The 57,177-nt window shown below is 45.1% G+C and overlaps 2 protein-coding genes across 3 annotated transcripts; both read left to right on the forward strand.

Annotated features, from left to right (window-relative positions):
• Positions 1-6,526: 6,526 nt before the first annotated feature.
• s1pr2 (sphingosine-1-phosphate receptor 2) lies at positions 6,527-28,125 on the forward strand. 2 transcript variants are annotated; one of them, XR_014553258.1, is made up of 3 exons: positions 6,527-6,819; positions 24,828-26,453; positions 27,090-28,125. XR_014553258.1 is itself a non-coding variant. In XM_083648818.1 (2 exons), exon 2 carries the CDS (start codon positions 25,020-25,022, stop codon positions 26,142-26,144), a length of 1,125 nt encoding a protein of 374 aa, XP_083504944.1. In that variant the 5' UTR covers positions 6,527-6,819; positions 24,828-25,019; the 3' UTR covers positions 26,145-28,125. The 2 variants fall into 2 exon arrangements, 1 of the variants encoding a protein (XP_083504944.1); XM_083648818.1 differs by having other exon boundaries at positions 24,828-28,125.
• A 4,348-nt stretch (positions 28,126-32,473) lies between these two features.
• dnmt1 (DNA (cytosine-5-)-methyltransferase 1) lies at positions 32,474-52,964 on the forward strand. The gene is made up of 34 exons (XM_083650162.1): positions 32,474-32,641; positions 33,180-33,222; positions 34,715-34,822; positions 34,919-35,162; positions 35,286-35,358; positions 35,494-35,611; positions 35,724-35,764; positions 35,844-35,898; positions 35,997-36,080; positions 36,935-37,044; positions 37,376-37,494; positions 37,608-37,700; positions 37,784-37,935; positions 38,248-38,435; positions 41,640-41,814; positions 42,035-42,132; positions 43,584-43,731; positions 43,829-43,944; positions 44,029-44,230; positions 44,314-44,447; positions 46,300-46,479; positions 46,621-46,851; positions 46,957-47,149; positions 48,557-48,647; positions 48,770-48,910; positions 49,026-49,308; positions 49,571-49,712; positions 49,823-49,989; positions 50,116-50,293; positions 51,072-51,267; positions 51,378-51,541; positions 51,830-51,946; positions 52,434-52,527; positions 52,644-52,964. The coding sequence occupies exons 1-34, from the start codon at positions 32,595-32,597 to the stop codon at positions 52,700-52,702; spliced, it is 4,584 nt and encodes a 1,527-aa protein (XP_083506288.1). The 5' UTR covers positions 32,474-32,594; the 3' UTR covers positions 52,703-52,964.
• Positions 52,965-57,177: the final 4,213 nt, after the last annotated feature.

Raw genomic sequence — 57,177 nt, forward strand, 5'->3', positions numbered from 1 at the left:
CGTGCGGATTTGAATGTGTTTTGCTAAGGGGTACTTGAGCAAGGCTCTATAAACACGGGCCTAATCTCCAGGAAGCCACAAAACTCATGACCCCCAACCCCCACCCTCAACCCCTAACCCCCACAGACACACACGCTGGACCACTCTGGCCCTGTGCTATCCCCTCTCACTCCTCCCCTCGGTGGACTATAGGGATGATGGAGTCACGCAACAACATGACGGCGAGCACAACAGACATCCAATCCTAATACTCGAGCATAGTAACGGACACACAGATGGGTAGTGGACCATGAGAACCGTGTTTTTAGGGCCGACTGTAAAAATACGGTAACTCTATCCTCCTGTGAGAGCCTCCGACCTCAGCCGACGGGGGTGGTGTGATGCAATATTTGGGCAAACACTATAGACCAAATCACCGTGACGTCACCATGTAAACAAATTTACTTCCGGGTACCACTTGGGGAAGGCGGCAGGTTTAAATGTGCGTGTTGTCAAATAAATGCTGTCAAACCCTCTCGTTGTTTTCAGCCGACTACTTTCAATTTAAATGGTTAAACGGTTGGTAAACATGCTTGTCCGACGTATCTAGCCTTTCTTCTGTGTTTGTTTTATGTAGTGTTAGCTAGCTAATAGCGTTTGTTTGTCTGTCAAACTCGCTGTTTTTTTGCAGTCGTTAACGTTACAGAGTAACCTCGCGTCACTAGGCTCTTCTCGGCGAGCCTGGTACAGACAGAGCTACTGACGCCACGTCAATTTAATTTAGCTTCAAGTCTACTCTAGTCTGGTCCAACAGGTAAATTAGCTAGTCTGGTCTCCACTAACGTTAGTGAAAGTGTTGTTATGAATGATATTAAACAACAACACAACACGGACAAACCATTTTTGTCTTCTTTGTCTGTTTTTGTCTTCAAAACGTCAGTTTGTGCCGTTCACCGCCATTATAATGTGTGGACCCAGGGGTACCCGGAAGTAAATGTAAACATCCCGGTGATTTGGTCTATAGAGACATTCCATCCGTACCCGCAGAAAGCTCATAAGAAACATATGTAAATATGTATCAGCGATTCGGCATTGATTGATTGATTGATTGATTGACTTTATTTGGTGATAAAAACAGGACATAAGACAACATATCACCGAGGATAAAAACACAATAAAGCCCGAAGGCTTATTTCCATTGTGGTCCCCATGGAAACAAGACAGACAACGTAAATACGTGTAACAAAGAAGTGCAAGTGGGAACATAATTTAAAACTAATACAACTCCATTAAAAGATAAATTACTAACTCAGTTTATAATTTACCAAAATAAAAAAATAAAAACTAGAACTAAACATATCAATCAATAAAATAAAAGACCAACTATATCATAAATAAATAACCAATTCAAGAACTAAAAAAGACAGGATAAAACGGTTTAAAGTGCGGATGTTTGTAACCATTTTTTTAAGCCTTTCTTAAAAGTGCAGATAGACTCACTCAGTTTCAAGCACGAAGGTAACATGTTCCATTGAGTCGCTGCATTATATTTGAACGAGTTCCTCCCCATCAGGGTCCTAAATCTGATAGGGATGAAATCAGTAGAACATTGGGTGTAGCCTATCACCTCGGCTAAAACGCGACACAGGAAAGGCGCCGACGATGGAGGCCGTGCCAGACTTCACACGTCACAGGGTTTTCTCACACAAAAATGATCACATATTGGCTATATCATCTGTGTCACATCATATTCCCTTTGTTTGCGAGGGGATGAAGTGACCTGAATGTGGCCAGTGATTCAAGCGCTAGCAACGCCCAACAATGAACAGATCGAATGTAGCTAGAATTGGAGTTCTATTGTGCAGGGGAATAGAGGCTAGATGGACTAGATTAGGGGTAAGCTAACACTGCAGGTCTTAGGGGAGTGAATGCGGGGTGGTGGTGGTGGTGGTGGTGGTGGTGGGGGGTGGACAGATGCCTTCTAAAACCTGTGAACACTAAACAGCAGAGACATGTGGCACAGCCAACACTCAAAGCCGGCAATTTGGAGTGGCGAGAGATAAGCCGTCTTGACTCCAGGCACAAGTCGTGGTGTGCAGTGTGCTGACGGGAGAAACCAAAACCTCCCTCTGTACCAGCATGTGCACATGCCTGTGCTAATGACTTGCATTGCACAGTGCCCATCCCAGACTGTTGGAGGTATAATGGCTTAGAGATTTGAGAGATTTTCACAAAGCTAGGGCAACAGCAAAGCTATATTTATCAAATAGTGTGAGGTTGAGGTATGAGGCCGCATCAGATATTTTCCATTGTGCCATGCCAATACGTGTCACGTCTTGCAATCTACGTCTATCCACGTCTATGCAATAACTGATGCGATGTGCAGATTTAAGTGCAAGTGTAAAGTCATTATTTCCATTCCAAAATAGTGTTTGGTGTGAATCGGCTACAGCGGGGGAAGGCTTAAAATTAGTTTAGCTGTTACCAGCACATCTGTTTGTGTCACATAGAACAGAGGTGACAACAGCTGTTCACATGAGAGCATTTCCTCCTCCTTTTGACGTGAGCCAGAGCCCTCTGAGAATCATCTCATCCTTCCGGACCTTCGGCACTGACTTAGATTTGATACACATGACCAGAGCAACGTTCACAGCGCTAAAAATAATATGTCCAAATTTAGTTCAAACATCTGTGCGGAAAGAGTATGGTTTCTGTCCTGCCTCTTTTTTTCTTTCTTTCTTCCTTTTTCTTTTTGCTTTTTTTGTTGTCTTGGAGACTTGCAAGAGGAAGTGATGAGAGATCCATCTCCTGTTCTATCTGTATATATGTGTGTTTTGTTTCAAATCCAAACAATTTGTCTGGGGTAGTTTACATGCAAAAAGCAGTGTAATGAGTCATGGAAGACTGGAACAAATCTGCCCACATTAGGTGTTGCAGTCCATTATAGTCGTTGCCCTGATTTCATACAATATGTTGGCAGCTACCTCCATTGTTCCCTACACATCCTACACAGATGAAGTGTATGGGCTTTCAACGAGGGATGGAAAGTCCCCTCTGCCACAATATGGAGCCTGAGAATCGTTGACGGGTAATGACTTCCCCAGTGTAATCCTGCGCTCTAAAAGTAGAAACCAAGGAAATGCAGGCCCTCTCCTACAATCACTTTGCCTTTTTGGGTCTTGACCTCGTTGGAAAGAAGTAGTACACAGATGAGTGATAGAGCAAGAGAAGTGTGTCATGGGTTTTGGTAAATCTGATGCGCCACCTCTGTGCTACTGTTCTGATTTCACCCACACTGACAAAGACGTGCTTGGCTCACTTTCGTAAAGGAGGTAGACCTAGGTCAGGTAACCGCAGCATCTGTATCAAGAGTCAAATATTTGTAAAAGTAATGCAATTCTGGTGAAATAAGAACAAGAGCTTTGATCCAGTTCCTTTTTAATTTTGCAGAACTTTATAGAGCAAGTCACTAACCATGTGCAGCTGCAATGTCGATGAGGATCGACGAGGTGGGAGATAAAATGCAAATTACGAGATGAAACGGTCAGACAGAAACGTTTTTATGGAACAATACCAACCCAGAGAGTTTATTTAGAGGTGTGTTTTGGGGTGCACATCCACGAGCGCATTCACTGGTCTTCCATGGGGGGGGGGGGGGGGGGGGGGGGTGCCAATAACAACTGCCAGATGTGGGGAGTCCCCTGAGCCCATGCACATTCTCACAGACAATGGAATGCTTGTGAGGAGACCCAGCAGGAAGTGAGGTCAGGGCTCTTGACCCCTCCCCTAAGCTCAGTGAGAGACACAGCAGCGGGGCTCCTCGCTCTGTGCAGCTCCTAAACGTGTCCCGGCTGTCATAAAGCCGCTGACAGTGAGCTGGACGTCAGTCCATAAAGCCTGTCTGCTAGACATCCCGATTGCACGCCGTCCATTCAACCTGCCAACACTTAACCTGAGGGTGACATATGCACACAACAAAGGCTCTGAATGTGCACCATCAAAGTTTGCGTCTGTTCCCCCCAAGTCGACCGTTAAAGCATTTTTATAATTCAGACGTATTGCAGAGATGATGTTTTCACAAGTTCTTCTTTTTCCTGAGTAAGCACATCTCACATACCAGCTGCCTGGAATCGGGGAGGCAGCGATTAGTGCAGTTGGAGGCCTACTGAGTGGATTGCCCAATCAGGATCCTGCCTCCCACTCACCCACCAGACCGTGAGTCACGGTTTCTTTGGTAGACATCAGACTCACCGAACTTCGTCTCTGAATCGCTGGGTCTATTTTTCTTATTGGAAATAGGTGCACGATGTAAAGTGTGAGTTGCTCTCCTGGCATAATTGCTCTGATGTCAGACTGCGTTACCAGCCCCATTTTGAAAACAGTCGACCAGAGCAAACCTGTATGTGAGATTCTCATGATCCTGGTTGAGTGGTCTTTGGATGGCGATAATTTGAGGATTTGAAGCATTCAATGTGCAAGTACTGTAAGTAGCCTAGTAGGCTATCATCATCAACAACAACAAAATCACTGAGCTGTGAATCATCAACACTGACACATCTCCCCCCCTGCTTCCCTCGCTTATTTTCCTCTTTCATCCAAACTATTTCCATTCCATCTGCATCTTTTCTCTCCAGCAATAACTGTCAGAAAAACCCATAACATTACTATATGCTCAGAGTAATTTATTCACATAATTCAAATCCTTTTGAAGGCTCATGCCATCAATCAAAACATGAATTTGGAACATTTTAGCTCATTGTGGCCCGTCCGCATTAAAGAAAGTTTCACTCACAACAACACCCCAACACTTCACTCGGTCCAAAATGGCCAAAGTGAGTGGCTCCATTCACAGATAATGATTATTTCTTTTGAGGTTTAAATGGAATCTTTCACAATTTTTAGACATTACTTCCATATTTTGCTCTCACTAATACATGCTGAGACGGCACTATTTTTCCTCTACTCGCACTCTTCGATGGAGGCGGCCTGTGAATGCTTACAGAATTCTTAAAATGTATTATACAATGAATGACTCTGTTACTCTTTGTCAGACTTTATAACACAGATTGGGGAACCCCTATTGTTTTGTTAGGTAACTATAAATTAGACAGTCCTACCCATCACAGACACATTACGTCATAGTGTGGTGACTTTGGGGGTCAGAGTCACGGCTGCTCAGACATGACGCCGTGCCTCCTCCGGGGCCGGAGGGAGGGAGGGAGGGAGGGAGGGAGGGAGGGAGGGAGGCCCTTCCTCTGCAGCGAGCACCTGTCTCGCTGTGAGTTTAGGCACGGCCCTGATGACTAACATGCCCTGACTTACCTTCACCTCACCCTCTCCATTACACTTATACCAAGACCCGAGGCAATACAGTGAAAATTACAGGAATGACTCAGTGAAAAGAATAAAAGTGCTGTTTTTTTTGTTTGCAAAATGTTTGTATTAGAAAAACTGGCATGTGATGAGCAAAACAAATTGACCAAATTGACCAAGCTCCTTTACATTGATAAAAAACAACTTGGGGGGGGGGGGGGGGTGATTAAGTGTCTCTAGGCCTATATATTTAACCAAAACACAGTAATAGGCGTATACATTTTTGCATGATTTCACAAGCTGCTATCTACAAGCTGCTGCCTGTTCCTTCATACACTAGCAGAGGAAAAACATAGCCTATATTTTGCAGCAGGCTGGTCAAGGCTCTCAAGAGAAACTCAGCCAAGATCAGCAGTGTTGGGCAAGTTACTCTGGAAATGTAATTAGTTACTGATTGCTCCTAAAGAAAGTACTTAGTAATTTGAATTTACTTGGATTAGTAACTGTAATATAATTACTTTTTTGGTCATTGTAATCCCTTACATTACTAGTGTGGCAAAGTAATACAATTACAGAAATGCCTTACTTTACTTTACTTTCCTGCCCAACACTGAAGATGAGTCAAATGTGGACTCTGCTTCATGCTGGGATCTGCAAGGAGAGAGGAAGTGAGGAGGTGGAACAGGATGACAACATCTGGACTTCATTTGTAGGCTTAAGAGTGCAGGAAAATTGCCCTGCGGGGGGGGGGGGGGGGGGGGGCTTCATATTAGCCTAATTAGTGCACACAAATCCGCATCATCATCATCATCATTTCTATTTTTCTCATTATTATTTATTATTTCGATATTGAGACACTATGGACATATGACGTTTCCAAAGTTTCTCCATCTGTCTGTCTGTGACTCTGTGCGTGTGTGTGCGTGCATGCGTGTGTGTGTGTGTGTGTGTGTGTGTGTGTGTGTGTGTGTGTGTGTGTGTGTGTGTGTGTGTGTGGGTGTGTGTGTGTGTGTGTGTGTGTGAGAGAGAGAGAGAGAGAGAGAGAGAGAGAGAGAGAGAGAGAGAGAGAGAGAGAGAGAGAGAGAGAGAGAGAGAGAGAGAGAGAGAGAGAGAGAGAGAGACCGCGCGTATTGTGCGCGCGGTGACGCTCAGTAGGTCGTGGGGGCGGCTGCTGTACCCAGAGAGAGTTGAGCAGCAGTACCATCACAGACGGACTGTTGGATTACAGCGACAAAGGGGAAAGTATGATCTCTACGAAAAGACTTTAAAGCACATTTAAACCAAGGTTTGCGTCCGGATTCCCAGTCCGGCATGGATTTACCAACATCAAGGACTACACGAGGCACGCCGTTTCATCCTCCACCAAAGTTGTGATTGTCATCGTTGCTTGTTGTCCCATCTCGCCCCAAGAGGAAAGCTCTGAACTTTGACGCAGCATTTGGAAACTGGTATCCACATGTTAGGACATTTGGAGACAAATAGCAACCGGGGCGTCTTTTCGCTGCGCTCGACAATATCTCTCATGGGGTGAGTAATGATATGGTACTCAAAATAATGTTGGTGAAATAACGAGTGTGTGCATGTCTAGGCTGCATGTGCTGCAGCCTCACGAAAGACGATCAACGTCGAATGCGTAATAATGGAATTGCACGTAGAATACTTACTTTTACGCGCAGTAGTAGCCTAGCACCTAATTAACGAACACGTTTTATTTAGGCTACAGTGTGCAGTTGTGCACCATCGGCGACTGCTCATCGGCTCATATTCAAGCCCAGCACCGTAGTATCAATCTGTACGATGAATTGCACGGCGATCAGCAGTCACTTCAAAGTTCAAACGCGTCGAGAATGACATGCTGTAACACTATCTCAAAAATATGTGATTGACTTACAGCCCTTCCTTGCATTATTGCCATCGCGTGCATTAGTGCATTAACAGACCAGTTGGCACAAGCAGAAAGCAGCAGCAGCAGCCCATACGTGAGAGATCCCGTGTGACAGCTGTGTTTGTTAAACACCGACTATATTAATGAATAACGTTGCATTGTGTTAGGCTATATATTAACACGCAGAGCTGTGGCTGTGGGTTTGTTGGGGGTCAGTGAAGTATGCTGCATCGTGTGTAGTCTTTATATTGGAGGCTGCGCCGGGCTGTGTGCGCCCCCGACCCCCGGCGCGTCCTGGCAGGGGCCTCCGCCGCTGCTTGGAGCCGTTGCGAGGCCTGCTGTGCGCCCCCCCCCCCTTCCTCTCCTCTCAGACCCCTCCGATGTTGTTGAGGCTTGTTCATCCGTCACTCTAAAGAAGGCATTGTATTGAAAGGATGTATTAATAAGACAAAAGCCCCCATTATCCCCATCTACCGGAGTTAATCTCATGGGGTTTGGGTCTAGGCTCCCCCAGAGGGATGCAGCACAGAGAGATTTAACATGCACTTTGTGTTACCAGACTTTTGTTGTCAGAGAATTAAGGTTAGTAGAATAGAATATCAATTTGAATACACTTGCACTCTACAATAGCCTACATGTAGACAAGTCTACTAAAGACTACTAGACATATGCTGTGTATATAAACCGGAGTTAAATGTCAAGCTGTCTGAGCCTTTTTGGTTCAATGGCCTTATCACTATCAGGCACTACTGACAAAACAGCACATGGCGTTTCCTTGTATTTGCAAACCCTGGGGAGAGGGATACATCCCATGGTGTCAGTAGTCCAGTCCTGAAGCACCCTGTTGTTGGGGAATCCTCAACCACAGTGAGATAAGATGATAAGGTTGAGGAACTAGTGTTTATTGCCCAGATAAACCCCTCAATCCATCATCCACTATCCTGTGGTTGGTCCGCCTCAGTCTCCACGGTGTGGAGCTCATTAGCGGGCGGTCTGAAAGGCTAAAAGCTTGCGAAGAAGACATTATCTCGAGGACCGCCAGCGGCTACAGGGCGAGAAACCCAACTCTCAAATGCATTCGGGAGCGAGCCACAAAGCCGAGCCAATAAAGCCAAGCAAACATCTCTCTGTGATAACATCATGCGAAGAGGAAGCATGGTCAGTCGCAGCAGGAGAAGACTGAGTATCGGGTGTTGAAGGCCCTGTCAGCAGGTTCATTGATGCGGGTGTTGAGAGACCGCCGCGACTTGTTTGGGGTGTGGACGCCTGCTTATGGACTCAGGTGCTGCTGCTGCTGGGTGTAAATACAAAAAAGACTGACTCTCTCAGCATTAGGGGGTGGGAGGGGGATCGATACAGCATATCGCTGGTAAACCCAGCCTCCACGTGACCTCTATGTGCTATCAGTCACCGAAACTTATGCTACAGGCATAGCCTGTGATGTCACGTTGAAGGCTGGGTTTACTCAGGCTAGCATATCACGATATTTTGTGCGGCAATATATCGTATCGCACGAATGCCAAGTATCGCGATATTTTATGATGTAAATTGTCAGGTGCATGCAACATTTATGACCGTGTTGATCACTCTGTCTGCTTGACAATCCCATTTTGCTGCAATAGAAATGATTGAAGTGAGATGACCGATCTGGAAACTTTGTCTCATTAGATAAAACGTTGACATGTTGACAAAGTTTTTTTTTCCTTTGGGGGACATAATCTGCAGTTGAAAAAAGTAATAAATCGCAATATATTGCAATAATATTGTATCGTGACTCAAGTATCATGATAAAAATGTAATCCTGGGGACGCTCATGATTCCCACCCCTACTGTAAATAAAAAAGGCCGACTTGCAGCAAGCAGCCGAGCGGCTGGAGACAGGACATGGTACAGCCGGGCCTGCCGTCTGCGTTGGGCCCATGTGACCGCACGGCTCATTACCCCCGAACAAAACCCGCCACACCACCATCAACCCCCCCCCCCCCCCCCCATCCCCCCCCCCCCCCCCCCCCGACTGCTGCCAGGCTGCCTTCTTCACACACGCGTTCACACACTCGCCCTTGGCCCGGGCGAGAGTGACCCCATGGGCCTTGGCCAGACACTCCGGAACAGCTCCATGGCACACGCTCGCTCGGCTCAACAAATAACCCCTTTTAGAGACTAAAAGGGAGTCACAGGACTCTGGCACACACATGTTATTGGTCTTAGCAGTCTATATAGAGGGACTTTAAAATCCATTATGTCAGAGCGCAGGGAGATGGGCCCAGTTCAGCAGGGCATGACATCATGCCCACCCAGCTCACTATGTGCTCAGTAGCCCGGTCCTATACCGCCCATGTCGCCCAGGATCACTGCTGTAATCAGACCCGCAGCCTTCTCAATGAGCAGTGCCGGGGGAAGGCGCGCGCGGGGGGGAAGGCGCATTGTAGCGTGAGAAATGAAGACAAATAGATGGGGGAAATAAATAAATAGACGTATGAGTGAATGGATAGATAAATAAATAAATGGTAATTCAGCGGTGGGAACTGGACGTGTGGGATTTTTTTGGGGGGGGGGGGGGGGGGGGGTGTAGGGGACAGGTCACTAGGGGGTTGAAGGCGGGGACGCGTTGGGAGTGGGTGGGGCGATCCCCAAAGGATGCTCGAGTTTCAGCCCCGGCCTGGGAGAGGCCACTTTAATAGGAAGCAGTGGGAAGGTTTCTCCTCAGGGAGAGCGACTTGTCTTTTGTTGTCTGCACACACCACTTTAAGTCAGCCATATCGGAAGAGTAAACACACCGAGAGATCAGAGACGCGAACAGGAGAGAGCAGCCAGAGGCGTCCCGGCTTCTTCTACCTGGTTAAATGAAACCAGGCAGAGGTCAGAGGTCAACACATGACTCCCAAAGCAGAATAGGTGCCTTGGAAGAACACGGAGGACAATGCGTATATAATGTACTTGTAGACATTGCATGTGGGTTTCCCTCTGTGATATTAATAGTGCTCTGTGGTGACACAGCCATCTGGGCTGTGCAGGCGCACAGTTTGAGCTGGTACTCACTGCTTCCCGGTTGCCTGAAAAACACTTTCCTTGGGTGTGGCAGCTGGAGCAAAATAAACGCCTTCTGTTCGCAAGCTGCCGAAGCACAAGTCGCAACATACAGCCGCCGACAGCATGGAGCTTTCTGATTCACCGCCAAGAACTGGGCGTGTCTAGGATCAGAGGAATAAATATGGCCTTTTCCCATCCCCTATCTGTAAGCAAGACGGAGCACAGCCAGTAAAGTCTTGGCCTGCTCTTTGGGAGCAGGTACAGAGACACACATGTACACACTCGCTCGCATTCACACACACACACACACACACACACACACACACACACACACACACACACACACACACACACACACGTACACACTCTCTCTCTCACCCACACACACACGTGCAAACACACATCCTGTCTCTTTTTCAAAACATAATCTGCCGTGCAAGAAGACGCTATTTCATAAATATTTACATAAGTTGATATTTGGTGGAGAGAGAGGGACTATTTTAGGAGAATGTTTTTGCCCTTCCACGAAAGAATCCATGAGCTTTAAAGGCTCCTGTTACATGGCTTTTTCGCTCTTCATGGTCTTAGACAAACTCGATAGAAGACCCCCCATGGCCAGGCGCTAATGCTTGTACCAGCATGCCAGGATTTCCTGAAGACTTTCTGGTGGTGGTAGCAGCGAGTGCAAGACCGTGTGTGTGTGTGTGTGTGTGTGTGTGTGTGTGTGTGTGTGTGTGTGTGTGTGTGTCGTGTGTGTGTGTGTCGTGTGTGTGTGTGTGTGTGTGTGTGTGGGTCGTGTGTGTGTGTGTGGGGGGGGGGTGTTATGGCTTGTTCAAATGGTTATGTGCGGTTGTGATAAGGACGTACGTTCTGCACATCACATTTTAAGCATAGACCAGTCCTTGTTCCAACATGCCGCCAGCTGGTAATCATGCTGAAAATGCTTTTTTCTTTATAGCTCCAAATGGCATTATTCATGGTGCATGCACACACACCACAGGCACGAACGTTCTACTCGTTACACCGTGCATCTTTCACAAACAGTGACAAGGGGAATTAGAACAAACAGCAGGTTTTTGGTTTCGGGCTGTGGCTTTGGACGACCAGCAGCAGCAGCAGCAGCACTCTGCAGACTCTTCTGTAGGTTCTGCACGGTGATTTATGGATCAGAGGGGAATGCACTCTTGCTGCCTGCTCTAGTGGCCTGCTTAATCAATGTGGTCATGTCGTGGTTTTCTGACATCGGTCTGGTCAATCCCGCCACTCACTCTGCAGTGCACTGATCTTGGAGCAGGAGGTGCACATGAAGATGCCGTGGATTTTGGGACCTCCTCCTCCTCCTCCTCCTCCTCCTCCTCCTCCTCCTCCTCGCTCTCCTCTTCCTTCTTCTCTCCTGGCAGCCATTGTTGTCCTCTCCGCTTTGTTTGTGCAGCTGGAAAGCTCACCGGCATTACTTCAGCAAGCCCCCCCTCCACTAAATCAGAAGTAGGGAGAAAATAAGCTGGAGACGGTCTTGTTGGATTTTGGATCGCCCCCGTGCAGCCAGCGAGAGCTTAAAGGAGTGAGGGGCCTGCTGAAGCAGCCAGCGAGAGCTTAAAAGAGTGAGGGGCCTGCTGAAGCTGTTTATTTAGTTTGGAACTTCAGTCTCTCCGGCTAACGAGCTACGTCACATGACCTAATGAGTGACGATCTTCAAAAGTGAGACGGATGAGCGGGCCGTGATGGCCTGTCATGCCAGACTTGCGTAGCTGTGTGGTTGTTTACCCTCCCAACGTTCTGAGTTTGAGCTCCGACATGAAGGCATTGACTTCCAGCCAAACACAGGCCGGGTCATGATGGAGTTCAGACAGCTTCATTTGAGCACACAGACAGAGTGGAAGTGGGTGCTGTTTGTTTTAACCAGATATGACAACTGCTCAAACAGGGCCATTTGAGAGCTCCGTCTGGGTCAAAGTCAAGTAGCAGTTGTCTGGCTGCAAAGCTGGCTGCACCACAGCACAGCAACGGTATTTTCTGACCTGTTTGTTACATTGCACAAAATCCCCAGTTGGCAGGCGACTCTACCCAAATCGTGCAGCTGGCTCAACAGAGTTACAGAGGAGCCTACATGATTTACTGTGGGGGCCTTTGCTTATAAAGATTTTTATGCATGTGACGGTGCCAGGAAATAAAATAGACATAGTATCCCTCCAAAACCCTGTAACTCTGAATGCCCCCGGGTCTCTTTCCATGCAGCACGCTCGTTGTATGTGGTCTTTAAAATGCAGGTTCTGACTATGTTGGTCCTGCACAAATAGGTTGCCATCTATATATAGGGGTTAGGAGATCTTTGTGTCAGAGGAGCCTATGGATGTTGACATCATGTGTTTTTTTTTCTCTCTCCAAGAGATCTGCTCTGTTTAAGCAAGAAATTATAAATCTGTGCAAAATGCCCATGCGTGAAATCCACTGCGGACTGTGTGGACACAACAATATTCCCTCTCCAGGCAACCATGTTTTTCCTCCAACAACAGAGCCCTGTTTAATGGCTCTGTGTTCGCCAGCGCAGTCTGGAGCTGTTTTTTTTTATGCCAGACTCTGCGGAGAGATGGAGGCCCTCCACCAATTCATCATCTTATCGGTGGTGGGCAGAAGCAATCAGAGCGGCTTTGTGCCCCCGTGTGTTGGCTTCTGTAGATGATATCATTTTCCATTGTGCAATTCTTATCTTTGCTTTGTCGTCAGCACCTTCTCCTCTCCTCCTCCTCCTCTCCTCCTCTCCTCCTCTGTACCGCTGCTGTCTGGCGTGTTTGTTGTCATGTCTGCTGGTGGTTTTAATGTGTTCAAAAACACAGCTAAAGTGGAACCAGCATAAAGTTTGGCAGTCACAGCAAGCCTATCCTCGCTATCCCGACACACAAAAATAGCCTACTTGTTGTGATGTCTCGCTCCCATTGGCATGACATGCAACACGTAATCACATGCTCTCTCACGGCACCCTGACAATATAACAAGCAGGCAACAGAACATGAGATGGGGTGGAGTCCAAGGTCTAGCGACACAGTAGAATAGGAGCAGAGAGCGGGGGACAAAGGAGACCTGAATGAAGGTTCAAAGCCATTCATTACAGGGGAACAGCTCATTGTTCCTGACAACAACATGGGAAGGTGTGAGTGGGAGGCAGGGCTGCTGAAACTTGAATCAAGCCCACCTCAGCCTTCCGACCCGTCCTGGCCAATGTCGGGTCAGACTCGATGTTCCTGATTCAGACCAGCCAGACTTGATGTTCCTGATCCAGATCAGCCACATCTGATGCATGACAGCCGGTGTACACTGTGCCTGCTGATTCTGCATTTAACACCAGTCCACCTGGAGACATGCATATCTCAAATTAGAGATATGCAAACATATCTCATGCCAACTGTCGCATCGGGCTACAATGGATCGTTTCCACTCTTCTCTCTCGAGCCTCGGCCCAGCTTTTCCATCCAAAGACTCCTCTCTCCTCCTCAACCATTCGTCTCCCGCTGCTTTTCGGGCTTCCATGTCTTCTCCTTCCTGCTGGTGTCCATGTAATAGCTATTCGGCAGTCGTCACTCTCTCGCATTCTCAGTATGTCCCAACCACTTCCACCTTCTTCTTCCTATTTGATCCCTCATCACCACTTTGAGTATACAGGTGAAGTAAACATCAAAGATGCTTTGCTACAAGCAGAAACTGCAGGAGCTACGATATGTTGTCCTCACGGTGGTATTCCTTGGTGGGAGTGTGGTCAGAGCATTCACATTGTTGGAAACCCTTCTACATCCTCAGCAGGTATCTCAGGGTCACCAGCGTTTCGCCCCTTAGCCTGTACGCCTCGCCTGAGTGGGGCTGCGAAGATTAACCTTCGCCTGCAGAAGGGTTCCAACTGCGAGCTCTAGTCAGCCACACCCATCTTGAGCTGGTCTCAGCTGCCATGGCTATCTCCCTTGTGGCTTTCTTCAGTTGTTTGGGTTCCAGGCCAACCTTCTGTAAGAAATAGCGCACGGATGTTGCTGGGAAACCACGGCAGCCAACTTCGATTGGAAATAGAGTTGCATGCCATCCTTTGAGAAGAGCCTCGTAATACACTTCCGTTCAAATGCATTCAATGTTTCCCATTCTGCTTTGGTCATTGACCACAGTGTAGGAAATTAAAAAAATATTTTGGGGCATTAGGGCCATTCTGAGATTTCTTGGGGCATTTTTGACCGAGCCTTCGGTGGTATGCATGCTATCAGGTGAGCTACCAGGATGCACGTGTCAATATAATTTTGACCATAATCGTGCAGCCCAGCCTCAAATGCACATCAGCCTCTTCTAGTCTTTCTGCGTGTGGTTTACCGCTGTTTGTTGCAAAGCGTGCATTCTGAGAATAGTGCATCCATCGTGAGCTTGTACATCCTGAGAGCTATATTGGCGCTCAGGACAGTTTGAACCTCACATGTAAAGCTTCGTTCTTCAAGTATCCGTTGAAATAAATACACAAATGTGCCCATGAAGGTACTATTTTCAAAGTTACGATTTCCCCCCCTTCTAAATCAGAAAAGGTCCATAAAACAAAGCTCACTTTGCTCCACGTGAATGGAGGAGAAAGCCCCATTTCTGAGAGAGTCGTTTCTCGAAGCGCAGCTGCAGAGTTCCTTTAGTCGAGAGCTGATTGCACAATGTGCTGTAATGAAGTCTTTAATAGGCACTAAAAGAACACGTCTTGCTCCAGATGTGCGCTAAATAAATCCTTCTTGATGTGTTCTTAATCACTTCTTTGTGGCCTCCTCTTTTGATCTCTGTGGTGACGCTTAAAATATATGAGGAGAGGAGGGGGGAGTTGGAGTGAGGAAGACGTGGCTCTCTGCAAATCAGAGACCAGCATGAAAAGGGAAATATGCAAAATCGAGCAATATAGGAACATGAATAATTTATAACTCTGTGCCTTCAGTTGACAGGAACAGTCTGAGGGTAAATGTATTACAGTAATTGCCTCTGAGGCCGTCGGCCCCTCCCCATGGGGCAAAAACTGTGGGGGCTTGGGGAGGGGGGTCCGCCGGTCATGCGGGCTGCTGCTCCGGAGCCTCTGTGATGCCCGTCTTTCCACAACTCTTGTCTCTTGTCTTCCTCTCTCTGCAGTGCATGAACAACTGCCACAAATAAAACATGACAAACTCTCAGAGACGGACTGAGCGAGAGAGTAGAGGGACAGAGCTGGAGAGAGAGAGTGACCAAGAAACATGCAGTGAAAACAGTTGTGCTCTTCTTGACTGAACTGTGTTGACAGACGATAGACTCCTCCGAAGAGGCTGTACCCAAACTGTCAACGTTTGACGAGCGAAAGGGTAATCCCTAATTACGCGATTAAACCCCACGCATTGGGGACACCCACTCCCTGCATATAATATCTCACGGCTTCAACAAGGTTTTTAACGAAGCGTGACTGTGCGACATTACCATAATAACGGAAGAGAGAGAGAGGGGAAGGTATGCTTTTGGAGTTAAAAATATACTAGTAGAGTGAGAAGCGGCAGTGGGAAAAATATGACTGTTTAATCTGTCTGTGAATAAAAAAGGAACTGTCTGCTTTCGCTCTTTCCCTTTCGTTTTAATGCTGCAATTATTTTATCACATAAATGACACCGATGCAAAATTGTAACAGAATAACTTTTTTTTGTAAATACTAAAAGGAATGTGAGTTAATTGTGTTTGTCTGGGACATGGTTTGGCAAGATTATACAAAGGAACAACAGAGATATATTTTAGCCAAGTTTTTTTTTTCTGTCAAATGGGCCGTTCTCCCCAGTTGAATTCCTCTCCAAGCTTCAAACTGTGAGATACTGCAGGCGGCAGGCCCCCATCTCATATCTCCCGTCTCTGTGCTGTGTCTTGAGACTGCAAGTCACACAGTGCAAGACAGGCTCTCTTCCCTCCTGTCCGTACTTCCCCTCCGAACCCATGTTATTATCATTCTGCAGGTGATTACGGTCTAAGGTGGTGTTTCTTCTTTTCCTTCCTTTGCTGCACGCCTCCGTCCGTGGCCCACGCGTCTGCCCCCTGAGTGATATCTCTGCCAGAATGTGTCAGCCCCCCCCTCTCTCTCTCTCTCTCACTCTCTGTCTCCATCTCTCTCTCTCTCTCTCTCTCTCTCTCCAAGATTTTACTGCTCCCATTTCCTTTGTTTATGAAACGATCAGTCAACAGTTGTGAATATCGAGGCGATGGTGCATAGATACCAAAGTGGTGTGTCTAGATTACTGATTGCATTTGCAGTAGAATTCTTCAGAGTTGACTGACTGTCCATGGCAAAAGAAAACACAGCTAGGAGCGCCGTTAAATCTGAATTGAGTGATTTGAGTTTATGTAACCATGACTGGCCGTAAGACTTCCTCACAACTTCCTCACAGCCTGTGAAACTGAACGGTGAATATCTTACTCAATGAGGCGACAGTGTGGCTATTGCGTTTAGTCTTTGTTTGGGTAAAGACCACAGGTGCACATGACATGTGCACCTATGTGCAGTGAATATGCCACTGTCTCTGACTTGTCTTATCACTATACTGCCTTATTGCTTGTTGTGTCTCTTGTTGTTTTTTTGCACTAATATGCCCTGCTATATTTGTACTATGTTGTAAACGGAGTCCACAGCACACGAATTTCACACGTGATACTTGTACCATGGAGTGACAATAAAAAAAAATAAAAAAATAAAAAAATCTTGAAAAAAAATCTTGAAAAAAAATCTAAAAGCTAGCGAGCAGCACTATGGTAGATGCGGCTGCTGATGCTTGGTGCTTATAGTTCCCGGCTGACGCTAAACACGCCTGGGTGTTGTTTCTGTGTCCACTGTATTTTCTTTATCGTCTTTGTTTTTGCCGTCAGTGTTATCAGCATGCTTGTCGGCAGCGAGGCATGTAGCAGAGATAACAGTGGAGAGGATCGCTGCTCTGGCCTTTTCCTATTGGCTCAGAGATAAACTCCTGACTGAAAGACCGTCCTCCTGGGTGCATTTAAACGTCAGGCTTCAGGCACTTCGTATAGTTAGTGCCCAGTGGCCATTGCAGAGATTCCCTGTGTGACTTGGAGTTGGTCCGTGCCGTGACAGACCAAGGTCATTATAAGCACTATAGGTCACAGCTCAGTCGTGCCACAGCAGCAGTAGGAAAACGTCTCCCCTGGCCTGGTGACAGTCGCCCTCGGGACATTAATGCTTTTCCCCTGGGAATTGACTGTGCGATCAATGTGCGCGTGTGGAAAGAGATGGCGCCCTGCGGCGCAGTGATGGATTGGACAGGCAGAGACACACTGCAGCCACCTGCTGACATCACCGTGTGTCTGTGCCTGGGTTTTCCATGCTTGTTGCACAATGTGGCTGCGTGGGGCTGCTCGCTGCAGAAAGGCCTGCCTTAACGGGCCTGCGTCTTTCTGTGCAGTGACTTGTGAAGGCTTGGAGGAGCGTTAGCCGGCGGAGTAGGGATGAGAAGCTGCGTCACAACTGATAAACTATAGCCTACTTGTGAAAAAAAATTGAAAATGTTGTTCTGGTAGCAGTAGTGAAAGGTTGTGGTGGCTTTGAGGAGACTTTCTGTCTGTCTGTCTGTCTGTCTGACAGAGGGGAGATTCCCCCCAAAAGCCCACGCACGCACTCTACTCTATTGCTCTACTACAGCCTAGAGTGTGTGCAGTACATTGTGTGCGTGCGTGGGCTTTTGGGATTGCGTAGAGTCTACGCAATCAATCACAGATCTAAGCTCTTGTTTAACTTTGATGGTAAGCCTGCACATAAATATCAAGTCAAGTCAGGTTTCTTTATACAGCCCTTCAACACAAAAGCAAGTCTCAAAGGACTTAATCACAAGGGAACAGAACAAAGCGCACAAGACACAAAATAGCTGGAAGACATAACAGGCCTACCTAACCCAACCTATCCAGCTTTGCCGAGCAAAACCAGCCCAACCAAAAAGAAACAAAGCACCCCCCCCCACCCCCACCCCCAGAAAAATATGGGGGGGTTGTGATTGAACAACCTTGGGATCAGGATGGCTGAACAAAACCTGGACAGAACAATAACTGACAGTTATAATGTGGTAACAAAGCAAATAAGACAAAAAGGAACCTGAGTCAGTTTGTGGTTAGAGTAGAGCCATCCATGCATTCATCTGGAGTGCATCATTAGCTGCCGTCTCACCTGCAACACTCCTCTTCCTGCCTCAGCTCTGCACTAGCTGTGTCAGTGTTAGCAGCGGCTACAGAGGCTGTCAACCGGTGGCCAGAGGCGGAGGTGTGGAACGATCCCCATGACAGTTACAGCACAGCACTCTCCCAGAGTTCACTTGCACACAACACTCATAATACTGCCATGAAGGGGAGGGTGGAACTGCACAGGAAAGGACAAATCACAGCAGCAGATGATCTGTGTGTATCCACGATGATGAATAACCCTGTGACTGCTCTAAAAGCCCAGGGAAGATGAACTCTGCGCTGCAGAAGAAATGCCTGGTGTCTGCGAAAAGGGTCCAGGAAGTCACCAATCTCTGTCTTTCAACTTCATCATATTACACTGCGTTCCCAACGGAGATGATTTGCCAGTCTGTAGTTTCCAATAGTCAAAGTGGCCCTTTCTGATCCCACACTGCTGACATTTCCCGCGTCGGCCCTGCTGTGGAAAGTGGCTAATAATGATGTGGCCGGGCCGGGCCGGGCCGTTCTGATGCTGTGTGACGGGCAGATGGGAGAGATGTGTCACAGGAAGTTGCCAGCCACTAACCTGCTCAACAGTCAACATACTGGGGGATTCTTCGAGGCAAACAAACTGTAAACGCGTTACAACGCAAACAAGATGAGCCGCAAACGTCCGAAAGACAAGGTTAATCCCCGTCCTTATCTGAACCAAAATGTTTGTGAGGGACTGTGTGTGTGTGTGTGTGTGTGTGTGTGTGTGTGTGTGTGTGTGTGTGTGTGTGTGTGTGTGTGTGTGTGTGTGTGTGTGCGTGTGCGTGTGCGTGTGTGTGTGCGTGTGTGTGTGTGTGTGTGTGTGTGAAAGTGGGTATGCGTGCTGTGTCAGGGTTTAGGCGCTCTGGCCATGTTTGAAGTGCTTTCCCCCCCAAGAGAAAGTGGAGCCAGGTTGAGGCATTGTGTGTGGGTGTAATGTGACAGGTAGCAGGTGTTGTAAGGGGGCCTTGGTTTTTTTGTGAGCAAGCGCTTTGCTAATTGGGGCTTATCTGGTGTTTCTGGGAAATCCAAACAACACCTGTGGCCTTTGTGCAGCCATCAGTCACATGATGGAGAGAGGAACTCTGTCTCTTATCAGGATTATAGGAGGAAATAGGATCAGCTTTCAGAACTATCACTTCGCATCTTTTTTTGCCTTTTTATTTTTCAAACCCCCTGCAACATTACAATACAAAACATACTTGTCACGTAGGGATCGACCGGTAGCAAAGTACACAAACACAGATAGAAAACAGCAGCGTGGTGTGATAGATACATGTAGGTCACAGCAGCCTTTGCCCCAGCCCACGGCAAGAGGCTGAGGTCTGCCAAGACTAGAACCACTCACCACAATACCAGCTTCTTCCTAACCGCCATCAGACTCACGAACAAGGCCCGGAAACCCCTTCCACCAAGGACATCACCAACAATACCCCCCCCCCACACACAAACTCACTACCTCCTCCTAAACTCAGGTGAAGAACCCCCCCCCCATAAAACTGTAACTCATATCTAATTTAATGCCTTTTTAACTGGGACTGTAAATTCATGTAAATACCCTGCACATTTAATGCCTATTTAACTTAGACTGTAAATTTCATGTACATTCAATGTAAACTCTTATTCAACTCCGACTGTAAATTCATGTACATCCATTGCCTATTTAACGCCTATTTAACTCTGTAAATCTCATGTAAATTCAACGTAAATTCATATTTATTATCCACGGAACACTTCTCCACTCATGTACATATTGTATATATTTACTCGATTTGATTGCACTTGCAACTTTGTGATTGTCTTTAGTTATCTTTCCTACTTCTTATCTCTATATTGATGTGACCGCTACGCTACTAAGACAAATTCCTCGTATGTAACTTGCATACTGTGCCAATAAAAGTGTTTCTGATTCTGATTCTGATACATGACACCACTTCACATGTTGTGAATCTTCTTCCGATATTTGAAAGTAAATGTGGCTCCTCTGTGGACAGTTGTGGTGTCGTGAGGGGAAGTTTTTTCCCGCGGCCGTGGGCAGAGAGGTCATAATCGCACATCACATCTGGAGAATGTATTTGGCGGCTTGTTTTCGTGCGAGCATGCACCACAATCTGTATCACTAGGGGTGTGTGTGTGTGGTGGGGGGGGGGGTGGTAGGTACAGCATAGTATCACAGTATTTTGTGTGGCAATATATCGTATTGCACGAATGCCAAGTATCGCAATATTTTATTATATAAATGGTCAAGTGCATGCAACATTTATGACAGGTTCTTATGACAGTTTTGGTCGGTCTGTCTGTTTGACAATCCCATTTTGCTGCAATACAAATTTTTGAAATGAGATTAACAGAGTGGAAAATGTATCTCATTAGATAAAAGAGACGTTGACTTTTTTTTCTTTTTTTCTTTTTTCTTCTTCTTTTACTTTGGGGACATAATTTGCAGTTGAAAAATTATAACAAATCAACAACATATCGCAATGTTTTTAAAATCGCAATGCTTTTGTATTGTGATTTAAGTATCGTGATAATATCGCATTGTGGGGACACCCCTATATCATGATTTCTCAAATAATCAAAGGGTTTTTGGTCAAGACGACTCATATAGGCTTTCTGACTGGTTCCTGTCTCAGTTGGCCGCATGGCGCCAACTGAGACTGTCTAGTTTGACTTCCTCTGTCTCACTCATTTTTACTCATATACTCAGCATGATTTCTCTATCATGATTTCTCTGTCTAGTTTGACTTCCTCTGTCTCGCGATTACTAATTTTTACTCTCCTGTGCTCAATGCCCTCGCCCTCATGTCTATGCTTTGAAATCGAGAGAGGATATTGCCTTATTCGACTTCCTGTAATCCCTTTTATAGCCAGCGCCACTTCTCAGTACAACTTCACATTGATCCACCATGACCCTCCAAAGCCATTGCTGTTGTCTCGCCGCAGCCAAAAGCAATTGTCTCACTCGGTTGCCAAACCATTGTCTCAGGTAGGAAAGGAGTCACTGTTCCACATGGCGTGACAAAGTCTTCAACAATGAGATTATGTATTATGCCTATTGTGGAAGCATGACAGTGATTTCTGGGTCGAACGCAGGGCACATTTGTGTCTCGTGAGGGAGGGTTTACAGAGCAGAGAGACGGCGCTCCTGTCAACCAAGTGTGGAAACGTCTGGACGGCAGGTAGCAGGTAGCAGGCAGGGCAGCAGGACGAGACAGTGCTGCGGGCAAACCAGACCATCAGGTTTCACATACACACACAGTCAAATCCCTCGACGACAGACGCCAAGGACTCCATGGTGACAGGGGGCCTTGAGCTGCCTATACAAACACACAGAGAGAGTGAATAGGAGGAAAGGAGGCTAAAACCAGTATTTTTCTCTCTAACACCCCACACCTGGCTTTTAAACGTGACCTGTGTCCGGATAAGTTATCTGGATAAGAAAAAAATGCATATTAATATTAATGCAAGGTGTAAACGCATGGTGATCAGGATGTGTGATCACATCTTCCTGACCACATCTGGAGGTAGTCTGGCTCTCATTATGTTCAGATCTCTTTCACCCCATTTACACCTGCTTTTTAAATGGGACCATTATCCAGATAACCTATCCGGATACAGGTCGGTCGCATTTAAAAAGCAGGTGTAAATGAAGACTGGAGACTATAGAGAGGAAGAGCTGGACTGAATTATGTGATTATCTGACTCTTCCATTAACAATATCATGACAGACTGCAATAATGCAACCTGATGTAATTATGCTGGTGCAGCTGCACCATGTGCTCAGCCTCAAGCCCCCTATTTGCCTCTTTTAATGGACCTAAATGGATGGGGGCGGGGCAGGGGGGGGGGGGCTGTCCTGATGCAGCGGTTCTGATAAGGGATCCAGCTATGATCCAGTTGGAGTAGCCCAGTGGACGTGCTCTGTCCCAAAGGGCGGCGCTCTCCACACTGAAGGAGACTATTGTTCTTTGTTCCTGCCTGAGGAAACAGTGTGCTGCTTATTACCGCCGACCAATGGCAGCTGTGTGCTGAACCTGCTTGTATGCAGCTGGACTGCTATGCTAGACCAGTCTATCTTTCCACTATGCACAATTAGGTGTGTGTGTAGAGATTTGTCAGTGTACATTGCATCTTTACATTGTGTGTTTGTATGTATGCGAGTGTGTGTGTGTGTGTGTGTGTGTGCCCACGCTCTCGCATCACAGTGATGTCTCAGATTCCTGCCTTTGTGTCCAGATGCCGTTCCACATGCATGCTCTCTTTCTCTCTCTCTCTCTCTCTCTCTCTCTCTCTCTCTTCCCCCCCCCCCCCCCCCTCTCTCTCTCTCTCTCTCTGCCTGTCTCTCTCCCTCTCTTGCCCCATCTTTCAGTCTCTGGGGTTTTGAGTGATAGCCCGGCAGACCAGAGCAGAAGTTCAGTTCCCACTAAGAAATGGCCAAGTACTGTAGAGAGCTGGATCCAGCCTAGCTGTACAGAGAAGCAGTGGAAGCATCAGTGTTGAATTACCAGCGGAGCAGAGCCGGCCCGCTGAGGGATCCCGTTACCTTTGACAGGTTTAAGACACCAGCTCCACCTCTAATTAGATTTCCAGAACCTCCAACTTTCCTTTGTTGAAGCAGGCAGAGGCACGCCTGTGTCTTCACCCAACCAGCTACAGCCCATTTTAGTTTGTTTTGCTTCTTTTATTATAGGTTCCTCCCTTATATGAGTCCTCTGGGTAATTTGACGCCACATTTGCCCCATTGTTTGCTTGGGTGCAACACTCAAAAACGGCAGCTTTGGTAGATCAAAGATTGTGGGCATTATTTGCATACAATTAAGATAGAGTGTGTATTCAAATCAAATTTGGTACGATAAAATGCTAATGTGCTAATGCTAATTTAAGGTAGGCTACAAGTGTTTGTAACACTTGAAGCGGCACAATTACCCAACTGATGATGTCACAAGGATGTTGGGAAAAAGTGGATGGATAAATCCAGAAGGAGGCAGTAATGTAACACAAAGGATGAACATTTGAATAGAGATCGCTTCATTTTACAGGTCCTGTACCATGTAACTACATACAAATGCAAAAATGTTATTGTATAACTATCAATTACTGTGTAATAGCTTTGGTGTTCATGTCTAATTACAAATAGTTCATAATTTGTTTGGCACCTGTAAAATGAAGGGTTACCGTGATGGGATATCAAACTGAATGTAATTTTTTGAAATCCCTCTGATCTTTGCCTGATGATTGTTGTAAGAAAAGTTTATCCCTGCTTTGGGCTTATAGCGGTAATCTGCTTGTAATGCGTTGCAATGCACTTCAAGTAAAGTGTTACTCGACGCCTTTTTCCCCACAAGTCAGGAAAGCTCCTAGCTCTCTCCTCTCAGGTATCTGTTTAATGTGCTGTCGGCTTTGTTGTGATGGAGAGGTCTGGCTGAGCCACGAGCTGTGCTGCAGTCAGAGAGGGAGCTCAGTGGAGTGGAATGGTTTGCTCCACACAACAATGCCATGTGTTGACAGCCGAGTGCTCGGACTGGGTTGTGGAATGTCGCCTTCAGTCTGAAACTCAGCTCTCGTCTGAGCGCGAGCACTCAGCCTTACGTTTGTCATTCTTTCCAAAGGTGATCTCTCTACGTTTATCGTGCTAGGCGGGGGAATCTTTTCACCCCAACTGCCACTTCCTGTGTCAATTCGAGTAAAAACACCAAATCAAAGATTACTCCCGTTTCCAAACTTTACTCGAGTGAAAGTGGCATTTGTCACAACAAAGTAAAACTTGAAGTAGAAACTGTGACGTACGATGCCTGTTCACTCTCTATTCCTCTCTTTGACTGTCTGAAAACGCAACTGTCTGACTGCCTGTGTGTGGGTTCAGTTGGGGACGAGACAAATGGGCACAGAGACTGCTGTGTATTGCAAGCATCTGGCCACACAGTCATTTTTGTCCTGTGATTCATTTCTTCACTTCCTTTTCATTCGCTCCTTTACATTCAAAGGAAATACCAGCTCTCCATTTTGAATCTATGTTATACTGTATGCTGGATCACCTCGAGCAACTCTGACATTAACGTGAAGGTTTAGGATTTTTGAAGCTGTTGATCATCACTACTTTTTGTCATCGCAATAATGAAGAAACAGAGTACACACTTAACCAAACAAAAGCATTCTTTTCACGTCTGGTCAGTGGTTTCCAAGCATCCCACCATATTTCCAACATACGGTCAACTTCATCCGAGTGCTTTAAAGCAAACTGCATGACAGCTCTTTGGCTGGACACTTTGTTTAGCCAGAAGACTAGGCTTTAAAAAAAGATCACTGATAGCCGAGGAGTGCGTTGCTTTTCAAAGACAGTATTTTACTTTTTCAGTAACACAGCTTTTTCCTTTGCTCCGTCAGTAACCCAAACCATGTCTTTGTGTTTGTGTTTGTGCAGGTGACCCACCCTAGACCCCTGAGACGTGCCAGTGGGACAGGCAGCCTCCCTCCCAGCCTGCGCCCTCGCCCTATCAGCCTGCGCCCTCGCCCCGTCAGCCTGCGCCCTCGCCCCGTCAGCCTGCGCCCTCGCCCCGTCTCTTCCGGAGAGGGAATGATTATCGGCCTAGACGCTCTCCTCCACGCCGTGTGAATGACTCTTTGCCGTAAAGCCGCCGTGCTCTGCCACCCCGTCATCATGAGCAAGAGCAAGTATTCCCAGTACTACAACACTACCCTGATCAAGTCCTACTATGCCTTTGCTAAGGACATGACTCCCCAGGAGGTGACGGAACGCTCCTTGTCCAAGAAAGGAGTCACTACCCTCAACGTAGTCATTGTAGTCCTCTGCAGCATCATCATCCTGGAGAATCTGCTCGTTCTCATTGCCGTCTGCCGCAACAAGAAGTTCCACTCCGCCATGTTCTTCTTCATCGGCAACCTGGCGTTTTCGGACCTGCTGGCGGGCTCTGCCTACATAGCCAACATATTTTTGTCAGGACCAAGGACCTTTGACCTGGTGCCAGTGCAGTGGTTCATACGGGAGGGCACGGCGTTCATCGCTCTGGCAGCCTCAGTCTTAAGCTTGCTAGCTATAGCCATAGAGCGCTATATCGCCATCACCAAGGTCAAGGTGTACGGCTCCAACAAAACCTGCCGCATGTTCCTGCTGATAGGAGCTTGCTGGGTCACCTCCATCCTGCTCGGGGGACTTCCCATCATCGGCTGGAACTGCATCAACAACCTCTCGGAATGTTCCGCCGTACTGCCTCTCTACTCCAAGAAATACATCCTGTTTGTAGTCTCCATCTTCAGCCTCATACTGCTCTCCATCGTCATCCTCTACGTGAGGATCTATTTGATTGTACGTTCCAGCCACCAGGAAGCCACCAACTCCCCGGCCTACGCCCTTTTGAAAACTGTCACTATAGTGCTGGGGGTGTTCATCATGTGCTGGCTGCCCGCTTTTACCATCCTCATCCTGGACTCATCGTGCAGGATGGAATCCTGCCCCATCCTCTCCAATGCGGAGGTCTTTTTCGGCTTCGCCACTCTGAACTCGGCGCTGAACCCGGTGATCTACACGCTGCGCAGCAAGGACATGAGGAAGGAGTTCCTGCGCGTGCTGTGCTGCTGGGGGCTGCTGCAGAGCGGACGCCCCACTGACCGCTGCCTGGTGCCTCTAAAAAGCTCCAGCTCTCAGGAGCACTGCACCAACAAACAGCTACACGAACACCAGACGACCCCCATCATGCACGATTGCACCACCTGTGTGTGATGCGGTGTAGAAACATCTGTGCGCTTGTGTGTGTGTGTGAGAGAGCGAGAGAGCGCATGTAAAAGAGAGAGAGAAAGAGAAAAGATTGTGTGTATGATAGAACAAGTGTGATCGGGTAGAGAGATGTGACGAGAATGAGAGCACACCTGGGAATCTGGGACACAGCTCTCTGTTAAGACGCATCCTATGACTTTCTCTCCTTACAATCAAAATTGTGTGATCACAATCGACATTCAATGGATTCACCCATGCAGGGGTGTGAAAACAATCATTCTCGAGGGAACTGATTCGATGAACTCACAATTGTAGGTGAGACCTTTCAGAAATGTGAAAATTGCTTTTTTATGGGTACTCTTGCCAGTTAATTTTTTTGTACCATTGTACATTGTACATGCCTGTCAGCCTTTTTTTTTTAATACATGCAAAACCCTATTAAAAGCCAAAAATATAAACATCAAATACATAACGTCAAAGTCAAAGTTATGGTTATGTTTTGGGTCTGCGCCAATGCAAAGCTTGCAAAGTTGCACTCTGTAGATTTGTAGGCATTGTGTTTTTTTTCTCTCCTTCTCTCCAATGACTGTTGCCCTTTGTAAGGCTTAACCACATAAATCTCCTCCATTGATATGTACTGTATACATTAAGCCTACATCTTCACTGTTCATACTTACTGTACAGAGCCAGGAGGCAGTGATCAACCCCACTCAACGCTGCACTCCAGATAAGCCCCATTACAATGGGTGGCCCCTCCACAAAAATAGGGCTATATACTCCCTATATAACCTTGCTTAGAACTCTTTCATTACAACAAACTTACGTACTCTGCTTACATTTAATGCATGAAATTCTAACTCATTTGTAAGCGTTAATGTGTATGATATATTCCAGCTTCATCGTTAACACCCCATTTGTCCTCATAATCTGTCCCTCTTGCTTTTACTGTAGTCTTTTGTATCTTAACAGTTTCCTGAGAGGAAGGACCAATCAGAAAGCACATTTCCTGAAGTGAGTTGGCACTGATAAATTTCACTCGACGACAGCTGTCCGGCAGCCTTTGACGAATGGGACTGTTGTCTTGACAATCTTGTAGCAGCGTAGCGGCAATGTGCTCTCTGTGTTTGTGCCTTTGCTTTCGGGGAAACGAGGCTGAATGTAAGTATGAAGTGTTTCGGGGCAAAGCGCTCCGCCATCGACAGTATTATTGATCATCGTTTTGCATGATCGTGTCATTGACGTGCAGAGAGTGGGATGAACAGGGTAGGTCACTCTCACTGTGAAGTCTTAAAATAGCATCGCAAACGAGAACTTGTTGTGAACGTCCCCGGGTTTAATTTGCTAGGTGTATGAAATCAGATCTGTTTAGAGTAAATGCGTCCCATCTTTCCACAAACCCCTCACTTCCTCTACAAAATAAAAGAGATCCAGTTTCAAAGGTCCCTCACGGGAGGTCAGCTTCATACTCATTCTCTGAAGACCTATAACGCACCACTTCCTGCACCTATGGGAAGTCCTGCTTTTTATAGAGCAGTTCCTGTTGTTGTTCACGGTTAGACTAACCTTCTTCCTGGAGACATACTCGCTTAATAAATCTTCTCGCCATCGCCATGTCTTCGTACAGGTTTTGACATTTACACAGCCGAGTAGAAATGTTGAAAAGCACTTTGGCAGCTTCGGTGATATCTGCTCGCCCCAAGTTTTTCAGATAGAGATGTGTTTTTATCTGTGTACCTATCACTTCAGTGTGTTGCCTAACTGTGTATGATTTTTTTTATATATATAAATATATGAATAACTATGTATGTTTGTAAGTATGTATGTATCTATGTACAGTATGTATGAAGTGTGTTATTGTATGGAATGTCTTGTGTGCAATAGCCTTGTGTGTCCAGTAGCACGCTGCCTGTGTTAAATCGGTACAATAACACTAATATAGGTACATACCCATTTTGTTAATTGCATTTCCTTTTTATAAAATAAATGAAATACCAACAAAGAATCCACCTTGTGTGACTGAGTTGGCCAACAGTATGACTTCAAATGAATAGCACGGATGAACTGTAGTGACCTTACCCACTTTAATTTGCAGCTGTTGCTCATCTGCAGGTCCTGAGATGCCTCCCTATTGTGCCCACATCGCAGAAGTAATCGAAAAACAGCATTTAATCCCAACGTGCTCTGACAAGGTCAGAAAAACACTCGCTTCAACATGAAAGCTTCAACTGTTACATGCAAATTTAGGCTACTGTGGCCGTTAATCATGGCCCGCTTGCCTAAGAGAATTATTCAGTTGCTTAAAGGCAGAATGAAGAAAGGGTTATGATGGGAAGCTGGGTAGAGGGCACCGAGGGTGAAAATGGGGGTGTGGCACAGGGGAATATGGCTATTTGTGAGTGAGATTGTCTGGGACAAGACTAAAGAAAGGCCCTGCTGGGAGAGGTTTTTGGCTCAGGGGGAGAGGTGGGGGTGGGTGGGGGGGAGAGGCTGACTTAGCGTGCCCTTGGTAGAGCTGGGCCTGGTTCCTGTCAGACGTCCAGGATTCCTGGGTGGGAACATTGGCTGAATCAGCCCCAGGAGGCTGCGCTGCCGGGAAGGCTGCCAAGTCTTTCCAGTGCCCTGCAGGATATGACATCAGACTCAGAAATCAGACTTCAAAACCGTGACTTGAACAGTGTTTAATCAACCTGAGAAGGCCAGACCCCACTTTTCAAGGTACTTAGAATGACATAGTGCCACCTTGTGGTGAAATAGGCTATACCCTCATAGGTCTACCGCTACACTTTTGAAGAAGGCAACAAAAGAAATAGCCTAACTTCTCATTGTTTTCATTAAGTGTCTGGATTCTGACATAGTAAACTGTCAGATAATATCACAAAGGTCTCAAATTCCAAGGCTCGCTGTGCTTCTTAAAATAAAATGATCCTACATGTCAGACTCGCCAATTTGCTACATGGACTCGGATCATCGACACACCATACACCAGTGGTTCTCAATGTAGTGTCCGGGGACCACCACGGGGCCTTCAGGGGGTTAAAGGAGGTCCCCGGCAAATTGATGAATGATATAATAAACGTCAGTACGTCACCATTATTTAATTTAGCTACAAGAAGTTAACAATTAGAGAACATAGAAGAATGACAATTTGGGTCATAGTTTCACTGTTATCGCTCTACCTATAACTACATAGCTACAGTTCAAACTCATATAGCTCAGCTTCAGCTCTCAGATTTGGGGTTGAGAGACAAAAGTGGGGGTCCGGCATGCCCCTCTGTGTACTAAATTATGGGTCCAAAATGAAAGAGGCCTCATTGAGTACTCAGGCCTCTGTCCTCTCTGTCCTCTCATGGATAGGATCTGATGGGGGGACTGCCACCCTCTCTCCATGGCCCAACTCCTAAAGACAACAGGAGGATGTATGCACACACATGCTTTGTTTCCTTTTTTCCCCCACTTTTATTTTAACCAGAATCAACTTCAAGCTCTTCCCTTGTGGACCTATGGTGATTTGGTAGCTCTTCACAACATAGAGGACTGTTTGTTCAATGGTGCATAGGACGAGGGCATCCCCTTGTGTCTGAGATGTGAAACTACAACAGTCCAAGCTCACCTCTTTGGGTGCTGCGGCCTTCAAATACTTAACTGACATCCAGAAACAGATTTCTAGAGCAGTCATAATGGATGTGATTACTGGACACACACTCACATTAATCTCACTGTTGACCATGGAGGATCAGTAACAACTCAGACTGGAATGAGAACTAACAGAAGGAAACACGCATTTATCACAACCTAAACCAGTGGTTCTGAAAGGTTTTCATGGTAAGGAGGACCCCTAAACTGACACAAATTAAACCACGGACCCCCATTTGATAATATTTTATCCCAGGGTCCCCCATCTGATAAGATAGCTTTTGTAATGACCCTCTCAATCTCCTGGCCATGTCTTGCAGGAGTCTGGTGTTCTGGGTAACTTCAACTTTTGTGTATGACTCCCCTCATTTGTCACTTCCTTGAGCCGGGTTATAACATGAGGGGAGTCACACACCAAAGTAAAAGTTAAAACAATTGATTAACTAGAAGGGAAAACAGACAAGTCAACACAAACTATATAGAACAAAAGAACAGAACAAAAGGTGCATCGATGAGGAGGGAGAGAGCCTCAATGATCTGAAGGTCCTCTTAAGACCAATGAGTGCACTGGGCCCAGGTGCACCCGATCAGCCTAATGACCCCAACACCAGGCTCCTGTTAGACATGGCCAGGAGAGTGCATGGGAGGCTCACACTTTTAGATGTTTTATTACAGAGAATGTATGAAACCCATGACCAAAATAATCATACCGTCTGTCACTTATGGTTGCAATTAGTGAAAATAAATGATTACCCCTTTTGTTTGGGATGCCCTGGAACCCCCTCAAGGACGCCTGGGGGTTCCCCCAGACCATACTTTGAGAACCACTGACCTGAACCACCAGGTAGTGGTTTCAAAACTCGCTAAACTTTTGGGCTATCCAAATACTCTTGACATTCTGGAAAGTAGTTTAACTCCCACTTGACATAGGCTACATCGTTTAACCATAGACTGTGTTAAAGCACGCCATTTTTATGTCCTACCATGATACATGGTGGTATATGTCTGTTGTGTCTGTCTGTCTGCCTGCCTGCATGTCTGTCTGTCTGTCTGGAAAAGCTTGAGAATCACTGCCTACAACAGTGGTTTTCAAAGTGGGGTCCGGGGACCCCCAGGGGTCCTTGAGAGAGTTCCAGGGGGCTCCCCAGCAAAAAGGGAAATCATTTATTTTCACTACAATTCCATCCATTAGTAACACAACTATTTAGGTCATGGGTTTCATACACTTTCTGTAATGAAACACCTCAAACCAAAAACGTATCAGATGGGGGTCCCTGGTCTAATTTGTGTCAGATTAGGGGTCCTTGACATGAAAAAGTTTGAGAACCACTGCCCTACAACCATACCCCCATCTCTCCTAGCACAGCGTTAATAAAGGTTTTCCATCACACTTACAAAGGAATACAGGCTCAAATGCAATAATTTGTCTAATTGCTTGTGAAGACTTGTATTGATATTCATTCACTCATTCGTCAAACAATCAGATTGCTTCCACTTGCCTATTGATTTTGATTACATTAATGCAGTGGTTCTCAACCTGTGATACGGTACCACTGGTGGTACGCAGGGCTCCCTCCCTCTCATATGATCATAATGGTGGTCATTTTTGAGGTGGTACTTATTGGTGTAAAAAGGTTGAGAACCACTGCCTTAATGGAACTTTGAAAATAAATTGGCTAAAATCTTGGATCAAACATAGCAACTCCTTCTGGTACTCTATTCCAAATCACCTATTCAATCAAATTGGAGGATTGATATTTCTTCTTAGAACAGATACTGTTAGCCTATAGAATAGAATAGAATAGAATAAAATAAACTGTATTGTCCAGCCAAGGCAGGGAATTTTTCATTGGTCTCACCCAGTTACATAGGGGCACACATGTTTAACATGACATCACATCACATAAATCAGTCAATAGTGCATTCATACTCATGTGCACAGCCTTATAGTCCCATATGCATTACTGTAGTTTATTGACTACATTGATTGCATTTGGAATAAAAAAGAACCCTTGTAGATCTTTTCCCTTGCCAGGGGTACTTAGGGTGGAGGGGATGTGTCTCATCCTCTTCTTAGTGGAAATTGTTATATGTGAATAACTTTTCACCCAACCATACTATGGGACATGTATTAATTGTATCAGAATAGATCCTGTGATGTAATTCATTTATTTATCATATTATTTAATGTCATGTCTATTGTTATTATTTGACTATTTTATACTCTTTGTATATTGCACTTTGTCTGGCTATATTGCACTTTGAGATGTTTGTTTGTCAAGTCCATGTAGCTGTCTGTTGTTTCAATCTCTTTGTACCTTCTAGTTACCTTGTACTCTTGAATATTTTGTACGTTTGAAAAAAAGAAAAAAAATTGTTGCTTCCGCTTGGTCGGTCTGTTTCCTTGTACACTTGTTATTGTCAAAGGTGATACACCATTTTAGTATCGAATTCAGAGAAGGGGATAATTTGCACGAATACATATATTTACAATAAACGTTTATATACGACCTTATTGAATACCACCTCGTGTTTCGTACCATTTCACAGTGTTGTTTGCAGTCGCTGGCAAAATATTACAGACAGTAGGGTCTTGTCTTACCCATAGATCACTGGAGTGGTACAGTCCAAAATACCCGGTTTCCGCGCGAAAAGACGGCCCGCGCGCCTGAACTGCATATAGCATCCAGTCAGGCAGCACGCTAGTCACTGTCCGAACGCTCTGTTGTCAAGCAAGGCGGGTTTTAACGCTGTTTTACAACTTTTAAACGCATTTATCTTTTTTGTCTGACTCCGTTAGATAGCTGCCTACCGGTATTTGCAATGCCAACCAGGACATCATTGTCTCTGCCGGAGGATGTCAGGAAAAGGTATAGTAACCTGAATGCTAATATAATACAGTGTAGTCTGGTGTATGGTGTAGTTAGCATGCATGCAGCTTGTTGCCGCAATGCAAACGCCACAACAATAACATGAGCTCGGTGTATGTCTTTGAACTCGCATTGTCTATTCCGTGTGATGGCACAACTTATCGTATTGCATAACAGATAGTTAACCATTCCTATGTATTAGCCAGCGGTTGCTACCGTTAGCTTGTTGCCACACTGATGCGATAGCTCCGTCAATGTAACTTAATGGTAGCCAGTTAGCACAACGCTGGAGATTTGGCGCCAGTCAGGAAGTTTTGTTACTAACGCTAGGTTGCTGCTAGCTCGCTGTCACACTGGTAGATTGCAACAACATTGGTAGCGATGGAATGCGCTTGCGTTAACGTGATCGATTATTTGCTAGATGGGTGGCTAGCTAGTTAGCCTGCCTGCCTTGTTTTACTGTTTCTATACAGTAGCCATGACGTTAGCTGTCTCGCAGTTTTGTTTAGCCCACAAATGACATGTTATGTTTTCACAGGCTGCAAGTGTTGGAGAAGGATGAGGATGGATTCTCAGACGAGGTGGGTTCTGTACTCATGGCACTTGAAAGCCTGCAAGCCATCCAAGTGTTAACTGATGACTACAGTGCCAATGGCTTAATAACGTTACCCGTCAATAAATTGTCGTACAATTCAAGGAAAAAACAAACTTTAAACTGAGTCACTTTGAACTTTATTGTTATTAATATGGACAGTGTATTCCTATGTTGGTGCACACTTGTACTATTATTGACTTAAATTGTTTCCCAACTGTTAGCCATATCAAGTTATGGCTTCCGTAGCTGATATTACAATAAATTTTCAGCTCCACAATATGGTTTTAACGTGGCGTATTGTTTTTAACCTACAATTCTTGGGCTCACCCTGATGTCACGCAACCGGAACTGGGGGCAGACAGCAAGTCAAAACAATGAGCGTGGACGTGAATGCGACACAGAGTCAATGACACAGATGTGGTCTGAGCTTCGGTTTTGAAAGTTCCAAAAGACCCCAGTGATTCATAAGAGGTCTAAAATCATGTTAAGCAGTCAGGCGCACTTGGTGACAAGCAAGACAACAGTAAACTGACATCTTTTGTGTGTGTGTAGAGTTTGGGGTGACTCATTACATAGGAGAGCGACGTGAGCGTGGGGCTCGTTGCTAAGCAACATGCCGGAAGTTGTCAAGGCAGACTGTCACTGTCTCTTCTACATTCTTCGACTGCACCATACAGTCTGTACTTGAAGCCCACAGAACCTGGTCAAAGGAAGTTGGGTGGGGGGGCGCTTAAGTCTGCAGGAAGTTCGATGGTATTCGACTAATCAATAAACAAACCGATGCAGGTGATTGGAGAAATACGAGCGGATGTTGTATTTCTCCAATCACCTGCCTTTGGGCGGGACATCCCCCCTATCATTGTTCATTATTTCCCCTGAGTTTCACTTTCCATTTTGATCAATTTTCCCCTGCATGAAGTACAGACTGGTAGGTGGAAGCATTTGAAAAATGCAGGAGCCAATGCGTCTGTTTTAAGAGACTAAGTACCGTGGGAATGAGTCCTAAGACCCGGATGTTGGCACTTCCGGTTCCCTCGTCTGATTTTTGTATGGCGATTTTGGTTAAGTGCCTGAAATTAAGGTATGTAAAAGTTATGAAGCAGCGGCTTTGTGTTCAGCAAGATAATCTTCACAAATGAGGACTGCTTTTATTATTTTATTTATTTTTAAGCGTAAATCACGATTTTCAGAAAATCATAAAAGTTGTCCTCATTTGTGAAGCATATCTTTCCTGACAAAGCACCAGTTTCATAAACTATTCTTAACCACAGACCTTATTTCGGGCATTTAACCAAAAATCTCATTGACTTTCTGACAAGGGCACCAGGAAGTGCATGACTTCTGTGTTAAATACGTCATCCCTGCTGTACTCTTATCAATCTTACTTTCCATTTAGACGCCCCCCCCCCCCCACCACCCAATCTATTTCTTTCCAAGTTAAGCCTTTATTATTATGTCTGCTGTCAATTCCAATCCAGGATCTTGTGAAGGAGAAGCTCAGGTTGGTGCAGGACTTCTTGCATGTTGACACTCAGGACCAGCTGAACAGCCTGGAGGAGAAGATGAAAAGTTCAGAGATCTCAATGGTCAGTGACTGTCTTTGACTTTTTATGAATGTTATGTCACCCCAACACACACACACACAGAGGTCTTATGTATTGTGTGCTGTGAACTCTTCTCAGGAGGGCTATGTCTCCAAAGTAAAGGCCTTACTGGGAAAGGAACTGTGTGTGGAAAATGGTTCACATGTTGATGGCATGGAAGCAAACGGAAAGACAAATGGCTTCAATAAAAATGGCTCCCACAAAGATGAGGATGGTGACGATGTAACCATGGACGTCCAGGAGGAACCTGACACTATGAAGTCCCCAGCTGCTCGTAAAGGGAAGGGTGGCCGCAGGAGCAAGGCAGACTCTGCAACCAAAAGTAGGCTTGACACAATTGCTGTCATTCATTTGCATCATCTGTAACGGCCACATTAAAAGACAAAGGTGACCCACAAATTAAATGCTAGGGGAAAAACTGAATCTTGTCCATTCTAATGTCTAGAGTCTCCAGCCAGTGCCAGGGTCACAAGGAACAGTGGGAACCAGCCAACCATCTTGTCAATGTTCTCTAAAGTGTGAGTACAGTGGTTTTATCTGTTGCCTTATGCCTTCTTATTCATTATTTTCAAACGGCTAAGAAAATAACCCCCATGTACAGGAAGTGTGGATATTTTCTGTTTTAAGAAAGAACTTGATGTACTCCCTTGCAGTCAAAAGCGCAAGTCAGAGGAGGTGTTAGACGAGGTGAATGGAGAAGCCACAAATGCACAAAAAGCTACAAATGGACAAACGGAGCAGAAGAAAGAGGAGGACAATGATATTGAAGAGGTGAATGATTTATTACTGTGACACACCAGTCATTTTGAAAATTTAAGAGTTGAAACTCACAAGTTATGGTGCAAAACACAGCCTTGTGCCTTAATCTTCAAATTCCTTGTAGGTCCCGGAGGAGAAGCGTTTCAAAGTGGATTCAGATGAAAAGTAAGTATTTTATTCCTTCTGAACGTTGGTGATACAGCTCAAACAATTGGATATGCTACTAATGCGTTTCTCTTTGCAGAGTTGCTCCAGAAGAATCAAACAGTGAGAAGACTAAGCCAGTCTCTGCTGCAAAGGTAATGAATTGTGCCACTGGAGAGTTCATCAATGCCACAGCTGTACACACTTTCTGTCAGCATAGCTTACTTTGGACGCTCTGACCTTTTTGTTCCAGACACCACCTCCGAAGTGTCCAGACTGCAGGCAGTACTTGGATGACTCGGACCTCAAGTTATTTCAGGGGGATCCTGATAATGCGGTGAGGATCCCGGTCATATTTATAGTCATTTAAGAATAACACTGCTGTCATTGAATGACAACAGTGTTGCACACCATATGCCAAACCTACGCTGAAGCAACGCAGCGCGGAGGCAGTTTCATTTCAGCCTCTTCTTAACAAGGGAGACTGATCACACCAGCTGCAACGCTTTGCCTTGCCACGCTGAAGCGACACTGCACGCATGCTGCAGCGATAGTTTCAGCGTCTCGTCTATTTTTCAAGCGTGCAGCCAGACATGAAGTCAATGCAAGTTGTGAGCGGGGCAGGGCAGCGCCGTGCAAAATGGAGCGAGGCGTGCAGCAAAACAGTGTGAATGTCAAGTTTCCTGCTCGAAGCTTCTGTGAAGCGCCCTTCTGAGATGCTTGTGGTGTGTGAACCAAGTGTAACGGAATGATGCCCGATATAATTGTTAGATCTACAAAAAATTTCAATCTTGTGGCTTGATTAGTTGACTAACTTTTAAGTATTGATGAAGATGATACAGTATAACTAAGCTTGACTAGTTGTTTTTTATCAAACTGTACTTGAATCCGTTGCATATTGGACTGAGTCGGATGCATTTCCAAATCCTGGGCAGCATTCACATTCCCAGCTTGAGGGCCACCTGGTCTCTTGTCAAATATATAATTGTCCATTGAGACTTCTTTTCCCTAAGGACTTGCCGAACAGCATAAATCACACTGTGAGCAGTGATGCATTAAATGGATGTTCAGGCTGTGATAAGTGAAAGCATATTTGAATTGCTGCTGTTCAGTGTAGCAGTGAGTATTCTTGTTTTGAAATATTTAGAAGCATGTGAAACCTGTAACCAACTCTGCTCTTTGCATCCACAGCTGGATGAGCCAGAAATGTTGACCGATGAGCGCCTCTCCCTGTTTGACTCAAACGAGGATGGATTTGAGAGCTATGAAGACCTACCGCAACACAGGATTACAAACTTCAGGTGAATGGTGCTCCATAATGACTAACATAACCTGAATTTGCTGAAATTTTCATTTTATATTTGCGAAGTCTAGGGGGACAATCAAGAGGTACTGGCCAGTATCATGGATGGTATTATAACCTAGTCTGGACAGACCTCTGCTCCACCAGCATATGAAGATTCAGTCTGGCTCAAGTTCAAATTTAGGCATTTAGTTTGTGCCCTTATGTTCAGAGTGATGTAAAATCTAACTGCCTGGAGGACAAGGTGATTGCCTTCAACAAACTGGAAAGCGATGGATTGTAGCACCTGAAGTCTTGTCAGCTAAAACATGAACTGTTCTGTCTTACAGTGTGTATGACAAGCGGGGGCACCTTTGTCCATTTGACAATGGCCTGATTGAGAGGAATGTGGAGCTCTACTTCAGTTGTGCCGTCAAGCCCATCTTTGATGACAACCCTTGCTTGGATGGTATGAAACATCACGTTTTATCATAAGAGCTACTTGGACTAAATGCCTGTCTTTAGCCAGCACACCCAAGCAGAAGCTTTAACATGTATATCTGTGTTCTTTATTGCTTGCAGGTGCTGTTCCTGCTAAGAAGCTTGGACCCATCAATGCCTGGTGGATCACTGGCTTTGATGGAGGAGAAAAGGCTTTAATAGGCTTCACTACAGGTAGCAAAGCTTATTTAGATTTATGATTCAGTAACCTTTCGGTTGATCTATTATGTTAAAAATGATCTCCATGCAATATACAGCTTTTGCGGATTACATCCTGATGCTGCCCAGCGAGGAGTATGCACCCATCTTCGCACTGATGCAGGAGAAGATCTACATGAGCAAGATCGTGGTGGAATTCCTCCAGAAGAATCCTGACGTTACTTATGAGGACCTCCTTAACAAGATTGAGGTGGGTGACTTGTGATCAGGCTATAAGCAATACCTTGAGAAAAGCTAAAAACATGCACATCCAGGTCGAATCCGGCAGGTGCAGAGCTGGAGAGAGGCTGGAACAGTGAATAAGTAAAACTGCTCGCACACTGCAAAGGCTCCAGTGAAAAATATTTATTGCACCTTTCAAAAACGGTGCAATAAATATTTTTCACTGGAGCCTTTGCAGTGTGCGAGCGGTTTTATTTATTCACTGTATAAGCAATACCTTGACGTGACCTTGCACCATGTGGCCAGCACGCTGAGCAACTTGTGTTCCTCTTACCTGCAGACAACGGTGCCTCCTGCGGGGCTGAACTTCAACCGCTTCACTGAAGACACACTGCTGCGCCACGCCCAGTTTGTGGTAGAGCAGGTGGAGAGCTATGATGAGGCCGGAGACTCGGATGAGCAGCCCATCATCGTCACCCCCTGCATGAGAGACCTGATCAAGCTTGCTGGAGTCACTCTGGGCAAGAGGTATGGCTGAGAGAGATTAGGGTTTCTTACGCCGGTCCTCCATATTGACTGCTAACTTGGTTCAGCTTCAACATGACAAGTCATGAGTCATCAAGGACAATGATTATGCAGGCTTCCATTCAATCCAAACAATACACAACAAGCTCGCTTAACTAATTGGTTCATCAGCAGCTCAAAAGTTGCAATGATATTATTGGTGGAATTGACACTGTTTGGAATAGAAACCTCCATGTTGTCCGTAGCTAGGTTAAAGTGGAAATTCAGTGTTGTTGGCCATACTTTGCTAAAACCATGAGCAGTTGTATGTACAGGGTTGCCATGAGTCTTTAAAGTGCTTGATTTAACAACAAAAAATCAAGTACGGTACTTGAAAGTGCTTGGATTTAGCCTAGCGGAATCTCTGAGTTTGAGCCTCATGTGCTCGCTCAGTCATCTCAAAATTGCCGGGCCAAGCTTGACACTCCATTGCTGATCAAGATTTCTGCGTTTATGTTAAGTGTTAATGATTCATTCCGATGTTTAAGTATGACTGGTAACAAATTTGCATTAGAGGACTTACGAGACTGTTATACTGTATATATATATATACTGTTACTGTAATATTTAAATTTGTCCTTGAAAAGTGGTTGAAATCTATCATTACAAAAGAGTGGCAACCTTGTATGTACTACATATTTGACTTCATGGAAGCTTTCCAATCTCCTCAGCGCCAGCCAACTTATCTAACAACCACTTTGGCAACACAAATGCTTCAGGGTTTTGAACTTGTCCGTTTTGTTTTTTTGCTTATGTTTGCTTGTTCTCCCTAATGTCTAACATTCCTCTGACATTTCCTACTGCAGCAAGCTGCTGTACTGGTAGGTAGGCCTTGATCCCAATGCATCCTTGGCTTGTTCTGTGGCGTGTTTAGTGTGAAGCTTTAAGAGGCTATATGGATAATAGGAACATTCTACCAGAGTTCACGCTAGAATTTTAATTCATCTTAATTTTTTGCTGGATATTGTGGTTGGATTTCAGCTTGTCTGGCGTGTTTTTTTGCATTCTAGTCATATTACGTGTGTCCATCAGTGTTTCATAGCTAAATCCTTTAACATAATCTGAGAAAAGACTTGCTTTCACCACAGGCTGTATTGAGAACAGTTTCCAATGGGAGATGGCTGGAATGTGTTAATCAGGTATCTGAAGGGGCACTATGCAGAAAAGCTTTTTTTGAATGCATTTTATCTTCTGGACAAGTCTATAAAAACCAGGGCAAACTAAATTAACATGTATTTGATTATAAAAACCAGGGCTAACTAAATTAACATGTATCTGATTATAAAAACCAGGGCTAACTATATTAACGTTTATTTGATTGAGCAAGTACCGTAAATTCCGGACTATAAGGCGCACCGGTGTATAAGCCGCACCTGCAAAGTAGACTGTTTTTTACATATATAAGCCGCACCGGACTATAAGCCGCGGGTGTTTTAATGTTTTTTTTTTTTTTTTTTTTTTTTAATTGTGTTTTAATGTTTAATTACCATATGTAAGGGTTCATGCACAGAGGGGATTGTCGGGAAAGAGATGGCTGTTTGAGGAAGCTCCCATTTATTAACATTTTCAACAACATAACACAACACCACCTGTGTTGTTTTTTACAGTGCACACAGTGTCCGCGGTGTGGTGAAAAGAGGGCAAGAGAGGAAATTAAAACAGAAGTGGATTTATAGTTAGAAAGAGTGCTAAAAAAGAGAGATTTTTTTTTTTTTTTTGGGAAAAAATCCATAGATAAGCCGCACCGTTATATAAGCCGCAGGGGCCAAAAAACGGGAAAAAAGCCGCGGCTTATAGTCCGGAATTTACGGTAATTAAATTGTTTGACAAATCTGTGAAATTGCTTTGCCCACTTGTCTTACAAGCTAAAGCAGTCATGCAAAATGCTCTCCTGTATTTGTGATGTTTTTTTTTTTTTTTTTTTACAAATACAAAAATCTCCTATTTACTATAATGATCCCAAGCAATTGGTAGTATGAAGTTTTCAAACTGAACTCCATATGTAGCCCTCCCCCCCCCAAGATGGAAAATCTGTATTATCCTTGGAACTAAATTGTTCTCTACGTCTAGACTCTTCAGAGTGGCCTCCAGCAACACAAACTTCCAACACAATTTATTACACGGAGGTTGAATGCAACATTTCATCCCGTCTTCCCAGTGAGATAATCAAGCGAGGAATTTGTTCATAGTTTCCTGGAGGGAGGAACTTCTCCTGTAGGTTTGCCCAGATGAGGTCAAAGCAGACTCTCTGCCTTTAGTCTTGTGGGTTGTGGTTTTCTCTCCTAAGACTGTCTGGGAGGAAGGAACTCTTCTGATTCATTTTATTGGCCAATAGCGTCTATCGCGAACTCTGCATTGTACATCTTTACTCAGGGTTTTCCACTAGTGCAGTGCATACAATGTCCAGCTGTGAGGGGTGGGGGGTGCGCCATAATCAATGTAACCTCCATTCTCCGCTCGCAGTGGAGGGAGCACGCTACACTCTGGGAAGCACAGTGGTGAGCAGACCTCTCTAGATGACATAAACAAGTTGGAATTCATTTTGTACTCATCGGGTTGCAAATTGGGAAGAATGTGTTTCTTCTTTATCAAAAAGTTCACAACAACACAACCGGTCAGCTCCGCGGCTCTGTAAACTGTCTGTGCTTGTCGTTAGACTGTGCGTTTGTTTAAATTGGCTTGAGTGGAGTTTGCTGTGTTAAGCGCCGTGATGTTCCAAACATCACCCAGCCGGGAAACTAGAGGTCATCTCTCACAAAGCGACAATTCTGAATTACTGCATGACCTCAATTTGACGTGTGATGCCCCCTGCGAGGGGGGGGGAGGAAAAACATGAACACAGCACGGTTGTGGCGGTTGCTTGCCAATTGCCATCCACCGTAGTTTGCTTCTACAACGCTCATGGTCTATTAAATAACACGGTATTGCGGTTAATGTGACGGTAAGAAAGTAGCCGACTGGAAATGTCTTAATGTCCGGTCATTTAGCTGACAGCTGGCGCTTATGGAAAACCCTATTGACTGTGTCTAGTTTAGTTTGCTTGTTTCTCATGTTGCATGGCTCAGTCACCTGATGCTGTGTACCATAATGCCATCACAGCAGATACAGCATCATCAGGTATTGGGTGAAGCTAAATGGACTTTGAACACCACTTTATTCCCTTGACAGGAGAGCCGCCAGAAGACAGTCCATTCGCCACCCAACCAAGATAGAGAAGGACAAGGGACCCACTAAAGCCACCACGACCAAGCTGGTCTACCTGATCTTTGACACTTTCTTCTCTGATCAGATTGATCAGAATGAGGGTGGCGGGGTCAAGCGGCAGCGCTGTGGTGTCTGTGAGGTGAGAGGAATAATGATTCTCAAAGGGGAAGGAAGGCAAAATGTGCATGCAGTCTTAACATTGGCTTCTGGAGTGGTTATGGTTTCTTCTGACGCATCTTCAGTTTGGGATGAAGGTTTTTTAGCGGTAGAAATCTGTAAACTGCTACTTTTATAACTGCAAGTTCAGAAGGAAAGCTTGCACGTTCTTTGTAATGACCCATGTTCTTGTCTGTCATTAGGTTTGCCAATCTCCTGATTGTGGCAAGTGTTCAGCTTGCAAGGACATGATCAAATTTGGAGGGAGTGGCAAGAGCAAGCAGGCGTGTCGGCAGAGGAGGTGAGCAGAGCAGTTCACTTTCAGCAGTTTCGCCTCTACAGTCATGGATGCAAACGGAGCTTTTTGGCACATGCCCCTTGTCAATATGGGTGACTTCTGTAATTCGTCCAGATCCAAGGAGATTTTTTTATGGGGGGGGGCTTTGTATGGGTGACCGACGAATGATCCCTGCACTGTCACACAACTGCAGAGAGAACGTTTTCTAGACTCATCCCAGACACAGCGTCTCTATGCTGCACTCCCTTCTGACCACATCACAGGTGACCACAAAGTGATTGCCGCTGTATCGCGCAGGTTATATAACATTACATCTAATGTTTCAGCTGCTTTTATCTGGTGAAAAAAAAAGGCGAGACACGCACAATCCAAAACCTGTATAGGGCAGGTGCAGAGCTCGAGGCAAGAGTAATACAGAAAATAAATAAAGCTCGCACACTGCAAAGGCTCCAGTTTAGGTGTTTTTATTTGACACCGGTGGTTACGTTTCGGGTAGTCTCGGCTCCCAGACGTTTGGTGAGCTGCGCCACCAAACGTCTGGGAATTTCACTGTCAGAAACTGTCTGTCCGAGCCCGGCGAGAACGGCCGGCAGCAGACACGCCTACATTTATTATTAGAATTTTATTTGGTAGCGGCAATGCCATTTATCATAGTCCTAACACAGAGCATGAAGCTGATATGCTCCAAACAAAATTTATAGCTGTTGTTTATTTTACAATAATGTTTTCTACCCGGAAGTGGTCCGCTTGCTACTGTGAGTCATCAGCAGGCTCTGTAACGTTAGCCTCGGGAGTCTGGCTTATCGCTGGGGAAAAGACCTCTAGCCGCCGGGGCCGGATGAAACACGTCCTATTAACAGGTTATGTTTGTTTCTAAGTGATTAATATGTTTCTCCGCAAACGCGGCGATGTTTTGCGAGACACTGGTTCTGCATGAGCGTCACTGCGCCCAGCAAGCAGGCCCGCCCACAACACTCATGATTGGTTCTCCGATGCAAGGCTTCCAACAGCGCCACCTAACGTTATGCAAAGATTTAAATAGTAATATTCTCAGTCTTACAGGAGTGAAACGGATTAAGACTGAGGGCTGAGTCTACGTTTCGGGCAGCATGCCCTTCCTCAGACCTTTATCTGGTTCCATCAATCATAACGTGCAAACACACTATCACTTTATGTCCGTGGTAATATTAGCAAAGGCTTGTTGTGAGACTTTAGCATCTCTTGTATTAATGCCACCTCGCCCCCATACATGTGTTGAACATCCCTGTGCAGCTTGGTGGCCAATGAGCCTTAATCACAAGTTTGTGACCCTGCACATAACTCTTTGAAGATAAAAATGAGGAGTGCAAATCATTTGATAAACATCTTACAATCTAGACTTGGCTTTAGACCGCTGTGCTGCAGGAGCAGCATGATGTATTTAGCTCTTTGTTTTTGTTTTATTATCTGTTTAGATGCCCCAACCTTGCAGTAAAGGAGGCTGAGGATGATGAGAATGTTGAAGAGGATGTGCCTGTCGTGAAGGTGTCAAAGAAGGTTTCTCAAGCCAAGAGAAAGAAGCAGACGCAGTGCAAGCTGAAGTGGATTGGAGAGCCTGTTAAGGTATTGCTTTTTTCCTCTTGGTAAATGTGTTGTTTAAGTGATTCCTGCTGTGCCCTTTTATATTTATTTATTTATGATCAAACGCATCCCTCCCCAGACTGAAGGGAAGAAACAGTACTACAAGAAGGTCTGCGTGAATGATGAAGAGCTAGAATTGGGAGACTGTGTCTCTGTCTCTTCAGAAGACCCATCCATTCCTCTCTACCTGGCAAGGTGTGTTAACATCTAAGGTTTTGTAATATTTTTTGTCACAGTTGCAGTGGTTCATATGGCTTTACTGGTGCATTTCTCCCCTAGAATCACATCCCTGTGGGAGGATAACAACGGTAAGATGTTCCATGCCCACTGGTTCCTCCGTGGCACAAACACGGTGCTGGGAGAGTCCTCCGATCCGCTGGAGCTGGTCCTGGTGGATGAGTGTGAAGATATGCAGCTAAACTACGTGGAGGGCAAAGTAAACGTCATGTACAGGGCTCCATCCGACAACTGGTTCATGGAGGTAAGAAAGCTGACGAGGCTGAGCACTGGTCAGTTAACACTTGCATTTGTGTGAATGATTCCAATGTTATGTTTGCATTTCAGGGTGGTATGGATGAGGACATCAAGGTGATTGAGGATGACGGGAAGAGTTTCTTCTATCAGTTCCGGTATGAACCGGAGTGTTCCCGCTTTGAGACGCCTCCCGTCTTGACACCGGCAGAGGACTGCAAGTACAAGTGAGCACCACTGACTAGGGATGGGCATTTTAAGCAATTTAAATACTCGAGTACTCTCCTTCTATTATGAACGAGTGCTCGAGTACTCACGCGGGGGGGGGGGGGTCTGTGTGATTACTATGGTAATGACGGAGCAGGGGTAATCTGCTGTGTGTGGGGCTGTTCACGCATAATGTTTGCATTTTTGCATGGAGAAAGTGCTACCTGGAGCATGCGAGGAGAGGGACTGACTGACTGACTGATATTAGGTGAGGCGACGCTAAGCTAACCTAAAGCCTACCTCAGACAGCATCTCCGATGGTTGGATGGATGGCATTTGCGCTTCGGAGCGGACAATGTTGTGAAACAACCCAAGCAAAGGCTCAATTCCAATACATGTCCATTGTCCAGTATCACCCATTTTACTTTATGATCACTGTTACACTAATGTAAATCCACGGATTACAAGGTCCAGTGTTCTGCCAAAAAGTGAAAACTGACCAGTGTGATTAACGTTACAGCTGCAGCTGAACAGTGATCACCATGAAGCGATTGTCTCCCAAAAAGTGATTATTTCTCCACATTTCTTGTGACTAACGTTATGGGAAACGACAGTGTAGTCAGTAAACTAGTGCAAAGTTGTGAATGAGTTTTATCGGGCGTGCGCTATGAAGAAGCATGCGTCTCATGCGGGAGAATATCTCTAGCCACCATTTTCGGGATGAGCTGGAAAACTTCCGGTTAAAAGTTTCAAAATAATGTTACTTAAACAAAAGTAAATAGCTTATTGATGCACGTTGGAGGAGAAAAGGTATTTCAACGAATGAAGCAGCAAACCTTGTATCAAAATACTCGTGATGTTATATGGCGTGAAACTGCCTGTAAAGCATTAATCAAAATAAGGTTACGTTACAATAAGCGTTTTAGTTTGAAAGCAACAAAGTGGATGACGTACTTGTACATTCTGGCTGACTTGACGCCCGTGCAGTTCATGCCATAGACATATATAAAGGCTAGATGGCTTACCCGCGCTGCCGGTCAATGGAGAGCGACGTCGTCGCATGGTGGCCATCTTGCTACGGCACCACAGCTTTATATATATCTATGGGTTAAAAAAACGCTAACATTTTATTATTATTTTTGGCTCCAAATTACACCAAACTTAGACCGAAGCATCATCATCATGAGATGAATTCACGCACCTAGTTTCATGCAGTTTCATCCATTTTGCTAGGAGCTATGAGCATCTGTTGTTGGGTTAGTATTATCACATCAGATGATCATAACTCCTAGGGAAATGGATGAAACTGCATGAAACTTTGTGCCTGAATCCCTCTCATGGCATAGATGCTTCGGTTTAATTTTGGTGTAATTTGGAGCCCATCAAAAAAATAGTGTTTTTAGTGTTTTTTTTGTTGTTGTTGCCGTATCTCGGAAACGGAATATGCTTGTAATAAACCAAACCGTTTGTAAATCCGTCAAGATTTCAGCGAGTTATGAGTATTTTTGTCTGTGCACCCTCCAACAGCTACCATAGAACGTACCAGAAAGCCTGCCGTAGCAAGATGGCGGCGCTTCAACGACGCTGGTGACTCCGCCTTAAGCCATCTAGCCTTTACCGGTATATATGTCTATGGTTCATGCTGCCAGATCCACATGACGATGCGTGCGTAGATCTTAGACCATTTTTAAAGGGGTGGGGAGTGGGGCGAGTACCCGAACAGCAGAAACGTTACTCGACTACTGACGTTATGAACGAGTGCTCGAGTACCCGAGTACTCGCGCCCATCCCTACCACTGACGCGTGCATTTGTCTTGAAGATCGTGAGCTTTTCTGTTCAATATTTTAAACTGGCCGTCGTTTTGCATTCAGGTTCTGTGCCAGCTGTGTCCGGATTAAAGAGGGAGAGGAGCAGGAGACTCCTCGTGCATTCGAACCCCTGGATGATGCGGCCCGTGACAACAAGGCCCTGTACGCTCTTGCCTGCTTTAAGGGTGATCAGTTCAAGGTGGGAGACAGTGTCTACCTGCCTCCTGACGCATTTAATCTCAGGTGAGTAGAAACAAAAGAAACAATGGCTTTTGTAGGGTGATTTTGTAATCTGCAGTGGCCTGTATTTCTTGAAGGTTAATTTGGAAATCCACATCTGTAAAATGGATGTAATTGAGACGGGTTTCTGTGCCTTGCTCTCAGTGTCAATGTGAAGGCAGCTAGTCCGGTGAAGCGATCCCATAGGAAAGAGGATGTGGACGAGGATTTGTATCCAGAGTACTACAGGAAGTCCTCCGACTACATCAAGGGATCAAACACGGACGCTCCACAGCCCTTCCGCATTGGCCGCATCAAGGAGATCTTCTGCCACAGGCGTAGCAATGGCAAACCTGACATGTCAGAGGTCAAACTGCGCATCTACAAGTTTTACAGGTAAACACCCAGTTCAGTTGAATTGGCTGTTGGGTGTTTTTATGCCGAAACAAAACCGACAGCTGCACACTCTTAAACTTGTTGGTTATTTTCTTTCGCCTGCAGGCCAGAGAATACACACAAAGGCGTCAAAGCCGGTTATCACACAGACATCAATCAGCTGTACTGGAGTGATGAGGAAGTGTCTGTCAGCATGTCGGATGTGCTCGGCCGCTGTCAAGTGGAGTATGCAGAGGACCTGAATGAGTCTGTCCAGGACTTCTCCAGTGGTGGACCAGACCGCTTCTACTTCCTTGAGGTAAAGCTGCTCTACAGTAACTGATGCTTCATATCTACAGAACTCCCTTGATATACTTGAATGTATAAACATTGTGTTTTCTGCTTTTTAGACAAGGTAATTACACACTTCAATTGATCAACTTGATAAATGGAATGGTTGGTTCCTTGAACACCTATTCTACCTATTCTAACACCAGCCTGTTAGTTTGTAGACGCCTGCGCATTTGCTAAAGCTGCGCAGGGAGGAAAGGCCGCGATACATAATTGACCATGTGTGTATTCACAGGACAAAAAAGGCAAAAATGTAACTTGAGTGGCTCACTGCAATCACATTGTAGTAGCTGTACAGCAACACCACAAGTATAACTATCATTTTTGCTTTTAGTCTCTGAAGATCTAGATCTCATTTTCCCCAATAAAAGCAATAATCCAAGAGGTTATTGATGCTATGTCGTGGATCCATATACACAGGGATGCACGGATATGAAAATGTTGGCCAATAACTATAACCGATATTAACATTGCGGTTGTGGCTGATAATAGATATTTACAGATGTCGGTATGATCTGTATAAAAACAAGTTTCTATGATCAAATTTTGTACAGTACATACTGAAAAACACATTCACACACAACACTGAATTTGAAAAATGAATGCATTTATTTCCAAAACATTTGGAAAGTCATCATCATAGTTTTACCGCTTTGTTTCCTCTCAATGTGAAAATTTTCGCTGATACCGATAACCAATATTAACATTGCAACATCGGACCGATGCTATATGTAAAAAAAAAAGGGGGGGGGCTAACATCGACCGATATTCACCTTATTCACCACGCCCACCTTTTCTCTCTTCCGCGTTACACGCAATTGTATTTGTTCTTCCGGTTCAGCGCTAGTTGGTGGCCAATTTCAAAACAAAACGTCAATATAATAATGAATGAAGTTTGGCAACATTTAGAATTAAGCTACACTGCGGCCAACTTCAGTTACATGTTCATAGCGTTACTGCTGCGAGGACCCGACGGCTGTACCCGGTCGGCATTTAACGTTGGTTACAAAAGCACGTCGACAGTGTTTTCTCACTGCCAGTAGCCTACAGTAGGGTTTGACAGATAGCTAGTCCGACCGGTGTCGGCACAGCCAGCGCTCTCAGTCCTCGCTGCTTGTTAAATATTTCCAAATAGGCGTTATTCTGATAAACTGGTCACATATGTTACGTTCTCACCCGAAAAATATTAAAACTTTAAAACATTTTTTTTTTTTTTTTGCTTAAACAGCTTTTTGGCAAGTCTAAAAATGACTACGGTAGGTGTAATCTACTTCCGTGTCTAAAACCGGAAAGACCATTACAAAATGACGTCATGCAGAAGCGTCCTTGTATGGGCAAAGAATAAGGTGAATACGCAGTCATCTATCATCCACAGGCCTACAATGCCAAGTCCAAGAGCTATGAGGACCCACCAAATCACGCCCGATCCACTGTTAACAAAGGGAAAGGAAAGGGCAAGGGAAAAGGTAAATCTTCTACAAAAAGCATGCAAGATTTGTGTTAAACCAAAAACATGCTAGATTTATTTGTTTTAACCCAAAATGGGGTTTAAGTTAACTGAAATCCTAATCCAACTCCTTTGTCCCAGGTAAAGGCAAAGGGAAGTCCTCAGCTGCACAGGAAACGCAGGACACACAGAATGAATCGCATTCACCTAAAGTTCCCAAATATCGCACGCTGGATGTGTTTTCTGGCTGTGGTGGACTTTCTGAAGGCTTCCACCAGGCTGGTAAATGCCTCATTTTACTTTGACACACTTGTTCCCAAATCCACAGTTGACGTACAGTAGAGCAGGAAAGCCACAGCCTCGGTGTTTAAGAAGTGAGTGCTGTGTTTGTCCTCAGGTATCTCTGAGACTCTGTGGGCTGTAGAGATGTGGGACCCTGCAGCGCAGGCCTTTAGGCTCAACAACCCGGGCACCACAGTGTTCACTGAGGACTGCAACGTCTTGCTGAAGCTGGTGATGTCTGGAGAGAAGACCAACTCTCTGGGCCAGAAGCTGCCTCAGAAGGGTGATGTGGAGATGCTGTGTGGAGGCCCTCCCTGCCAAGGTTTCAGTGGGATGAACCGCTTCAACTCCCGTACCTACTCAAAGTTCAAGAACTCACTTGTGGTTTCTTATCTGAGGTGTGTGGCTGTAACAGATTCTCATCTCTCTTTTTTTACAAAACTCTTGTACAAATGGTGTTATAGATGTGAAGCACCCTACACAATTCAACAGTATTGAAGAGCTCAGTGTGTTGTATGTAGACCTTGTAATCATGAGAAAGCAAGTTACTTTACAGGTCAAGGAGGTGCTTCGCACCTAAAAATGAAGATGGTTGTTGCAGTTTTGTTTAGGATAGACTATGTAGTGGACAATAAGAATATGCTTTCCCCCCTCTTGCAGTTACTGTGACTACTACAGACCCAAGTTCTTCCTGCTTGAGAATGTGAGGAACTTCGTCTCTTTCAAAAGTTCCATGGTCCTGAAGCTGACTCTGCGCTGTCTTGTGCGTATGGGCTACCAGTGTACTTTTGGCGTCCTTCAGGTGGGTCTGACTCAATCACCTTATAATGTTCCATCTGATTGCTTCATACGAGTGCTCATGACTTGGCAGCATTTTTGTGAACACTAAACTGTACTGTACCCTCCTTTCAGGCTGGTCAGTACGGTGTTGCTCAGACCCGTCGCAGGGCCATCATCCTGGCTGCTGCTCCTGGAGAGAAGCTGCCCCGTTATCCTGAGCCTCTGCATGTGTTTGCTCCCAGAGCATGCGCTCTGACTGTGGTGGTGGACGACAAGAAATACTTCAGTAATGTCACACGGTAAGTAACTTGGTCTTCTCACCATCTATTTGGAAATCACTAGACTTATGCAACACAACTGTCAAGCTCCTGAAATTGATTGTAACATGCGGACACTTGGTGAAATGATCTGTCCGGCTTCCACAGAGGCAATGGAGGAATCTACAGAACGATCACTGTCAGAGACTGTATGTCTGACCTGCCAGAGATCCGCAACGGAGCATCTGCCTTGGAGATCTCCTACAACGGGGAGCCCCAGTCTTGGTTCCAGAGGCAGATCAGAGGAACACAGTATCAGCCCATCCTCCGAGACCACATCTGCAAGGTCAGCTTATAACCTCTTGTCATTAACATGATGCCAGTGTTGTAGTCAAGTCACTATATCTCGAGGTAGAGTCTAGAGTCCCAATGTTCGAGTCACCAAAGAGTTAATAATAATAATAATAATAATAATGGCTTTAATTTATATAGCACACTTTAAAATGTAAAACAAATCTCAAGGTGCTTTACAGTAGCTAAAATAAAAACAAGCTAAAAACACCTAAAAGCTCAGAGCTAGTAAAAAGCAGAGCGGAACAGGTGGGTTTGAAGGTTAGTTGAGTTTGAGTCCAGAGTTATTGACCACGAGTGTGAATTCCACATGTAGGTGGAATACTATTAATAGTATTAATATAACCATCCTATGCCAAACTATTGGTGCCATTACACAAAAAAAGACCAAAAACAAAAAAACATTCAAGTGCACAAGTCCATGAATGGTCGAGTCCAAGTCATCAGTGCTGAAGTCCAAGTCAAGTCACAAGTCCTACAAATGTGTCCAGGACTCTGACTTGAGTCTGACTCGACTACAACACTGCATGATGCATGTTTGGCCTGTTACTCGATCAATTGCTCTATTCTGCTCTAATGGGTGGGACTTTAAAAATGATCTCTGAATCCCTCTGTTCTCAGGACATGATCTCTGAATCCCTCTGTTATCAGGACATGATCTCCGAATCCCTCTGTTCTCAGCACATGATCTCTGTGCTGGTTGATCTCTGAATCCCTCTGTTCTCAGCACATGATCTCTGTGCTGGTTGATCTCTGAATCCCTCTGTTCTCAGGACATGAGTGCTCTGGTTGAGGGTCGGATGCGTCACATCCCCTTGGCCCCGGGCTCCGACTGGAGGGATCTGCCCAACCTCGAGGTCCGGCTGAAAGACGGCACCATGTCCAAGAAGCTCCGTTACACACATCCCGACAAAAAGAATGGACGCAGCAGCACCGGTGCACTGAGAGGTGTTTGCACTTGTTCAGGAGGTATGCAAGTTTCGTTTACTGGTTAAATAATGGAAATGACCGAGACCGTATATTGGCATAGGCTGCTGAGATGCACTTCTAATGGCTGCAATGTTTCTGTATGGTCTTAGGCAAGCCATGTGACTCTGCTGACAGGCAGTTTAACACCCTGATCCCCTGGTGTCTGCCTCACACTGGGAACCGCCACAATCACTGGGCCGGACTCTACGGCCGGCTGGAGTGGGACGGCTTCTTCAGCACCACCGTCACCAACCCTGAGCCAATGGGCAAGCAGGTATGTCACCTCTTTTACAAATCCAATAAAACCATTGACAAAAAGACACTCATCACATCATAACACATCCTACAATCAATTGTTTGATAATACAGCCTACAATCGCGTCATACAACCAAGTGTTATAAAAAAGCTAACCCTTGTAAAAACGAATTTGCACTACATGCATTTGAATGTATGAGATTGGTTTAAACATATCAAAACCTTTTGATCATTTTGACATAATGCAGAATCTGGTTATCAAGACAGGCTTGTGCAACCTCTGAACTAAATGTGTTTTAATTGCAGGGACGTGTTCTGCATGCTGAGCAGCACAGAGTGGTCAGTGTGCGGGAGTGTGCACGCTCTCAGGGATTCCCTGACACCTACCGCCTCTTCGGAAACGTCCTGGACAAACACAGACAGGTACAGGCCTGCATTGAATTAATTATCATTGAATTAAAACCGGTTACCCAAAAACCCTACAGAGGTGAATAGGTATGGTATGCCATGAGAGCTGAGCCAACAGCAAACTTTACACTATGACAGTTGCAAAGATGGATAATATGAAAATGACATGTCTTGTGACACTTTAAAAACAATGTGAAATGAATGTATCACTCGTATTGGGTGAATGTAGGCATATTGTAAAGCGCTTTGGATAAAAGCGCTATATAAATGCAGTCCATTTACCATTTGTATTGGGTTGAAAATGAGACGGAAGTTCTAGTTTATTTCCTAGGATTTTGCCAGCAAAACTGAACCTTACTGTATACTACTAGCAATTCCAATGTGTGTGTGTGTGTGTTTTTTTTTTTTTTAGAAGTAACAATACTTGGAACAGTTGCTGTGTACTCCTGCCACCTTGACAGTCACTGCACATGTCATTGATTTGTCCTGTTGCCCTCTCCAGGTTGGGAACGCTGTGCCTCCACCGCTCTCCAGAGCCATCGGGCTGGAGATCAAGAAGTGTGTCTTGGAGAGGATTAAGGAAGAGCAGGCAGCAGGTGACTCCTGTTTGTTTTGCATGTTTACCAATAATAACTTGTAGGTATGATTCAGACACTGGGTTAAGCCGGGGGAATCCCCATACTGACGTGTACATCAACATTTCTTACTGCAGAGAACGAGAACGTGAAGCAAGAGAACGTGAAGCAAGAGAAGCTGGAGGTCTCAGACTAATCCCGTGTTCCCTTCCTAGCAATCAGTTCCTATCCCTTCAAATCAATTCCTCAAAATCCTGATGCCTCAGGCCATCGTGATTTTTAATTGGTTGGCTTTGAGCCGCGTCACTTAAGTGGCCACACGGACATTCTGTGCAGTACCGTTCTGTTATGTGTTTTTGAGTTTTTAAAATGTGGTTTTACTCGTTATCTGGAAATGTTCACATAAATGGGATAAATTGTATGTAGTTTTTATATGTTGTATTTCAAATAAAGCTCTTATCAAATTGTCAGTCTAACCTTTAATTCGGTCATTGAATTACATGACTGGACAAAGCAGGTCAGGAAGTGATGCTCTTGAGGCTGGTATGGAAGATTAGGGCCATGTGAACATTTATAAATTCAGAGTTCTGACACTTAACTCAGAACTCAGTTCACATATGACCCTAATCTTCATCCTGTACGCGTGAATCAAATGTTTGTATGATTCATATTTTAATGTTCCAAAAATGTCTGCTAACATCAGTAGCATAGCTTGCTAAACTGGACATTTAGCCCACGTTATTCCCACGTGCCCAATTTACAGCCAATCACAATGCGTGCCTAAGCCAAAATTGCCCCAACACCTGCAGTGCAGCCCAAGGCCAGCTCATCCCTGAGCTTGGAAGTGTCTTCTGCTGTGTGCCTTACCCACAATGCCTCTGAGTGGAGAGGCTGTGCTTACCCAGTGTGTGAGGGAGGCTAGTAGTGCCAGCTGTAGATGCCTATCTATCCTCCGTTGCTGGATGCTTGCTGACGTCGACGGTGGGTCTGACCACGTGAGACTAGGCTGTGAGCAGCTCCACTAATCAAACGTAAAGTATGAGTCAGCTCAGGTGGCCGGGTTCAAGACAGCAGTGTGTCAGTGAATCATGAACCTCTGGTTAATGCAAAACTTTTATTTGCAGCCCCAAACATAAGTTTTGCCTCCTCAATAAGGCAGTTCACCCAACTTCAGTTTTATGTTGAGTGGAACCTGGAAATATATTACATTTACATATATTACATAGAGCAGAGGTTTTCAAAGTGGGAGGTGCCAAACTGTTTCAGTGGAGGTTTAATGAATGGAAGTGAAACAAATTACATCAGGTCACACAGAATAGCCTAAATGTGCGAGATTCGGTTAGAGTTCAGAGATACAGTAGTTTTTTTTTAATGGGGGGATTTTACAGCTTTTCCCAGTCACAAACAATTAAATGTCTTCAGACATACCTGTATTTTATGTGTTTAGTCTGTAGTATGTCAAACGGCAATAGCAGGCTATTTTGGCTCAATTGTTGAGTGACTATGGAAGGGGGGGGCCCACAGTCTCACACTTTGAAAAGCCCTGACAGAGTAATGTAGCTATGTAGAGTAGGTTGATTTTGTTTCAAAACAATTCACCGTTTGGGAAACAAAATACAGATAAACAGGGTCACAACTCAGCTGTCTGCCTTTAGATCACATGCGACAGGAGCCATACAAACCTAAGCAAACACTCAGAGGGGGAGGAGGGAGGGGCAGTTCTCTGACATTATTTTGATGCTTTTTTCATGGGTGGGTGAAGGTTGGTTATATGCTATATAAATACATTGTAAACCCATTTGGCTTCACCAGCAAATGGGGGGAAATACAAATAATTTCATGCCTCTACCTTCTATGCTGTTGGCCTGTGACTGTGTGGGATTATGGAGCTCTCATTTCAGTTCATTTTCCTGACCGCTAACAACAGAGCCCTGCTCATCATCACCGAACTCTGCTTCAATTAACATCTGCATGATTTTTACTTTGATGTTGGCTCTCTTCTTTGGTGTTAAGCGTTTTATGGTAGGGATCAAACCCATAAAAAAGTGTTCATCCTCATCAAGAGGTCTGCCTGCAGCTGCTAGGTGTCCTCTCTGGTCCCCCATCAACTCTGCTCCCTGCTCTGCTTTGATCTTGCGAGGTCTTCCCCTGCCTCTTCCTCTGCTGGCGTTGGCTTGGATAGGAGTCTCCACAGCCTGGAGTGGGTGGGGCGGCTCAGATGTAGATGGTGTAGACTCAGAGGGTTGCTCAAAGGTCCCAGGTAGCAGGTCACCCTCCTCCTAAGAGAAGCAATCAATCAATTTAATAAAATACAGTGCCAAATCACAAGAGTTATCTCAAGGTGATTTACAAATAGAGCAGGTAGAAGATGTTTTAGAATGTCATACACAAGTGTTAAACACATGAACAGATAATATGCCCGTTTCTTTTCACGGCAGTAGTGTGGACATGCTATTGCAAGGTAATTCATTCATTCATTTAATTAGGGTCCCATTCCATTTAGGTATAAAATGGAATGGAGCCATAATTAATTGTATTAATTAATCAACCTGCAGGGGGGAAAATGCTCGTTAATTTTGACCACATCACCCCACACTTTATGAGTTTAATGTTAACAGCTCAGCTCAGCATTATGCTGTATAAAGAGACCCCCCCCCCCAATCAAGTTAATTTCAGCAAATGTTCTAATGATCCAATATTTCAGCAAAACATCTAGCGTTAAGTCCAAACCTAAAGCTGTGAACTGTAGTGGATGTATAAAGTGAATAACGTTACAAGTAAGTATCAACAAGTATCTCAAAATTGCAGCCTACAGGAGCTACTTGAGTAAATGTAACATTACTTAGTTACTTTCCACCACTGAATAGTCTACCACTGGCTCCTGATGGACAACAGTCAGACGACAGTCTGCTAAAGTAACAGTACAGAAAATGTAATTTTCCAATGCTGAAGATCCGATTTGATTAAAATATTAATTTCACTACTGCGTTGTACGTACCGTGTATATATATACCTGGCTATTGGCCCCCCTGGCAAAACTCTGCCAGTGAGGACTCTGTGACGAGAGTTTGTCTGATGCATTCCCCTCCTCCCTTCTTTTCTCCACCTCGGAGTACTCTTTCTCGTGTTTTTTCAAGTGTTTGAACAAATTGGTGGTGTTGTTACAGCAGCGAACATCCTTACAGCACACATTGCAGTTCGCGACATTGTCATTGACCGGTGTAAAATAGCTCCATGCGATGCTCCTGAGCGGTCTCTTTCGTTCCGCCATGTATCGTATGTTCTTTGTTTGAGTGCACACGAGTCGACACAACAGCAATGGAGACGCAAAGTCCATGCACTAAAGATAGACAACGGAGCGTTGTTTGCACATGTAACTCTTTGATGAAATATAGTACAACGTAGAATAGATAAACTGAAACTGATATCGATCCTATTGTTGACGCTAGATTAGAATCGATCTTCAAAAACGAGACGTATCTGTGTTGTATCACGAAGCTGAAGCAAAGCTAGTTAGCTCCCGATTCGTAGCTTCCGGCTAGTGACGTGCGACCAGGAACGACTCGATCTTTTCGAACATAGTTTCTGTACTGACTTATTTTAACCACTGGTACTGTGGCATGTTTACTGAAAACAATGTATTCTATTCAATCCTGCTATTACATATTGACTTTATCAAGAAATATCCCCCAGTAGGTCGATTTCATGGCTCGATGCTAGCCTCAACCAGGCCTCAATGCGAGACTCATCAATCATTCTTCCTTCAGAATGAAGGCTGAGGCTGCATTCCGTTCAGCAAGTAGTTCCCAACGAAGTGGACTGCGTCTCGAGGCTAGCTCTATGGCCTTTTTCAGGCGTGTTTTTCACGGGTTTAACCCGTTAAATCCATAATGATATCACCTTTGGGGCACCCAAAACGAACACGCTATTCCCCCGTTTGTCATGGCGAGAGGGGGGCGCTATGTTCGAAAAGATAGAGTCGTTGACTCGTTCCCGGTCGCACATCACGTATCGATATTTTGGGATCGATCTGCACTCGACTGCCCCCTTCTGCTCAACGACGTTCCTACGACTTCAATGCCCTCCTTTCTTTCAAATACCAACTTTGCAAGGCAGCTGGATTTCGCGCGAGTCCATATGGTAGCGCCAAGTTATTCAAATACTACTTGCCCATCAAGTATTCCCATTTCCGTATGCATTTCCTTCTCTGCAGCACAGGATGGGGGGGGGGGGGGGGGGGGGTGAGCTCAGCTAACGTCAGCTGCTTAGAGTAGCTGACGCCACAAGCTAACGTTGTCTTAAATGAACTGTAGGCTAGTTTAAATTGAAAACAATTTACCAGAAATGACAAGTCTGCGGTTTTCTGTTCACATTCACATGTCACGGCAGCAGCCAGCCACCAGTTTCTCCTCCATGCTGTTTCCAGTTATCTCTAGGGCTCTTGCATGATGTGCTCCTGTCAGATGGTTGCAGTCTTCCCTTCAGTGTAATTAATTTGGCCAAATTTAAATGTCATGAATGTGGCATGTCAACCCTGCCTCCACAACACATGCATACAACCTTGAATTGGTTCTGAAAATCTAAATCTAATGTCCTTGGTAAGATTAACTTACGAAGGTCTTGGTCATTCATTTGCATCATGAGACTGATCAGTGCAGAGCATCAGTGTCT

This window comes from Poromitra crassiceps, assembly GCF_964638095.1.
Source record: "Poromitra crassiceps genome assembly, chromosome: 13".
Classification (NCBI taxonomy): Eukaryota; Metazoa; Chordata; class Actinopteri; order Beryciformes; family Melamphaidae; genus Poromitra; species Poromitra crassiceps.

Coding starts and splice junctions, on each gene's coding strand:
- s1pr2 (XM_083648818.1), top strand. CDS start 25,020: ATGACTCTTTGCCGTAAAGCCGCCGTGCTCTGCCACCCCGTCATCATG.
- dnmt1 (XM_083650162.1), top strand. CDS start 32,595: ATGCCAACCAGGACATCATTGTCTCTGCCGGAGGATGTCAGGAAAAG. Junction 49,713..49,822: donor GTACTTTTGGCGTCCTTCAG/GTGGGTCTGACT, acceptor CCCTCCTTTCAG/GCTGGTCAGTACGGTGTTGC. Junction 52,528..52,643: donor TAAGGAAGAGCAGGCAGCAG/GTGACTCCTGTT, acceptor TTCTTACTGCAG/AGAACGAGAACGTGAAGCAA.